Source organism: Pongo abelii, chromosome 5, assembly GCF_028885655.2.
Source record: "Pongo abelii isolate AG06213 chromosome 5, NHGRI_mPonAbe1-v2.0_pri, whole genome shotgun sequence".
Classification (NCBI taxonomy): domain Eukaryota; kingdom Metazoa; phylum Chordata; class Mammalia; order Primates; family Hominidae; genus Pongo; species Pongo abelii.
The window spans coordinates 92,177,829-92,249,917 of NC_071990.2; positions in this window are offsets into that span (position 1 = coordinate 92,177,829).

Consider the following 72,089-nt stretch of genomic DNA (forward strand, 5'->3'; position numbering starts at 1 on the left):
GAAGTTGGTTTTAGTTCAAGAGTTGGCAAGAATGACAACAAATTTGGCTGTGGTTACTTAAAAAAATTAATAATGCAATCCCAGCACTTTGGGAGGCTGAGTGGATCACAAGATCAGGAGTTCAAGACCAGCCTGGCCAAGATGATGAAACCCCGTCTCTACTAAAAATACAAAAAATTAGCCAGGCGTGGTGGTAGGCACCTATCATCCCAGCTACGTGGGAGGCTGAGGCAGGAGAATCGCTTAAACAAGGGGGGCAGAGATTGCAGTGAGCCGAGATCGCGCCACTGTACTCCAGCCTGGGTGACAGTGAGACTCTGTCTCAAAAAAAAAATTTATTAATTGTATGTTCTATTTAACCCCATATTTAAATATTATTATTTTAACATTTCATGAGGCAGAATGGAGAGCTAATATTGTACTTCTACTCAAAGATAATGAGGCAATGTAAGTTATTGCCCCACTTTTCCCAGGGTAGAGTTAGTGGGACCAACTGGGAAGCTGAGCATAAACATCTGCCTGGTCCTCTTGCTACACATCAAAAGTGGAATGCCAGCTTAAATAAAAAGACCAAATAGTATATGGAATATCATAATTGAATATCCAAAATATCCATTATGCAACAAAATACATTCATTATACCAAGAATTAGCTTAATTGCTACATGAATGAGAAAGGACAATGAACAGATGCCAACACCAGGATGACATAGCTATTAGAATTACTTGACAAGGATTTTAAAACAGCCATGATAAAAATGCTTCACAAGCAATTAAGTATTCTCTTGAAACAAATAAAAAACAGAAAACTTCAGCAAAGAAGTAGAATTTATTTTAAAGTAGAAATTGTACAGCTGAAAATATAGGAACTCAAATTAAAAACATACTGAATGGGTTTACTAGTGTGTAAAGATTACAGAGAGTAGAATCCAGTAACTTGAAGACAGCACAATAGCATTTACACAATCTGAGCCTAGAGAAAATGAACTAAGAAAAAATGAATAGTGTTTTAGGGACGTGTGGGGAAATAATGAAATGTTAACATCCTTATCATTGGAATTCCAGAAAGAGAGGAGTAAGACTATGGGATTGAAAACTATTTGATGAAATAAAGCCTTAAAACTTCTGAAATTTGGCAAAATACATAAACCCATACATTTAAGAAGCTGAGTGACTACTCATTTAAAATAAACTCAAAGAATTCACATCAAGACACATCATAGTTAAACTTCTCAAAACTAAGACAAAAAAAGTCTTGAAAGCAAGAGGAATGATTTATTGTCTACAGAGGGGCACCAATTAAAAAATAACAACGGTTATTTCATTTGAAACTTTGGAGGCCAGGAGACGGTGATAACATTTTTCAAGTACTAAAAAAAAAGAACCGTCAACCACAAATTCTACATACTCTGAGGTATCCATCAGAAATGAAGAATAAATCAACACATTTTCAAATGAAGGAAAGGTTAGAAAATGTATTGCTAGAAAACCTACCCTTAAATAATTGCCAAATAAAGTTATCTAAAATGAAAGAAAATTATAACAGAAGGAGGCTTGGAACTTCCAAAAGGAAAGAAGAACATTGGAATGGGTAAAAATAGAGGTAAAAGCAATAGACACCCTAATTTATGTGTGCCCTAAATTATATTTGATGGATTATATAAAAAACTTTAACTCTAGTGACTGTGATGCTCTCAATATATGTAGAGGAAATACTTAAGACAATTATATTTATAAAGAGGGGATGTTAAAGGGAGCTAAATGGACATCATGTTTATGGAGCAAAATATACTTCACTGAATTTGGTAAAATATCAGTAACAGTAGACTATCATGTTCTGTATATATATTGTAATACCTAAAACAACCACTAAGAAATTTAAAACTCAATAATACTCTAAGTAAATCAAATGAAATCCTTAAAAAATGTTAAAATAATCTTGGAAAAGTAAGAAAAGAGAAGAAAGAAATGATAAACAGTGGCAATAAATAGAAAACAAATAATATTTCGGATTTAAGCCCTAACACATCAATGATTACCTTAAATTGTCTAAATATCTAACTTGAAAGAGGTTGGCAGAACATAAAAAAAAAAAGTCCCACTATGTGTTGTTAACAGGACACTCATTTAAAGTATAATAACAATGGTTGCTGGAAAGTAAAAAAGACGGAAAATCTTTGGAATCTATATTCCATGGACAAGGACTATTTAGATGACATCAAGCACATGATGCATTAAATAAAAATTGACAAATTGAGCATTATCAAATTTTAAAACATTTACTCTGTAAAATACTCTTAAAAGGATAGAAAGATAGCTACAAGCTAGAAGAAAATATTCACGCAGAACACATTACACAAAAGACTGGTATCTAGAAGAGAAACTCAATAGTAAAGAAACATTGTATTCAAAATGAGCTCCTCCTGATAATCTAGGTAGATCAGCCTTCTCCCCTTATACTATACCACCTTTGACCTAAAGGAGTTGAATGATGAAAGGACTTGTTTAAACCATCTTGGAGGAAATATGACTGAAATTTATTTCTTCCAGAAATTATTTTTCTTCTCTGTATTTTAGTATGCAGACTCCTGTATGTATTTTCCTATATCCAGAGAATTCTAAAAGTGATTGTGCCTCCTTTTTATAGGTGAGGTGACTCATCTAAGACCAGACATTCTTTTTGAGCTTTAATTGAGTAACTTCATTCTGTTTAGTGAATCACCGTAATCTTAACAGTGGTTGGTGGCTCTTAGAATTTGTTGTATGTGGTTCTAATCTATCTGTAGTTTTTGTTGTTGTTGTTGTTGTTGTTTTGAGACAGAGTCTCGCTCTGTCACCCAGGTTGGAGCGCAGCGGCGCAATCTCGGCTCACTGCAAGCTCTGCCTCCCGCGTTCACACCATTCTCCTGCCTCAGCCTCCCAAGTAGCCGGGACTACAGGCGCCCGCCACCACGCCTGGCTATTTTTTGTATTTGTAGTAGAGACGGGGTTTCACCACGTTAGCCAGGATGGTCTCGATCTCCTGACCTCGTGATCCATCTGCCTCGGCCTCCCAAAGTGCTAGGATTACAGGCGTGAGCCACTGCGCCTGGCCTCTGTAGTTTTTTAATGCCTCTGTTACTCCAATCATTAGAAGTCATTGCTGCTGTGATAGGCCTGCTTGTCAGATGTTAGATTTATTTCCACTAAATCTTAGTGAGTGACTTCATGAAAGTAAGCAGATACATACTTTTCTGCAATACTACAAAGGTGTGCTATACAACCTTCTCAGTGAATGTGAACTGACCAGTAACCATGACTGGGGAGGAAAAAATAGCTTTTCTTTACTTTTGTGTGTGTGTGTGTGTGTGTGTGTGTGTGTGTGTGTGTGTGTGTGTGTGAGACGGGGTCTTATTGTGCCATCCAGGCTGGAGTACAGTGGCATAATCATGGCTCACTGCAGCCTCGACTTTCCAGGCTTCAGCCATCCTCCCACCTCAGCCTCCCAAATAGCTGGGACTGCAGGTGCCCACCACCACACCCAGCTAATTTTCGTATTTCTGGTAGTGATGGGGTTTCACCATGTTGCTCAGGCTGGTTTTGAACTACTGAACTCAAGAAATCCACCCACTGCAGCCTCCCAAAGTATTGGGATTACAGGTGTGAGCCACCGCACCTGGCCCAAAATTGCATTTATGAAGTCACTTATCACAAACATTATTCTGAAATCTGGGTAATATGTTAATTTCATGGTCATACAAGGAACCATTGTTGTAGTGGACACTATTACTAAATTTAATTTGCAATGAACCACTTCAATGCCCTATCCTGCTTACATTAAAAAATAAGATTTTAAAGAGAAATTGGAATTTACCAAATCCTGGCAGGGTGCAATGGCTCATGCCTGTACCCCAGCACTTTGGGAGGCTGAGGTAGGTGGATCACCTGAGATCAGGAGTTCTAGACCAGCCTGGCCAACATGGCAAGACCCTGTTTCTACTACAAATACAAAAAATTAGCCAAGCATGGTGGTGGGCACCTGTAATCCCAGCTACTGGGGAGGCTGAGGCAGGAGAATTGCTTGAAGCCAGGAGGCAGAGGTTGCAGTGAGCTGAGATTATGCCATTGCACTCCATCCTGGGTGACAGAGTGAGACTCTGTCTCAAAAAAAAAAAAAAAAAAAAGAATTTACCAAATTCCTTCTCTTTCATTACATTGGTGAGGGCTATGATTTCTTCCATGCTACTGGTATAAAATATCGATGTAGTTTGGCATCCAAGAATAATGGAGGCAAATCTGGCACTTATTGGGACCCAGCTACCAACATGAGGTAGGTCTGTGTACTTATGTTATTAACTTGATAACTGGCACTGTTCTTTAATTTCCTAGATGTAACTGCCCATAATATATTATGGCTGGGCTACTACTAATATTGATAACTAGCCCTGCCTTATACCTTGATTTCCACGTGAACGCAACATAATGTACAGTCTAAAACCAGCCTTTTATGTAAGAAAACTAATTTCAGAGAGATCAGAGTCAGTAACTAGAATGACAATTACCTTACTTCCCTTCCCCCAAATGCCATGGAACCTCTCTTCTAAATCTGACCCATATTTGTAATATGGCTTGCTATCCCTCAATAGCACCGGGACACTGTTCCAGTCTTAGTGGTATTCATTTCAGTTATTCCATACATTTCCCCTTTAATTTTTGTGCTTAGCTAGGGCATTATAAGTTGGTTTCTGTATATAATTGTGGCTTTCTTTCTGTTCTCTCTCTCTTTTTAAATTCCTTCAGTATTTTTCCACTCTTTCTCATTAGATTATAAGTGCTTTTGTAGTCCTCCACAGTTCTATGTGTAGTCAACTCTTGATTATCTGAGCTAATGGAGAGGAGCATTAGCATGGATGATATCAGAGGACAAATAAATTTCCCATGGGTTTGCATCAATTCTATGAAAGCATCTGAGTCCCGGAGGCAGGCAAACTAAAATCTATGAGAAACAGAGAGCAGAGAAGCATTGTGAATGAAAGAGTGAGATGTCACATTCTCACAGGGCCGTGAACTACTGCTGCAGCTGCTAGTGAAATTTTGTTCTACTCTGGCTAGGCTGTTGGGAAATTCTCAAGAGAGGGGCTCCAGGGATCTCTGGGCATGAATCCTTCTCCACTGGCCCTCTCCCTTTTGGCATCAGTGCTTGGCTTAGCACAATATCAGGCCAGGACAATGGAAATGCAATAAATGGATGAGAGAGGAGTAACAGGGAATTCTTGGCAGAGAAGTCAACAAAACAGAGGCTTTACGAAGCAGGAGAAGGGAAACACTGTTAGTGAGGGCATTGCCTTAAGGGGAGAGCATGTTAACTGGATAAAGGTTTTCTCTTTTCTTCAACTCCAGCTTCTAGCTCATGACTTAAACATAGCAGATGCTTTATTAACATTGGAGGAAGGTAAACAAACAAGCAGGCAGAAAGAGGAAAGAATGATTCACAAGTGATAGAAACTTCCTGAGTAGTCTAGAAGCTACTATTCACAATATCTACTCCCTGGAGTGAACATTCTGATTGCATTCTATGGATATTTTAGCAATAAGCATAGGAAGATCCTCTGAGTATTTGGTTATAAATGCTTTTCATTATTTATTGTTGAAAAACAAACCTATGTAAAAGTAGATCTGTTTGGTTGCATGGCAGGGAGACCGTGGGAATTCACATATTTTGAGCATCCATTATATTCCAGGTAAGCACTTTACTTACTTTGACATGTTTATTACTTACAACAACCCTATGAAATAATTATTATTATGCCCATTGAACATGTGAGGCAACAGAGAGTCACAGCTGTTAACTATCTTTCTCAAAGTTAAACAGCTGGTAAATATCAAACTGGACTTATCAGTTTCTTTCTCTTGAAATCCCCTACTCTTTATTCTATCTACAATATGCTGCTTCCCATTAGTGATAGTAGCTACAATTTATTGAATGCTTGCTGTGTGCAGGCACTATATTTACATAATTTCTAATCTTCCCACTAACCTAGACAGGTGGGTATTGCTATCTCCAATTCATAGATGAAGATAGATATAGGAAAGCTAACAATAACAGTCAAGGTTATAGGTAAAGATTTAAACTAGGTCTGTTTTGGACCTATTCCCCATGTCTTTCCACTATCATCTGCTGTCTTCTTCCAAATGTCATATTCTTTTACTTAGGCCACATTTTTTTTAACTGTAATTAACTTAAAATTTTGTTGGAGATGGTTCACTACAATATTATAATTTTATTATTTTTAACGAGATATTTCAATTGCAGAATGACAGCCTGTGTATCTGTACACACACAAACACACACACACACACAGAGGGGAGGGGAGAGAGAGAAAGAGAGAGAGAGACATTTCTTTTATCACAAGGTACCACATTCCTATTAGAGAAAAAAAATCCTGTTTCAGATAATGCTTATAGAAAACATTTCTAAGGAAAGTGTAGGCTATCGTTAACATTAACAGATCATTACTTTGTACTAGATGGTGCTAAATAGAAACCTGCTATAGAAATTTGCTTGTGGTTCTTTCCACAATGTGAAAATCAGGCCCAACCTTAAAGTAAAACAGCATAAGTCTTACTATTAATGTCTGCAAATGAAGTGAAGCCTTTTTGACCCATTGATCTTTTAATTTGCAGAAGAGTAGGAGAAGCTGATGTTCTGAGGTCCTGAAAGTCTATTTTGCTTGACTTCTTGTCACTACGGCATTTCCTTCTCACTGGTATCTACACCAGCAAAGAAGACATAAAGCATACCTTGTGGAAAAGTAGAAGAGACTTTGCTATTCCACCTTGTAAAAAGGCCTGTCCAGTGTCTCGTTGAGCACAGAAAGGAAGGTGGCTTCCTCTTCCATTAAAAGGTAGCTGAGACCTTGGGTCACATGGAACTTCTGGGAATGGGATGTCTCACCTTGCCCAGGGTGTGCAGCTACTTCTAACATGTCACCTTCATCCTCTAATTTCTCTTCTCCTCCAACTGTCCTGGGGAAAGTAATGCCCCGAGCACAAACCTACCAATGTTTCCAGTGGTTGGGGAAAGCTTTGGATGGACATTTTCTTTCTTCCTTTTTTTCTTTTTCTTTTCCTTTCGTTTCCTTTCTTTTTTCTTTTCTTTTCTTTCTTTCTTTTTTTTTTTTTTTTTTTTTTTGTGTGTGTGTGTGACAGAGTCCCACTGGAATGCAGTGGTATGATCACATTTCATTGCAGCCTCTGCTTTCCGGGTTTGCTATTTTTGTGTCTCAGCCTCCTGAGTAGCTGGGACTACAGGTGTGCCCCACCCCTGGCTATTTTGTGTGTGTGTGTGCATGTGTGTGTGTGTATGTGTGTACGGGGTTTCGTCATGTTGTCCAGGCTGGTCTGGAACTCCTGGCCTCAAGTAATCTGCCTGCATCAGCCTGCCAAAGTGCTGGGATTACAAGCATGAACCACCACACCCAGCATGGATGGACATTTTCTCTTTTTTTTTCTTTTTTTTTTTTTAAATTAGTTTAATTTTATTTTAAGCTCTGGGATACATGTGCAGTACAGTGCAGGCTTGTTAACATAGGTAAACACGAGCTAGGGTGGTTTGCCGCACCTATCAACCCATCACCTAGGTATTAAGCCCAGCATGCATTAGCTATTTATCCTGATGGACATTTTCTAACTGCAGGGAGAGAGAGGGAGCCTCCAGGGAACTCCTCCCTTTCTAAGTTCTCTTGGAATAGCCAATCAAGACACTTGAGAAAGGGCCTGGGAAATCTTCCTTCTTTCAGGGTCTAGGTTGTGACCCATAGCGCTGGCTAAGGTGGCATCTCTCCGTTACTCCTTAGGGACTGGGATGTAGCCAGGTGAGGAATATCCGTGGGGCCCATGTTATCCATGAGAGATACCCAGGAAAAACTTGAGCAGAAGCCTATATTTTGCATGACTGGGACACTCTGTAGCAATCCTTCCACAGACCTATCCTTCCATAAAATAAGTAAATAAATAAATAAAATAGGGAAGAATAAAAAGCAGCAGCAGCAGCCTAGATTTCAGAGTAACTGTTGCTTAAATCAACTTACTGATTCCATGATTTGATAACTGCTTAACACTGCCAACTGTGCAGTGTTGCTACTAAGCTGTTTTGGAAATGTGTGGGTCTCCTATTTTGGTACTGATCATACCTGCCAGGAGCCCACTAGATTTTCAGGTTTGAATCTTCTCGACTGTCTGAATATAGAGGCTGGTTCTCTGACCTTCTTTCAAGGTCATCAGGTTTTCTTTGTACTTTTATATCCTTTCAAAATTTTCTGCTGTCTTTTTGATTTTACTCCTTTTCAATTTATTTATGTGTGACAGCCTCAATCATCCAGTTATCAATTCAGTAAAATCTGTCTTGCAGAATGTCCATTTTATCATTCAAGCCTGAAATCTGTTCTGCAATCCTTTTATTTCCCTCCTGAATTGCTTTCAAAGCCCTCTAGGGAGCTGGCCTGCAAAAATAGAGAATTCTCACATTGTTTTGATGAAAGGTGCTATATAACCACACAGCAGGATTATTGTTCCTTTTTCTCTTTCATTTTGGTCGCCCTGACTGATCTGCTCTGCATTGCAAGCGCAATGGCCTTTTTTCATCTTAATTTTATTCACTGCTGTGGTTACTTTCTTTCAGGGACATCAGATAGGTGTTAAGTAAAAGACAGGCATGGGTGTCAGAAGGAAAGTCTAGGCACCTCCCTTCCCTTGTTACTGATTTCTAACACTTTGTCTGACCATTCAGCTGAGCCCAGCTGCCACTGCCCTGATCCCTTCCCTGACTAGGTTCAATTTCGCTTGGAGTTTCTGCTTTGTGTATAGAACTAGCCTAACCCAATCAAAGCAAACTGCAAAATTAAATTAATTGAACTCGTTCATCTAGGTGTTGAATGTAATATTTTGACACATCTGCATAAACTGAACTTCCTAAATTTGGCATAAGTGAATAAAATTGATGGATTCAAATTCATTTTTGTTGGTGAAATGCAGAGATTTGTAATCCATCAGCTATTCTCCCTAATGTACTATCTAGACAGCTCACACTGCCTTCAGTTGGCATTAAGTGCAAACACCTCTACTTAAATAATAGAAGCTGCATAGCAAAAATTAGCAAAAGCCAGTTTTAAGTGAAGATTTGACATTAAGTCAATATGTTTAAAAACAAACTGAAGCAGGAATAAAGAGGGAGATTTAAAAATATGCCGTTTTTAACCCCAAGGGGGAAGTGATATAGTTTATAGAAAACATTAAGTATTCAAGACAAAACAATACAAAACTCATTGAAGAAAATGTCTGTGGTTGTGAGGGGTGGCATATATAAATGTGTCCAGATGTTGGCTCTGTGTATACAATTCTGTGTTTGGGTGAATGTGTGCATACAGTGCTTTTCATTTTCTAGAGAGATTCCTGGTATAATTAACTGAAATTGACTGTGTGCAGAATGTTGAAACACAAAATAATTAATAAGAAATGATAGAACAGTGGAAGGTCTCTAAAATGCTTCTGAGGTGTGTGTCTGTGTGGGGGCATCCCAATAAGTGTAGTGTTTATGTATCAAAATATATCATAATTGTTTGAATAAATACATGATGCCTGATTCATAAAAAATAAAAATCTACCATGATGTGAAAGGACATGAAAAGTGGCAAAAGCATTCATTTATAGGCTTTTACAACGTAGATTCTGTTCATGCTGAGTAGGGAAATGAAGCTTTTTATTTGGAGAATTCTGGGTTGAGGACTATTTTCTCAACCAAAAAAGAATGTCTTTAGGTAAATATGTATGTGTAATGGTATTTGAGTTAGCCATGTATGAAAACATACTGTAAATATTTCTATGTCAGTTATGAGTCTAAACACCCTGGTCATTTTGACCTACAACATCATTAACAGGAATCAGGTCAGTGAGTCACACAAAGACACACTATTTTATAAATGTTTATCTTTTAATTTTAAATGATTTAAAATGTTAGGAAATGGGTGGTAAAGGAAATAACTTAGTATCACAGAATTTTATGGCTCAAAGTCCCTGTATTTCACTGAATCTAACATGCTTTAGTATTAGTGTTTTCTTGATCTTTCCAGACGGTATCAAGGGAAGACTTTTTCTTTTGTTTATGTCACTCACAACCACACTTGACAGGGATGTAAAAGCATTGATTGTAAGATGTATCTCAATTTTAGAGGGATTAAAATTAGAAAAAAAGTACATGTTAGAATTGAGAAATAGGGTCTCATAGAGATCAAATCCAGCCAAGTTATTTTACAAAGAATAAATTTAAGGTCCAGAGTGCCTGAAGGTCACACAAGTGCTTAATAATGAAGCATGGCACATCCCCTGGCCATCTGCTCAGCTTTTCTCATAATGCCCTGCACCCAGCCCTGTGACATCTTTTTCCCTTTATACTATACTTACTCATAAAACTTTCCAGATACAAATAAACAGCCCAGTAAGTTTAAGTTAAATGTCTGTATGTGTGTGTGTGTTAGTTGATTAAGAGTTTTCCATTTGGACTGCTATCCTAAATGTAGGCACTGGGCATTAGTTGTCATTAATAATCTTTTTTAGTTCTAAATTTACTCATCCCGTGTACTCAACAACCACATATTTTCAATTATTACATTCATTACTTAGTATTTTTGAGCAAGTGGTTTGTGTCAGTAACTCTATACTGAGGATGCAGCATGAGCTGTGCTTCAAGAATAATTATTCAAATGATTACGTATTTACAATCATGATGAGTGGTATGAAGGAAGGTGAGTGCTATGAAAATGTCTAACAGGGAGGATGGTCTAATTCAGAATCCCCTCTCTTCCAGTGCTATTTAATCTGATACCCGAATAATGAAACTGGGTGGAGAGAAGACAGTGAGCTTTTTAGGCAAAATGAACTGTAAGTGTAATTACCTATAGATGGAGAAAACCTGGGTTTTTTAGCCTCTGGTGTGAACATAGAAAGCTATGATGGGGTTTTTGACCACAAGAATCTTAAACAATGAGAGGAAAAGCATTGAAGAAGACTCATTATTGATTTTTTCCATATCTAGCCAAAACAACTAACTGTAATTCTGAGTAAATATATTACTTTTGTGAACAGAGAAGAAAGAAAGAGAATTGACTTGAGGTATTTTGTGTTATGTTTTGTTCCCATTTATCTACAGCCTTTATCTCTGTGGTCTTGAATGTTTTACTCTTTACTTGAAAGTGTTAAGAGCAATGAGATCAAGAAAACTAGAGAAATAGTAAAGCATTCAAGAACATGGAGATAAAGTTGGAGAAACACGTACTAAAACCTTCAGAGACAATGTGATAAAGTGAGGAAAGCAGTAAGACCTGCCTTCAACTGATAAAGCTGTGGAACTAGGAGTTTCACTTTTGCCACAGGACTTTCCTGCAATGTCATCTAGTCCACTTGTGTGTGGACACTTTGGGTTACAATAAGAATTACTAAAACTTATGTAGCACTAACAATGAGTTAGATTTGTGCTCTCCAAATTGTAGTCACTAACCACATGTGGCTGTTGAGCACGTATCTGATTGGAGATGTGTGTAAAGGTAAAATACATTTGAATTTTGAAGACTTAGCTTTTAAAAATGTAAAATAAGATGTCTTAGTACTTAAAATTGGTGGCATGGTTAAAATTATAATGTATTATATATTTGGGTTAAATTTTTAAAAAATTAAAATCAATTCCACCTACCTCTTTTTACTTTTTACAGTGTGGCTATTAAAAAATTTAAAATTACACATCTTACATTATATTTTTATTGAACAGTGCTGGTCTCGTTACTGGGGATGAGGCAATGAACCAAACACAAATTCTCTGATCTCATGGTGTTGACATTCCTCTACTGAAGACAGGCCATACGCCAGAACTAAATAATAGGTCTTATCAAGAATGATAAAACACATTTAGAGTGCAGAGGAAATGTGGTGACTTTGTTTTGATTTTTTTTTGTTTTTGTTTTTGTTTTGAGATGGAGTCTAGCTCTGTCGCCCAGGCTGGAGTGCAGTGGCGCGATCTCAGCTCACTGCAAGCTCCGCCTCACGGGTTAACGCCATTCTCCTGCCTCAGCCTCCTGAGTAGCTGGGATTGCAGGCACCTGCCACCACACCTGGCTAATTTTTGCAGTTTTAGTAGAGACGGGGTTTCACCATGTTGGTCAGGCTGGTCTTGAAGCCCTTATCTCGTGATCCTCCCTCCTTGGCCTCCCATAGTGCTGAGATTACAAGCGTGAACCACTGCGCCCGGCCCGTGGTGACATTTTGAATAGTGATTCAGGATACATCTCTCTGATTGGAGCAGAAAGATAGAATGGGAGAGAACCAAGGAGGTTTGGGGGAAGAGAATTCCAGGCTGAACCACAAACACAGAGATTGTGCAATGGGGATATGTTCAGTGTAGTTGGAGTGCAATGAGGAAACAGGAGAGAGATAAGAAGTGAGGTTGGAAAAGGGGGAGTTGCCAGATTATAAAGGGCCTTTGTTGGCCAGAGTTAGGGTTTTGGACCTTATTCTGAGTGAAATGGTATAGTAGATTGAATGCAAAAATGTAGTAGTTATTTCTGTGTACCCATATGCTTTTGTAGTGTGACTTTGCAGCTTTTCCTCACAATGAATCTAGGTGGGCTTCATACTTGTTTTGACTGATAGAATGCAGCAAAGTGGCGTCATATGGTTTCTGATTTCCTTGCCTAGGCCTCAGTAGGCCTTGCACTGTTCTGCATTCTTAGAGCCTTGGCAGCTGTCATCAGAACAGGCCCACATTAGCTCACGGCAAGATGAGAAATCATGTAGGCCAGAGTTAAAACCACTCAGTTGTCCCAGCTGACACTTCAGAGATATTAAAGCGCTAGGCTGAGATCCACTGAAACTTGCTCAGGTAAGCAGAACATCTCCCTCAGTTGGCCTAGAGATTTTAAAGTAATAATAAATGGCTATTTTAATCCACTAAATTTTACAGTGTTTGCTTATGCAGAATTTTTGAGTTTTATCAAATGAATCATCAGTTTAGAGGAGTAGTGATCGAGGTAAAAAGTTATTTTATTTGAATATATATTTGAGATTAGGTCCAAAAGCATTTTCTAATGGACTGAAAGTGAGGTATACAAGAAGTAGAGAAGACAAGAATGACTCTGACATCTTGGCTGTCACAACTGAAAGAATAGTGTTGCCATTGCTAAGACAGAAAAAACTGGGGAAGTAGCTATTTGTGTAGAGAAAATCAAGTGTTCACTTTTTTTACATGTTAATTTAAAGACTTTTTTTTTGGCATGCAAATTGAGATGTCAAATAGACAATCAGAGAAGGAGTTCAGGAGTAAAATCTGGGCAGGATTCTTAAATGTAAAAATAAGTAACATCATAAATGGTATCAAAAGCCATGGGAGTGGATGATATTGCTTAGGAAGTGATGGGGAAAGGGCCAAAGATTGAGCCTGAGTGTTCAATGTTTGAAAGTTGGGAGGATGAGGAACATCTTGTACAGCAAGCTGAGAATGAGGGATCAGTTAGCGATGCAGATAACCTGGAGAGAAGCAAAGTGAAAGTAGAGAGTTTCAAGACAGACTAATCAGCAACGTCAGTAGCTTCCTGTAAGTTAAGTAAGCTGAGAAATGAAAAGTGATCAATGAATCTGGCAATACAGAAATTTTTGTTGTGTTTTCTAGGAGCAGCTTTTGTGGTAAGTTGACGAAAGCAGAAGTGGTGTTAAGAGAAAAAAAAAGAGTAAGACAGAAATTGTAAAATATCTTGAAAATTTGCTGTTAATTGTAAACAAGACTGGGACTCAAATTGGAGGGAAAGTAGGGTTAAGAGAGTTTTTGTTTTTTTAAAAAAGATATGAATTGTGATTGTTCATTAGAATGCAGATAAAGATAATCCTATCTTGATGTAAAAATTGATGACAAACAGAAGATAGGGACAATATAGGAAACGACATTCTTGACTAGTAAGATTGGATGAAGCCCAGGGCACTGAAGGTTCTCAGGAATGGCAGGAGGGAAGGCAGAGAGGGCACACATCAAAGAAGGCAAGAAGATTCACTCCGGAAGGAATGTGGAATTTTCTCTTCCGATGGATTCTCTTGTCTTAGGGAAACCAGAAGCAAATCAATCTGGCAAGTGTGAGGATGGGGGTGCAGGATTGGATGTTGGAATAAAAGAAGATAAACAACAGTCTAGAAAAATAAGAGTGGACAGATTTAATTTGCCAGAGCTACCAGATAACCTGAGAGTCTTTTCTGAGATTCATGAGCAATCATTTATGCTGATTTATTGATCCAATGTGTGCTGTTTGGACAGAAGATGCAGAGTAGGTGGGGAGCTGGCTTTAACCAGGTTGTGGCTTAACCAAGGAGTGTCACAACAGAACTGATGGACTTTGGTGGGTCTTAGAACGTTAATTAACTGGACAAAGAAGGGGAACCATACTGTATAATGGATAATGGAAAGAAGTAAAGACAACTGGATCAGGACATTGGAGATCTCAATTTTCTTTCAAATGTAGAATACCAGAGAAGTAACCTGGACATACAGGAGGTAGTATTTAGAAAGTGGTGTGCCTGAAAACAAGTTGCCTGTAGACAGTGTCACCTTTGGTACATGAGGTCTAGGGAATTAGTTTTCAAGAGAAATAATACCACACCCTAAGGGTTTTGTTTTTGTTTTGAAATTTGTGGGCAGTTTTTATTGTTACAGTGGCTGGGAGTGATGCAAGATTTAGTGGTAGGGCCAAGGAGCTAGATGCTCTTTGATGTTCAGAACAATACGTTACACCAAAATCTGTTAGCTTGTAACTGCTGTATTCACAGTGATTCTACATATAAATATATTTATTTAGCTCATTTAAAAATTTTGAATATCAGGTTATTGTTTGAAATTGGGTTTTGTAGATAGGACTACAAATAAACACTTGCTAATATGAATATTCCTCCCACATGTTATTTTCTAATAAAGAAATCAACTTGTTAAAAACTAAGCAAACATTTACAAAGAAGGATGCTGACAAGGTTAGAAGGCATATGTCATATTTCCAAGCTTTAAAGAAAAAGTTTGAAAAATCTAATATTGTGTCTGGAATGCATAAAAATATTCAAATAAAAACAAATTTCTGCTTGGTTTTTATGTGTGCACACATCATCACAAAATAGTAACCTTCATATTATTAGGCAAAATTAACTTTACCAACTATATAAGATGTTTTTGGTATGCTGACCAAGGACAGCCAAGTGAAATAATTTCTGTCTTTCATTGAGCAAAGATACTGTGTAAGGAATAATCGATGAGATTGCAAAAGATGTCAAAAATTAGCCGTGAAATGAACTATAGTCAAAATGAATTTTCATTACAAGTGGATAAAACTTCCTTTGGATAATGAGGCTTTACTGTCTGCATTTGAAAGGATTGTATGGAATGGAAGCTCATAGAGAAAAATGTTATTTTAAAAATTACTGACAATAAATTTTAAGTGGTTGTCTACACTTTAAACACCTAAAAATTATTTTATAAAAAATTATTTCTTTCTTTTGTTCAAGTCATTGCTTCTGTTACAGCTGGGAATGCTAGCTATGGGTTGTTGGCGTACCAGTTTGTAGCTAATTTTAAAAATTATACCAGGTATTTTAGCAATTAATTGCACTATTTATGAACCTCACTTAGTCCTCGATGATTTTTGTCAAAGTCTCCACAAATTGATGAAGAGTGTTAATAATAAAATTAAGAATAACTCTGTGAGTGATTTATTATTTCATATAGAATATTTAATAGGAGTTTGAACATCTTATCCTAGACACATAAGTAAGATGATTCTCAAAGAATATGGTTCAAAAAAATTCTGTTCATTACTTATCATTTACAAATTATATTGGTGGGAAAATAAATATTAAGAGTGAAATATTATGAATGGATGTAACATATAATTCAGAGATACTTGAAAAGTGAACTGAAGTCACCTTTAGCTGCAATGAAACCAGATCTAATTTATTAAAATGAAATAAATAATTATGAGATTTATTAAACTTACACTATTTAAAATGACCTTGGTACTTAGAATTTTCAATGTTTCTGTCTTTGCAACACTTTGGATTTTAAAGATACTTATTTAGAAATAGATAACTCTTACTTTTATTGAATAAAGATATGATGGTTGGATGTAAAGTTCTGAATGAACAGCAATTTCAGACTGGTTGATTAATCTATTTGAAATTACTGTGGAACATGTTAGCCAAGACATGCAAAAGAGTTAATTGAGCTAAAACAAAACTTTTAGACCAAACTGCAAATTAATTAGTCTAATTATGAAAATATTTGAACAAATTTAAGGCTTTTATATTCATGTCTGAAAATAAAGTAAATTACCTGTAACTTTTCTTCTTTTTAACAACATGTGAATTTGAAGAGATTCTAAATTGTTAGTTTAGTTTCAGGAAAAACATAATATCTGTTTGCTAAAATGTAAGAGATTGAAAATGAGAGACTTTATTTATTTATTTATTTATTTTTTGAGGGACTAGGTTTTGCTTTGTTGCCCAGATTGGAGCACAGGCTAGATCATGGTGCGGTGCAGCCTGGGCTCAAGCAATCCTCTTGCCTCAGCCTTCCGAGGAGCTAGGACTATAGGCATGAGGCACTGTGCCCAGAAGACTTTTTAAATACTTAGAACCAAATATTATGAAATTAATGGAACTATAATACTGAAAGTTAAATCTATTTAGTATTGTGGTCATCCTTGTATTTAATTTTTTTTTTTTTTTTGGTACACAGGTTAAGAAATCTGTCATAGAAAGTGTGCATTGAATTTATTTAGCTTATTCGTAAGAGTGTTTTCTATCTTACTATGAAATTGTCCTCATGGATTTACCTCATGATTTCTTTACAGCCTGTTTTATTACTGTTTATTTTTCCAGTCTATCTTCTATTATCCTTTGCCTAACGAAAGATACTATCTCCAAGGATTTTTAAGTAGCAGAGACTGAATTCATCCTTGGACATTTGACTGACTCCACGATAGAAAGTGTTTCCAGTGGCACTTCACTGGTACTCTATCCCGTGCCATAACAAATTGAATTGCTTGGAAAGTACACTTCTAAATAAGGACCAGCTCATTTATAAGAATATCATATATACTCATTTTTCTCACCACTGATAAACTGTAATTTACTTTGCCTTGTTACCTATAATGCAATTATTTTTTCTTTTTCTATTCTTTTATACAGATAAGACTGAGCTGTTATTAGTGTAGAGTCCATGGCTGCCTTTGCTCTTTACTTTTCCTGGCCTTCTTGTATGGAATGAGTTTTTATCTTACTCTCCTGTGATCCCTACCAGCTCATAATTAGAGTATGTAAGTAGGAAGATGCTATAATTATGAATGTACATTAACATATCTATTCTGTCATTATGTATTATTTTATTGCATATTTAAAAATTATAGTTGAAGATAGATTGTGTTACTTGGAAGGTAAGGGGATCTACAGAATATTTGTTTTTAAAAAGGGGGTGCTGGATCTGAAATGGTGGGTATGGCCATAACTTAGCAATCAGTTGCTAGAAATTGGATTAATATGAACTTTGTTCTATTAGGTTGATGCAAAAGTAATTGCAATTTTTGCCATTATTTTTAATGTACTTTTAGGCTTTGTGTGTAAGGTGCAGTATTGACTACATTTCATGTACCATATTTTATATATGAAATTCAACAGCCTGTCTTCTAAGTGAAAGGACAAAAAACCTTCTAGATGAAATAACTCCTACTAGGTTGCTACCTACCCTATCCCACTTTCAATAATTTGGTTAGAGATAACCTATTTGATACATTCCTTAAACATGTGTTTGAGAATTGAAACTCAGTTCTTAATGATTAAACATTTTCAGGGCTCAGTTTAAATTAAATTTTAGGCTGTCATTAGCAAAGTATAGTTATTCTCAGATTTCTTTTAGTCTCTTGTTTTGATGGCCTTTTTGTACTCTAGTCCTTTGCCTAATTTTGTTGAGTTAGAAAATATGGTAATTTAAACAACTTCTTGGTAATTCCGCAAATGGAAAAGAAGTTTAAAAAAGGCAGATTTAAATAAATGAGTCAATTTGATTCCAAAGCTGGTATTAACATATTTTAATGCAGTGGAAAAAGCAAGATGCATCTTAAGGTTATATGAGGTCTATCAAATTGACCTACGTGAGCCCACAGAAGTTACATGTTTCCTAAGGCCAAAGAACTGTTTCATGACCTTGAAGGGTATATTAGTATTTCTATTTAAGTCATTACATTTTCAAACATTGGAACTGCTCAGATTTGGTTCACTGCACAAACCAATCACTTAGAATGTTAAAGAGCATGACTCTAGTCTCCTGGAGACAGCTCTTCTGTAATTGAGCTCTCGTTTGCATGGCCTGTCTACCTTCTCTGTTAATTTTTTTTTCTTGGTGTTTCTTTTTTTTTCCTTGTCAGCCTACATTATGAATGCAACTGATAGAACAAACACCAACACCTTACATTGAAAATTCTCTTCCTAGAACTTATTTAAAACACATGCTGTGGTTCTCAAATGGCAAGTTGTTTTTAAAAAAAGGGCATTTTAGAGCTGGAAGTGATTGTTGGATGCATATTACAATCACATGAGGAGCTTAAGAAAATACCAATGCTTCCATCCCACCTTTGGAAATTCTAATTTAACTTGTCTGGGGAAAGACAGGGAACACCTATATATTTTTAAACTTTCTACTGGGCTAGTCCCATTCAGTCAAATGTAAAAAGAAATTCAGAAGGGATTTGGCATATCAAAGGTCACACAACTAGATAGTGGTAAAGCTGAAAGTAAAAGTAAAATTTCCTGTCACTTAGTACATACCCTTTAAACTATTTGGAAATGACTCTCTAAGAGAAATTCTCCCACAAAAACTTCAAACATAAATCTGACGTGTACTTCAGTTGGGGAGCTAAATATAGCTAGATGCTCCTTATATTTATCTGATATGATGCATTGAAAGACAGTTTCATTTAGAAAATGCTAATGCTATGTTTCCCATAAAAAGAGAGGGGTCGTGTTTTGCACTGATTTATAATGCATAAGTGTGATGATGCTTAAATAGTCTCTTCCCCTGAAGAGGGTTTGCAAAAAAGCAGTATAATCTCTGCATTACAGTTCAGTCCCTTTGCAGCATGGGACATGGCAAAAATATCTTGCCAAGAATTTACACCAAATCAATTTTCCACTGTATTATCTACAACACATCATTACCGTTGATTGTTTAGATGAAAATGGCCTCATAATTGCAATGAATCATCTACTTTTATAGTAACAGAATTTACAACTGCAGAAGAAAGACATAAAAAAAGAAATGGCATAACGGTTGACACTTTGCCTTTGTTTACAGTATTCTTTTAATATTGATGTTGATCTTTCGGCATTCAGAGCTCAGATGGACAATCTCAACAATGGCAGTTGAAAATTATGCTTGTCTTTAAATTTTGTTTTGTTGTTTTGTGTTCATATTATTGCAAGTACCAGGGTTGATCAGTACTTTGTATGTTTATTACTTGCTTTAATGATGTTTTAGCAAAAGAAAGGGCACATTTACACCATGAATGCATGTGTCTAATGTAGAATTATACATGGAATTATTGTACCTCTATGGGTCCTTCCGTTTTATTTCAAATAAAATATTTTACTTGAGCCTGCTCTTCCCTGATATATGGAAAACAATGGGTCATTTCAATTATCTTGAAATTGGCAAATGTTTAGTTTTTCTCATCCACAAAAGTTAAGTTCAGCATAAATGCTGGGTGTATTATATGGATTTCTAGAATCTGGCAAATTTATGAATATAGAAAAGAGCAAATTAGAAAAAAAACCCTGAAATTACTTTATCTCCAGGTGATAAAATTTCATGAATAGTTGAAAAGAGAAGGACATACAGATGAAAAGGGTGGAAAATCCCAGAAAATTGAAAACAACGATTAAATGATATGTAAATTACTATGCAGACATTTCTAAAGCCTGCGATTATTTTTTTAAGTATGACTAGTAAAAAGGATTTATTAAAAGTTCAGTTGAATACTGTGAGTTTGAATATCATACACATAACAAACTCACAGTGAGGAATTGAAAATTAATGAGAAATTAAATATCATGAGACTTTAAACTGACTTCTTTTTAAGAGATGCTAGAGGACAGAAAGGAAAGGGATGCTTTCATTTAAAGGTAGCGTTTGAAACCACTAATCTAGGATGCTGGAAGAAGTATTCATGAATAAAATAATTAAAGCTTGAAATTAAAAATATATATAAATTGGCAATGGTAATTTGTTATGAATTACTTGAATCAAAATTATGGCCCAAGAAAAAATATGCAATTTCCATTTAAAGTGTAGAAAATATTTCAATTTTTGGAAATGGGCTGAATGTCCTTGTCATACGGGACTTGATTAAGAGTTTATTTATTGAAACAGAAGTTTGAAGTTCACCTCATCCAGTCAACCAACCAATGGTACACATTGCTCAGAAGTTTGAAGGTCACCTCATCCAGTCGACCAACCAATGGTACACATCGCTGCTAAACAGCAAATTCTTTAAATTTCATGATTAAAATAAATATAAGCAAAATTATTTTAAAGCAGAATTTTCTTTTCTGTTTTGTTGTTGTTACCAAAGTCCACAGATTCTCTATCATTCAAATTGAAATGTTAGAAGAGCAATCTAATATGAATTCCTCTCTTCAAGACTGGAAATTTCTCAAGGATCATGATAAGATCCTATTTCTTTCTGTGCTGAGATTTAGCACAACATAGTTTCTCAATGCATATTTGTTTAGTGAATGTGAGGATGAATGAATAAATGAATGATTCATTAATATTGCTTTTTCCCAAGATTGTGTGCAGCCATCATATTTGTCTTTTCATTTGTGTTTTTCTCCTGCGTTTCTCTACTGCCAAAATAGACTCTAAGGCTGCTTAACACAAAATAATTTGTGTGTGTGTGGGCTCAAAACACAGAATCCTGAAGTGTGGTATCTTGGCGTGCTGGATACTTTGCACAGAAGGAAATCGGGAGGGCCTTAGATCCAAGGTCTTTCTGACTTTCTGCCATTCTCCTGTCTTCAACTCCTTATTCTCCCCCAAAGTGAGTCACAGAAACCAGAATTCTTCTTCCACAAGGCTGGTCATAGAAACTAGAACTCCTCTTCCCCAAAGCAAGGCATAAAACCTAGAAAGATAACTCCTTTTCTTTCCCTTGAAGACCCTCATTTCAGAGAGATTTTGCCCCATCCGCAGGAGGAAGGTATGTTACACAACAAGGCCAAGAAGAATCTGAATTGACAGGCCTTGCTGGCTTCCCCCATCAGCCTCTAACCATTAGATTATACTCTTTCTCTCAATCACATTTTTATATGACCTATATGATTGTCCATTCTTCAGTCAAGCAAACAGACAATTTTCCCTATGTCTTTGGGTCTCGTTTCTGAAGGTTCCCATGTCATGTTTGATTAAATACATTTGTTACGCTTTTTTGTTGTTCACCTGTCTTTTGTAACAGGAGTGTTGGCTGCGACCCTTATGATGGGTGAGAAAAAGTGTCATGCCTTTCTACCCCTTCACATGCATGATTTCAGGTCTGTTTTCTGCAACTTCAGACTGGGGAAGAAGGAAAGTGAGCAGGAAGAGGGAGAGGAATGATCACATACACAGTCCAGAAGGGAGTCCAACCTCTCCTCGCTATCTCCCCCATTATCCCTATTTTAGATCTCATAAACCCCCTCTCTTCTCCAAAGCAGAGAGAATTGCACGGAGTGGGGAGGAAGGTGACAGTTTAAAAGGGGAGCTTAGCCTCCTGAGAAAGGGGACACTAAACTAAACTAATACATGATAGTTTAAATCACACCTGTCACATGTTTCATCTTTGAAAATTCTGCTAAAACCTCCATGCTAACACTGGACAATCCTCACTCACTCGTGAGGTTTCAGTTAGTATCTTATTGCTGGTAGCACCTACTTCTCTATCTTTATTTCTAATTTCTCTGCTGAGTCTTGGTCTCAGATATTCAGTTATCTGTTGTGTATTTCTTCTCAGGTGTTAGTCTTCTCAGTCTTATAATTTTCCAAACTAAATTCAATAAATTCATAATGAAAAATTTAGTCTGCTCATAATTTTGGGAGGCTGAGAGTGCTTCACTTTAACTATCTAAACAAACCAGAAATTTGATACTAAACTTAGAATCCTCCCATATCCTCCCCAATCATATCACCAAACCCTAATTATTTTACTTTCTAAACACATTTCTAAACCTCACCCTTCTCTACACACTCAATTCCACAGTTCAGGTTTTTCTGTACTTTACCCTTCTATCCCAGTGCCCTCTAAGCTGTGTTCTCTAATTCTTGTTTCATCTCCCTCAATATTATCTTCTTTCCTACCACTGTGATTTGCCTGAAGTGTAAAAATAAACTGTGTCACTCTTCTGTCAAAATTTCTCAGTGGCTTCACTTCAAGTACTTCATGAAGCTCATTCTCCTTTATAACAGTGCATGCCCAGCCTTTCTTGCAAAGCTCCTGATTTCTTCTTCAAATTAATTTCTCACTATCTCAGAGTCCTTGCATTTTATGCCCCAGAGAACAAGAAAACTATTAGTTGTTCTCAGAAAACCCGATAATGTCACAAGGTCTGTCCTTGGCTCATTCTGTGCTTAAATGCCTTCTTTTCTTTCCTTACCTCCACTCTTGTAACAGAAATCTCCTACTTATCATTCAGAGGTGGCTTTGTATCTAATACTTAGTGATATTAGCAATAATATAATTATCATAATCATAAAAATAGCATATCCATATGGCACTTAGTAGTTTACAAAATATTTTCACACAAATTATCATATCTACATTATCATGACACTTTGAGGTGAACAAGAAAGGTATCTTTCCAATGTATGCTTGAACATAAGACAGATACTTTTTTTTCTTTTCTTTTTAAAATAGAGACAGGGTCTTACTTTGCCAGGCTGGAGTGCAGTGGCACTCTCATAGCTCACTGTCACCTCAAACTCTTGAACTCAAGAGATTCTCTCATCTCAGCCTCCTGAGTATCCGGGACTACAGGTGTGCACCACCACTTCTGGCTAATTTTTAAAGAAAATTTTTGTAGAAACAAGGTCTCACTATGTTCCCCAGCCTGGGCTCGAACTCCTGGGCTCAAGCCATCCTCCTGCCTCAGCTTCCCATAGTTGGGATTACAGATGAGAGCCATCGCACCTGGCAAGGACAGAGACTTTTATCCCTCTTGTTTACTCAATTTCCAGTGCCTAGAAATGCCTAGCAAGAAGCAGGTCTCAGTGAATCTTTTTGAATGAATGAATGAAAAAACTGGTAGAGTAAGAAAATTAGTGATTGTCCAGAGATATACAAATAATACATTTTAAAAATGTAGTGTGGTCCTTTGTGTCTTAATCTAGTCATGGGCTAGAAGGAATAGTTGTGATAAAAACACTCTATGTTACTTAATACATACTACTTACTACTTAATACATACTAAAATTTCTTAATATGCTAGCTGAATTAATGTTTTTTTTTTCTCCTGATTCAGGACTTGGCATTGTTTTCTTAAGGTGGCACATATATATATAATGTATATATATACACACACACATATATATACATATATGTGTATACATACACACGCACACATATACACACACACACACACACACACACATTTTAATTTGATTGTTTTTTTCTTTGAGACAGAGTCCTACTCTGTCGCCAAGGCTGGAGTGCAGTGGTACCATCTCGGCTCGCTGCAACCTCTGTCTCCCGTGTTTAAGTGATCCTCCTATCTCAACCTCCCGAGTAGCTAGGACTACAGACATGCACAAACATGCCCGACTAATTTTTGTATTTTTAGTAGAGATGGTGTTTCACCATGTTGGCCAGGCTGGTCTCGAACTCGTGACCTCAGGTGATCCACTGGCCTCATCCTCCCAATGTGCTGGGATTACAGGAGTGAGTCACCGTGCCCAGCCCGGTGGCTTATACTTGTTTGTAAAAAAAAGTATTAAATAGTAAATTAGCAAGTGACTCCAAGACCGAGACCAAAAAGCGGTTTTTCTGTGAGAAGTGACAAGATGAAACCTGTTCTCTAGCTTATTTCTCGTCTGAGGAGCAGCAAAGAAGAACCAAAAGGATTAAGATATTTCTTAATGTAGCATGAATTGTGTTAGGCAACATCTAGTTGTGATTAAATCTTTAAGTAAGATGATAATTTGGGGGAAGTTTCCTTGAAATAATTAATGTTGGTCTTGAGCAAATGAAATTAGAATTTCAAAGGGAAAATGATATGACGAACATATTCAAATAGGGTGAGTAAAAAGAATATGTTAAAAAATCCCTACTTTTGGTTGTTTACCATAAAACAGTTCCATTAGACAAAAAAACACACATACACAAACTCATTTAAAGAGGAACACACCCATGGGACTGCGTAATGTTTTGCCTTCCAGCTTCCGACTTCAGCGTGCTTGATTAGATTGTCTTTTTAGAGTAGTATGTGATGACTGGATCACTCTATACATTTGATTATGTAGTCTGTGCATATATCTCCCCCTCAGTCCATAAAATCAATTCAAACAAATAAACAAACAAACATACACTTTTCATTATGACCAGGAGTTTTGCATCTTTTCCTATTGGATCTTAGTTGCTTCTACTAGTACTTTGTTTAGCAGAAAAACTAGTTTTATATTAAACGATGGAGCTCTGTAGCTGTTTTACTATCAAGCATTTATGTGGTATTTTATGGCCTGCAAGGTATTTTACAGCCCCTGTAGCAGTTTTTTTCTCCTTGATCTCTTTGAGCTGTAACTAGAATGTTGTCATTCCCATTTTTACACACTTCGGAAAGAAGGCTATGTGAGGGTAAATGACTAGCAGAAGGTCAGATGATAAGTTAATAGTCAAAAAGGTATGATAGATCATGATCTGAGAATTGCCAGTTTATTTCTTAGCTCCTACTGCTATACTGAGTCTTTTCTACCCTTTGGCTGAGTTGTCTGTGAAAGACTTCTGAAACTCAAAGAAGTATGGGTTTGTTAAGTGATGGAGCATTACATATATAAGAATGCAGTGACAATAGTATAATTTATTGTGAACAACTGTCATTGAACTTTCAAAATAAATACGTGGTTAGTGTACAGAAAAAAATCATTATATTCAGAAATATTAAAACTGCTATGGATTCGTTTTTAAATTGGGGTGACCAAGATAAGTTTGGAATGTTTTTAGTTTGAAAAGCCTAAGAGGCTTGTGTTGTCACAGCTGTTAAATCGGCTGCCTGGTCAGATTTATAATATTCATTTTGGGAGAAAAAGATGGAAATTAGAGTAAAATTCCTTATCACAAATTATATATACAGGAAAAACAAAAAACAGTCTTGAAAATAAAGCCTATAAAAGAACTGGTGAACGGTTAAGAAATGTGAATTTAGTATTTGTCAAATAATGATGTTAAGTTAGAGACCTGTAAAGTTTTCTGGGATTAAGATTATAAGAGGATACTTGAAATCTTACCTTTTACTTGATGTCTTAAAATATAGTCTGGTTAAAATCATAGTCTCTTAAATACTTTCATGGTTCAGGTGCTTTTTTAAGGCATTTGCTCACAAAAGAAGAGTGATCAGCTTATGATCAGTTTGCTAATAAGTTGGAAGGCTTATATTTGCATAAAGTTCTTTCTCAGGAACATGTTAATAGGAACCTGAATGTAAATAAAAGGAGGAAACCACTTTAGATATGTTTCTGTGGTTCTCCTTGATAGAAAAATCTTATGTACATATTCAGTGGATGAGCCTCACTTGCTCCTGGGTTCAATATTAAGCTAATTAATGTCATTCAAGCATTATATGCCTTTGCATTGGCATTTTATCGAATTTCAAATCCTCTATTTGAATGAATTGCACCTTGAGAAGAATTCATGTTTGTTTTTATTTAGCTTAGGGTGTGTCTATGTTTAAGCCACATCCACTTCAAATACGTTTTTCACTACTCTTGTGGAAAAAGGCCAAACCACTGAGGCTGTGGCAAATCTATTTCTTTTCTGCCTTTACATACATATGTTTGTGTGTTTGTGTGTATGTTTACATGTAGGTTTCATATAGGCGGTAGTTAATCAAATACGTATAAAAATCATTCTCAGTAAACTATCACAAGAACAAAAAACCAAACACCGCATATTCTCACTCATAGGTGGGAATTGAACAATGAGAACACATGGACACAGGAAGGGGAACATCACACTCTGGGGACTGTTGTGGGGTGGGGGGAGGGGGGAGGGATAGCATTGAGAGATATACCTAATGCTAGATGACGAGTTGGTGGGTGCAGCGCACCAGCATGGCACATGTATACATATGTAACTTACCTGCACATTGCGCACATGTACCATAAAACCTAAAGTATAATAATAATAATAATAATAATAATAATAAAAGAAAAAAAAATTGATTGCAAAAAATTACTATATGAACAAAACAACTCTAACACCTGTAAATAAAATAAAATATATTAACTTTCTTCACATTTACATATAGTAACTGTATCACAAGACATTTCTCTGGATGGTACTCTTTCTTCACATTTACATATAGTAACTGTATCACAAGACATTTCTCTGGATGGTACTCTTTCTGATTATTTTTATTTTCTTCATTTTTCCGTACCTTAAGTTTCCAATAATAAGGGTGAAGGTAATAAGAGCTAAAATTATCAAACAATTTCTATATAATTATACAACTTCACATGAATTGTCACATTTAATACTTTTAAAAACTCTGATTGTTACTATTATTATGATTGCCAATTACAGATAAGAAAACTGAGGTTTGGAGAAAGGAGAATAAATACCCTGTTCAAAGTCAAGTAGACAGAAAGTGGTCCAGGAATTATTTAAACCATTGATGGAATAGATAACCTGAGATCTTAATCTCTATGATTTATTGAATATAAATTATTTTCTAAAGGGAAAAAAGTGAATGTTACATTTTAAAAAATGCATATTCCTAGTGTTTTTGGTAGAAAATAAATACCCACCAAAAAAGCTTTTAATAGATTATTTTATTTCTTCTATGACTCACCCTTGTATAATCTTGGGACAAATTTTATTTTCCAAAGACAACCACAGCAATAACTCCTACTTTGCAAGTTATTCTTAAAACAAATATTGCTTCTCCTCTATCAAGAAATAGACTCTAATCACCCTGCTCTCAAATCTAGGTGGGCTGGCAATTGCTTCCATAAACAGCGTGGCCAAAATGACACTGTATGTCTTCTGAGGCTAGATTTTGTTAACAAAAATTCAGACACTTGTTAAAATGGTAAGGCAGATATTATTTAAAACTATTTCAATAGGGGAGGGAGACTGAATGCATTTCTGAATACTGCAAAGACAGCTGAGGATTTAAAGCCAATGGACAGTGAGGGGGCAGTAGATGGAAAATTACTGAGGGGAGATATAAGGGTTGATGGATTCTTGCTACACAGGCCTAACAGGATTCCTACTAAAAGCAGGCCAAGGACTGGCCAAGGATGGGGAGATTCTTGTGAAACTGACTTGGGATTTTTTCCTGAAACTAGACTCAGCAAGCCAAAGACAGGACAAGACAATATGGAGGCCTAGTTAAAAAGAGGGCTCAGAGGAGCTTGACCCAAGTTTGGTCAGAGGGTGTCTGTTAATTTGAAAAGGCCATGCAACTTGATTGAGACACTCAATCTTGTGACCCAATCACCATGCTGGGAAGAAGCCCAAGACACATGGAGAAGAAACATGTAGTCGTTTTTAGTGGACAGCCATCATTGCTCACCAGATACCTGAGTAAATAAGCTTCAGATGGTACCAGCCCCCAACTACTGAGTCCCTCAACTTTCATGTCTTCTCACCTGAGGCTCCATAAATCATGAAGTTGAAGCTAGCTTTCCAGTTCTTCTCTGTTCAAATTCCCAACGCACAGAATTCATGAGCATAATTAAAGACTTGTCTTATTTCTCTAAATTTGGAGTGGCTTGTTAGATCTGAACAAAACTGTTCTCACTATTCTGATTTAAGCCCACATCGTTTTCCCAGGCTATTGCAGTAACCTCCTAACTGTTCCTCCTGATTTCACTGCTGCTTTCCCATAGTTTTGCCTCTACCTAGCAGCTCAAGTCAGTTGATAACAATCTTCTTTTCAAAACCTTGCAGTGGCCTTGCCCCTTTTAAAGAACGAAAGGCAAAGTCCCAAAGGCCCATATGTCTCCTCTTCATCTGCCACCATTCTTCCCATGGTCTTCCTTCTTCTGGCCACAATGGGGCCCATCTTTTTCCTTGAACATACCAAGCATACTTCCTGCTCTCTGTGCCTGGAATGGACTTTCCCCAGACATCTGTATTTCTTACTCTCTTGCTTCCTTCAGGTCTTGGCTTGATATGGTATGTCTGTGTCCTCACCCAAATCTCATCTTGAATTGTAGTTCCCATCATCCTTACGTGTCGTGGGAGGGACCTGGTGGAAGGTAATTGAATCACAGGGGTGGCTACCTCCATGCTGTTCTTGTGATAGTGAGTGTGTTCCCATGAGATCTGATGATTTTATAAGGGGCTTCTCCCCACTTTGCTCTGCACTTCTCCTTGCTGCTGCCATGTGAAGAAGGATATGTTGCTTCCCCTTCCACCACGATTGCATTAATAAGTTTCCTGAGGCTTCCCCAGCCATGCTGAACTGTGAGTCAATTAAACCTCTTTCTTTTATAGACTGTTATGTCCTTATTCGCAGCATGGGAACAGACTAATACAGAGATAGAAAGGCCTTCACTTACACTGTATATAAAACAAATAGATACCCCTATCACATCCACCTTATCCTGTTTCATTTTCCACATATCACTTACCGTCATCTGAAATATTATATAGTTATTTGTTAATGTATTTGTTGTCTGTCTCCCTCCCATGGATTGGAGTCCTTTTGGAGCTTGTATAGTCCTCCTTCCGTGAGAAAATTTGTTGTGTTCAGGGCAGTACTCTCAGTGCCTAAAATGTGCCTGGGACAAAGCAATTCAATAAATATTTGTTGACTGAATGACTTTGGCCTGCAAGAGTAATTTTAAAGAGTTACTTTCTACATGGCCTGGGATGTTTTGTCCTTAGACTTTAATATTGAATGATTTTTTTATTTTTCCATTTTATATCATATAGAACATTATGAAAGAAGGTTCATAAGTCACCAGAAGGAATCCTGGTAAGATTCAATAGGCAAATGTGTTGTGGAAAAGCTGTGGAGTGCAGGCTTCTGAGGAGGGAAGAGGACTAAGTACTCAGCCAAGGTGTCAACATATTAATGAAGGCAAAGGGGGCATCAGATGCAAGTAGAAGTGGGAATTTGACTGGAGCAAGTTATTTAGCATCTTTGAGCCTCAGTTTTCTGGGATGAAAAACATATATATTATAAATGTAATAAAGAACAACTGTTTGTCAGAAATTAATCTTAATTTTAAAACCGTATTTCATTTCAGCTCCTCAACATTATCCATGAGAAACTGGTACCTGAACAAAACAATAGGCTGGACAGACAAATTTTGCAGAGACATAGGATTTGCTCTTATTTCTTTAGCTATCCCCTTCTGCTCTTCTCTTAACCCATTAACCATACCTGGAAAAGACCTAGCCCAAAGTATTCTACCAAAGTTCAGAAAAGTGGCTTTTCTGCTTTTAATAGCAAAACCATGAGGTTTGCTGTTCTATGGTGTAAAGAGTATACAATGTGGGAAAAGTAGACTAGAAGTTCTCAGTGTTAAGGGGCTATGGAAAAGAGAAAACAGGAAAAGAATAAGGGACAGAGAATGAATTACACAAACCAACATAGTCTGAATCTCCTTTCTCTGGGCTTGGAGAGAACATGTGTTAGAAAAATTGAGAGGTATATCTAGCACGGAAAGATCTCTCTCCGCACTCTCCCTTTGGAATTGGAGAAGGAACCTGTAACATCACAGGCAATCCAGTCTAGCTAAAACAGTGGAAAGTTGTGATCATGCTGGGAGAGGATCTGGTGGCCTTCCCCAGCCTCTCAGTTCATGTGTGGGGTGCATTAGTGGAAAGTCAGTGTGCCTGCCAGGTGCCTGCAATTAATCTTCCAGTAGAAGCTGGGTGGACTACAGGACATTGGGGTAGGTAGGAGCACATGGACCTGCAATCGGCATGGCCAAATGGAGCTCAAATTACTCCAGGAACATTACCCAGCCAAAAATAAAGAACCACAAATGCACTAGCCACAGATTGAAGCCTTAGTAGTCTGTAGGTAGACAGGAAGCATTGTACCAGATTCCAGTAGACAGTAGTTAGTGTAGACCCAATGACCAGCACAAGGTCGGCATATTCTTCTATCCTCTAAAACTTCAGGGTCAAGTCACCCACACAGTCCTCTTGTACCCCACCTTAGGAAAAAGACAAGAAGAGAGGTATGTCATATGGTATGTCTGTGTCCTCACCCAAATCTCATCTTGAATTGTAGTTCCCAGTCTAAGAGACTGGGGGTAGTTCAGTCTAAGAGACTGAAAACCTACCTAAATGAGAGACCAGGCCCTAGCAGCTGTGTACATGATCACATTGGATTAAATTTAAACTAGTTGGGCATTTAGTTAGTTTTTTAATGCTAACCAGATGGTGAGAGTTCTTCCAGTTAATTATCAAAAGGAAATTGCATTTTCTCCTTATATATGAATTCTTATGATTTTTCCTCACCATTACAGAAGATTGTCGAAATAATATTTACAAGCATTTAGAAGAGTGCTAGGCATTTACTAGTCGATAATGAAATGGTAGCAATTACTATGTTTGAAATCTATGCACTATTTTTGAAAGGGGACTAAGTCAATAATGGCAAAGAAATAGTGGTAAAGCTATGTGCTTTGATCAGACAGTGGTCTTGGTGTTCAGGAAACCAAAACTTCCTATCTTCACATCTCTATTCGTTTCAGCTTCACTAGGGTGTGACTTTTAAAATAATGAACACACTCCAGTAAAAAGAAGGAAGTTTTGTAAAATTTGACCTTTAAACATAACCTAAAGGTACAACGTTTGTTATTCATTTGTACTCACTTTCTATGATTTTGTCTTAATAAGTATTTAATGTAGATAAATAAAAAGAAGAAAACACTATTTTTTTTATACTGGATGCTTCCAAATGTGTTAAGGGTAATGCTATGCAATGACAACATTCCTAAAATTAGCATTTTGTTGCATTACTTGATTAATTTTCATAATAATATTAAATATATATATAAAAGCTATTGACGGGAATATATATAAATATATACGTGTGTGTGTATATATATACATATATATATATAAAGGCTTAGCAATAGTCATTATGGGTATGTGTATATATATATGTGTGTGTATATATATGTATGTGTATATATATGTATGTGTATATGTGTATATATGTGTATATATGTGTATATATATATACATATATATTATGTGTATATATATATACATATATATTATGTATATATGTGTATATGTGTATATATGTATGTGTGTATATATATATTATGTGTATATATATATGTATGTGTATATATATATACACATACCCATAATGACTATTGCTAAGCCTTTTGAGCACTTCCTATGTGCCAAGGACAATGCCAAATGTTTCACGTGTTATTTCATTAATCCCCACAACAATTCTCTTCAATAAATACAATAGTGTTCCACATTTCACTAATGGTAAAAACTGAGGCACAGAGAGATTATATAACCCTCCTAAGGTCATATAGCTTATATGTATATAACTTATAGCTTATAGCTAATAAGTATCAGCACTGGTTTTGGGCTTGGGCAATGTGATTTTATAGTTATGACTATTAATCACCATGCTGTAGAGATTTGTTGTTGAGGACAGTCTGCTATCCGTTACACATTTTTCAATACAATAGTTGATTTTGGTACATTTTCACCCAAAATCATCTTCTGATTTTAACAAGAGAAAAAATATTTAGAAATAATATATAAGGTTTCAATAAAGAATAATTAATTTATTGTTTCATAGATTATATTTCATACAAAAGTGCTTTTAGTATGAGCATTTGAAATAGGCTTTTGATCAAATTTTAACAAAGTTTTTACAGCAGCTTCTCTGCTTTTTAAAAAACATACTCATCGGGAGACATTGTAGATATTGTTCCATTAGTGTAAATGGACATTATGTTCAAGGCACCAAATTCTTCATAAAGGGAATTTGAAGGTGTCTTTTTTTTCCCCCTGTGGTGTCAACATCTATAATTTCATTTCTTTATTAAAGATGATTTGACAATGAGAAAAATTCAAACCTGTTAGAGAATTTAGAGCATAGCTGATACATTTCCAAAAGAAAATCACATTTCTGATGTTTGAGGGATTTTGAACAGACATTTATTGCTTCATAAAAAGAAGAGGTAATGAAGTCCTTCTGGAATAAGAATGTAGTTTCCATGTGAAAAAATATATTTTTTTCCTTAAGAAATTCTGAAAGTAAATTACATGTAAAAACATTCAGGTAAGTTGCTCATTTTATTTGTTATAATGCTTTCATTTTTTTATCACTAGAGTAGTTCAATGTGTAAAAAAAAATGCAAATTACTACAAATTGGAGATTTGCCAAATCCTTACTATACTTTGGGCACTGTTCAAGACACTTTACATGTATTAAATTATTTAATCTTCACAAGAGACCTCTGGGGTCTCCATTTTATAGACAGGAAACTGGGGCACTGAAAGATTAAGAAATGTGCATAGACATGATCTAAGCCAGTGTTATCTGGCTCTAGAGTAGTCCCACTTAACTACTCTGCTAGTTTACCTTAAGAATATTTAATAATACTTTATTTCTTATGTATTTTCAAATTTCCATACTTTTCTCATTTATTTAATATTATTTTGTTGAGAATGAAGCCAATTTTTTCATGATTTTTATAGAAAATATAAAACGCTATTTCAGATATTTATTATTTCTCAAGAATATCCTATGTTTAAAATTATAACTTTCTTCCCTCAGAGATGTAATTTGTTTTAATTAGGTCATCTAAATGTCAATTATTTATGTTGACTACAGCAATTCCTAATTTTGGGATTTCACAGACCTTCACTCTTACCTGGTACTCTGGGAATCTTCTCTGTTTTGCATAATCTTAATTATATTACTTTGTTGAAGAGACGCAAGAAAAATGACATTCTTCTGGAGTGACTTCTCAATTAAATCAAAGAGATCTGATAAGATTAAAGAAAATGCTGGCAAAGCACTGAGTGGTAAGAAAGAGAGACTGTCCATGTTAAATGAGTTACCAGGAACAAAATACAGAATTACATCAGGACCCTATTTACTTAGCATAATTAGTAGTTTTTGTTACTAACATGCTAAATGATTTATTAGCTGTCAGTGATCAGATGACGTGCTATAATAATTACTCCAAAATACCACATCTTGATTTATGCAGCAGTTTTATTTCCAAAACACTTTAACCTCATTTAGCTTTCATTACATTTTGTTAAAATAATTAGGAACAAGTGTTATAATTCCAAATTTAAAGATGGAAACTGAGTCACATAGATGCTACGTAACCTGAGAAAAATCTCACAGTTACAACAGTGAGTCTCAAGCCTCTAAATTCTCCTCTTGTTCTCTGCCTAAAATCATGGTCTCTGCCTAGAGATGGCTTCACTTTTAGGAGAAGGCAGAGAGAAACTAGAAAATTATATTATTTGTTTTATCCAAACACTGGGAAGTATAACATCTTCTGTTTAAAAATAGAGTTGGTATGGATAAAGAAGAGCATAAAAGGGTTTAGTTGCAAAGACTTTCTTTACTTAACTGTGTGGTAATAAACACACAAATGCAACCATACTTTAAGGAATCTTGTTATATAAACAGGAGATTATAAGTCACAAAATGATTGTCAAGATTTCTGACTGTTATTAAAATAATATAAACTGTAAGAAGGACTACTGTAGTTTCTCTAGGTGATATGTGGCCTATGAGGAGAATAAAGGCCATGGAATACAGAATTGCTCATCAAATTTATGGCCTGATGTCTGTGATGCTGTGTGGCAGGTTAAAGAATTATGTAAGTACTACATCTGCTCCTAGGAAGTCATCTGTGAAAGCTTCCTAATTTTTTAAATACCTATGTGTTGTATGAATCACAATGAAATGAATCACCGTTTGCTAACTAGCTATTTTGTATTTGGAGTGAGCACTTACATCACTAAACTGAATGCTCTGGGCTAAAAAGTCTACATGTTAATTTCTTTATATGCTTTCACAAAATATAGATGATTTGATTGGTGGGAATTAAAATTGGACCTGAGTTTTCATAAATATTAGTGAAATCTGATTAGATGTAACATGAATCATAGGACCCAGATATTAGCCTGACTTTAATCTCTGCTGTATGTGGATAGTGGTAAATGTTATTAAATGAAACTATGGCCACCAAAGAAAAGCTATTAAGCAATCTATAAACTTTGATACTATATCTTGTAAAACTAAATCCAAATCAGTTTGGGAAGTTAGGAAAGCAATTAGATGGCGACTTTTCCCATCTCTGCTTTCTGATGAAACATGAAATGAAACATACTTATCATTTTCTTATGTTATCATGTATTAAGTTTAAATTCTGTATGAAAATTGAGCAAAGTCTGGCCTAACAGACTATAATGATTTTTTTCTCAGGATACTAATTACAGTGAAAATATTGCTTTCTGGATTTCTTGACCATATTCTTTATTATTCTTATGATTTGATAACTACTCTAAGGATATTGGCTAGTCGATGTCTGGATTCCAATCATTCAGGAAGGAGAGCAGTATTTTAGGCTTATAGAGAATTCGGCCTGACAATAGCCTTATTGTAATATTTCCAGGAGCTGCCAGGTTGTTGAATATGTTGTCAGTCCAATCTTATTTAATTTCCTTTCTATCTAGCTATACTTAAGAAGACAACATGGGACTAGAATGTTGGCAACAATGCATGTTCAGACAAGTCCACAACACCATGACTTTAAAGTATACTAAGCACCATAAAAATTAAGCATATAGGAGTGATATGTGGGGGGAGTGACATTGGTACACACAAAATAAAGACACTTCTGTAGTTTTGGAGACACCTAGAAGCTTATGATAAAGCCTACTGAATCTTGTAGTCTAGAGAAACCCTATCTCGAACCTAAGATTTTCATAAGAAATCCAGATCAGCAAGCTGTTAGTGAACTATCCCTCCTGATAGTCCACTGCCAGTGATGCAGTGGAGACCACGGATGTCAAGGAACACATGAGCAAGCTAAAAAGAGTCGTGCACCCTTAGAGAGGGAAATCAAATATGGCACCACACTGGCATAAAGCTCCAAGCCAAAAAGGATGCCTGTATAGTAATGAAATAAGTCTTTTACTTTTCCTAAGGTTATAGATGATCAGGATTGCAGGATAATTTAAATATCAAATGCCTGTTATACAGAGAGTGGCCTCCAACATGGCCCTATATATAGTCCTAATAGGATACGAGGACTAATCCTGACAAGGCCAGCTATAATGAACAGATAAAGGCTTAGTCTTGATTTCAAGCAACCACTCTCCTTTATATTTCAAAAGTGCTGGTAATTTAGGCATTTTAAAAAATATATTTATTTTGAATTTACAGGAAAAGCCACATGCAATCATAACTAGAGGCTTTATTTATATGTATATATTCTTCAAATAATATAAAGAACTAGCTTTCCTTCCACTGTGACTTCGTAACACTTCCACTTAAGTAATTTAATAAAGTTCCTAGATATCCAGTCTTGTCAGCTTCTCCTAAGTAAAAGTCTGATGATAAAAAAATATATATTGTCTCTTATGTTTGCTAGTTTTTACCTCTCAGTTAGTTACTCCAATCACTTTGTGACTTTGCTGAACTGGATTCACCTTGGTTTATGCTTTACTACTTTGTCATGTATACAAAATTAAGGAGTAAACACCGTATGCTAGTACACAGAGACTGACCACATAAAACTTCTAAGTTGTTAGTTAATTATTCATTTGTGTGTTTCTAAAACCGTGGGGTAAATTAAAGCAATAGGAACACACAACATAGAATCCTAATGAAATGCTTTCTTTAAGTTAAAAACAACAGAATAGTGAAAAGATAAACTTTCATTCATTTTTAACACAACAGCAGAATACAAAACAGCTTTCATTCTTCCACGTATTTCATTTGTCACAAAACGGCAGAAGCCAAACTTATTAACAGTTTGAATAGGCATGACATTAAGACATCACTATGTCTCCTTAGGATTTTGGTTTATCTCATCATATTATTGTATTCTAACTCAATATATTTATTATAAAAACATTTTTCCTTAAAAATAAACACATTAGCACTTAGTTCTTGGCTATGAAATCATTGGTATCTAATTCATTGTGTAAAAATTACAAAGCATAAATATGCAAAATAAGACCAAGAAAATTCTTCAAATGCGCAGCACCCAGAAGTATCATTGTCAGCATTTTGTCCATATTTTCATTAATATTTATCTCTATTTTTTATGAAATGGGTCTAATATAATATATGGTGTTCTGTGTTCACTTTCCTAACAACACTGTATTATGAAAAATACTGACACTAAACATAGCTCAGCATCATCATGTTAATGTCTGTCTAGCCATTCACTTTAAGTATATGTTATAATTTATGTATCCAGTCTTCTGTTGTTCAACACTTAAGCTGTTTTCAGGATTTGTTTTTGTTTAGATAATATAGCTGTAGACAGCTGTAACTTTTTTGTTTTGACAGTGTGCATACTTAGACACATAATCAAATAATTTCTTAATCTAAAATTCCTGGAAGTGGGGCTGTGAATGGAGATGTGAAAAATGAATGAAATGTAAGGCTTTTGATGCAACTGTCAAACTATATTTGACACAGATTAAATCAGTTTATATTCCCACATGCAGTTTATGTTTCTGAAAACATGGACTACTAGGCAAGGATGAACTGTTCCATTAATCCAAAAAAGTTCTGGATAATATATAACAATATGTAATCCATGGATTATATGGTAAGAAATGAAAGATGTCTCTAAATGTCAAAATCAAAGTAGGAACTGGGCACCAGGGGCGTAGTGAGTAAGATAATGGCTGGGAGTTATAAGGAGACAACAGTCCAATAATGACTCATTTTTGCATTTATTTTTACATTTGTTATTGAAGCATGAGTTACACAATATAAAGTGAAGAAATTGCATTTATGGAGATCGGTGCATTTTTACAAATAGGACATACCTGTATACCCACCGTGTAGATCAAATGATAAAATGTATGAGCATCCCAGCTTTCCTTATGCTCTCTTGCAGGCTTTATTTTTTTTTTTTCAGATGGAAAGTACGTCCTTCACCATAAGTTGCTTTTGTCTGTTTGTCAACATTAGGTAAGTGAAATATGCAGTGTATATATGTCCACTTTCTTTCACTGAACTATTTATAAAATGTGTGCATGTTATTAAACATACAAGTTGTTATTTTTCATTGCTATATAGTGTTATTTTGGATGAATATACCACAATTAATTTATTGTTAGTAAGAATTTGGGAGGTTTCTAGTTTGAGAATATTAGCAACAATTCTGAAATTTTTGTATGTCTTTTGGTCAAAATATATTGAGATTATAGCTAGGAGAAGAATTGCTAAGTCATAGAATGTATATGTGTTCCAATATAGTAGATTTTGCCAAACAGTTTTCCAAAGGGTTTGTACCAGTTTATATCCCCATCAAAAACATACAAAAATGTTGATTGTTTCATACTTGGTCATATCATATTAGATAATGTTTTAAAGTTTAGCTATCCGAATGGATGTGTAGTCATATTTCCTTATGGTATTGATTTGCATTTTTACAAATCTATGATGAAATAGAATACCTTTACATATGCTTATGATCCATTTGAATATCCTCTTTCATGAAGTGTTTACTATTTCATCTGTTTTACTAAATGTGTGGTCTTTCTTTTTCTTATGTATCTGTATGTACTCTTAACATATACATGATAAACACATATTGTAAAACCTTATTTTATTTTATAGATCGCATTTTACTTTTTAATTTTGATGAAATTCAGTTTATACATTTTTCCTTCATAGTCATGTTTTTGTGTCTTATTTAAAAAAAAACCTTTGCTTACCACATAATTTCTTCTAGAAGTTTTATTATTTTACCTTTTATATTTCTATTTATAATTCATTATTTTTATGAATGCTATGAGGTAGTGTCAGGATACATTTTTTTTCTACATAGATAATCAGAGATTTTGGTTCCAGCCATGATAAAATATTACATATGGGACTTACATTACTGCAACAAATCCTAAAACTGGACAAAATACAAACAGTATCAGTTTTTAGTCATTAGACAATAGCTGGCTCAGAGCTCTTATCCTTGAAAGAAAGAAACATTCAAGGTAAACTCTATAATTACCCTCATTTCATTTGAGGGGTATTTTCAAACTGTGGTACAGATAAGTTTGAAAATACCCAAACAGGCAACTGTGATCATTCTAAGGAGCCTGAAATTTATGGGACAGCATGCCAGAGTGATGGCATCATTTCTCTGAGCTGTTGGCTAAACACTAGGCCACACATGTTCAGGATGAGATTCCATGAGGTTTTGCAGAGTGGTGAAGGAAGGCTGTGACAAGTGGGAGTCACAATCAGCTGTACTAGAGGTTCATTGAAGGCTCCAGGCATTAAGAAGATACTTCAAAATTTTCATGTTTTAGGAGCAGGGCTACTGTAGCTTTAGAGTAAGTACTACTCTCTATGAGTAGTTCTCAACTGGGGCAATTTTTCCCTGGAGAGGAGATTTGAAAATGTATGGAGACACCTTTATTTGTCACAATTGTGGGGAAAGCATTACTGGCTTTAAGTGGGTGGAATTCACAGAAACTTCTAACTATCCTGCAACACACAGGACATTCATCAAAATAATGTATCAAAACAATTTGATACAACATGTCAGTACTCCCTGACACAGATATAGTCTAACAAAGACTAAAATTGAATCTCCAAAAAATAGTCACCAATCAATTAACTGCCTATCAAAACAAATCACCACTTAAAGGAACATAATTTAATCCAGACTCTAAACAAGGTAGTAATCTCTGGTAGAATTCAGCTGTGAATCCATCTAGTCCTGGACTCTTTTTGGTTGGTAGGCTACTAATTATTACCTCAATTTCAGAGCCTGTTATTGGTCTATTCAGGGATTCCACTTCTTCCTGGTTTAGTCTTGGGAGGGTGTATGTGTCCAGGAATTCATCCATTTCTTCTAGATTTTCTAGTTTATTTGCGTAGAGGTGTTTATAATATTCTCTGATGGTAGTTTGTATTTCTGTGGATCAGTGGTGATATCCCCTTTATCATTTTTTATTGAATCTATTTGATTCTTCTCTCTTTTCTTCTTTATTAATCTTGCTAGTGGTGTATCAATTTTGTTGATCTTTTCAAAAAAAAAAGCTTCTGGATTGACTGATTTTTTGAAGGTTTTTTTGTGTCTCTATCTCCTTCAGTTCTGCTCTGATCTTAGTTATTTCTTGCCTTCTGCTAGCTTTTGAATGTGTTTGCTCTTGCTTTTCTAGTTATTTTAATTGTGATGTTAGGGTGTCAATTTTAGATCTTTCCTGCTTTCTCTTGTGGGCATTTAGTGCTATAAATTTCCCTCTACACACTGCTTTGAATGTGTCCCAGAGATTCTGGTATGTTGTGTCTTTGTTCTCATTGGCTTCAAAGAACATCTTTATTGCTGCCTTCATTTTGTTATGTACCCAGTAGTCATTCAGGAGCAGGTTGTTCAGTTTCCATGTAGTTGAGCGGTATTGAGTGAGTTTCTTAATCCTGAGTTCTAGTTTGATTGCCCTGTGGTCTGAGAGACAGTCTGTTATAATTTCTGTTCTTTTACATTTGCTGAGGAGAGCTTTACTTCCAACTATGTGGTCAGTTTTGGAATAAGTGTGATGTGGTGCTGAGAAGAATGTATATTCTGTTGATTTGGGGTGGAGAGTTCTGTAGATGTCTATTAGGTCTGCTTGGTGCAGAGCTGAGTTCAATTCCTGGATATCCTTGTGAACTTTCTGTCTCGTTGATCTGTCTAATGTTGACAGTGGGGTGTTAAAGTATCCCATTATTATTTTATGGGAGTCCAAGTCTCTTTGTAGGTCTCTAAGGACTTGCTTTATGAGTCTGGGTGCTTCTATATTGGGTGCATATATATTTAGGATAGTTAGCTCTTCTTGTTGAATTAATCCCTTTACCATTATGTAACGGCCTTCTTTGTCTCTTCTGATCTTTGTTGGTTTAAAGTCTGTTTTATCAGAGACTAGTATTGCAACCCCTGCATTTTTTTGTTTTCCATTTGCTTGATAGATCTTCCTCCATCCCTTTATTTTGAGTCTATGTGTGTCTTTGCATGAGAGATGGGTCTCCTGAATACAGCACACTGATGAGTCTTGACTCTTTATCCAATTTGCCTGTCTGTGTCTTTTAATTGGAGCATTTAGCCCATTTACATTTAAGGTTAATATTGTTATGTGTGAATTTGATCCTGTCATTTTGATGTTAGCTGGTTATTTTGCTTGTTAGACGATGAAGTTTCTTCCTAGCATTGATGGTCTTTACAATTTGGCATGTTTTTCCAGTGGCTGGTACCAGTTGCTCCTTTCCATGTTTAGTGCTTCCTTCAGGAGCTCTTGTAATACAGGCCTGTTGGTGACAAAAATCTCTCAGCATTTGCTTGTCTGTAAAGGATTTTATTTCTCCTTCACTTATGAAGCTTAGTTTAGCTGAGTATGAAATTCTGGGTTGAAAATTCTTTTCTTTAAGAATGTTGAATATTGGCCCCCATTCTCTTCTGGCTTGTAGAGTTTCTGCCAAGAGATCAGCTGTTAGTCTGATGGGCTTCCCTTTGTGGGTAACCCAAACTTTCTCTCTGGCTGCCCTTAACATTTTTTCTTTCATTTCAACCTTGGAGAATCTGATGATTATGTGTCTTGGGGTTGCTCTTCTCGAGGAGTATCTTAGTGTAATTCTCTATATTTCCTGTATTTTAATGTTGGCCTGCCTTGCTAGATTGGGGAAGTTCTGCTGGATAATATCCTGCAGAGTGTTTTCCAACTTGGTTCCATTCTCCCCATCACTTTCAGGTACACCAATCAGATGTAGATTTGGTCTTTTCACATAGTCCCATATTTCTTGGAGGCTTTGTTCATTTCTTTTTACTCTTTTTTCCTCGAAACTTCTCTTCTCACTTCATTTCATTCATTTGATCTTCAATCACTGATACCCTTCCTTCCAGTTGATCGAATTGGCTACTGAAGCTTGTGCATGTGTCACGTAGTTCTCGTGCCATGGTTTTCAGTGCCATCAGGTCATTTAAGGTCTTCTCCACACTGTTTATTCTAGTTAGCCATTCATCTAATCTTTTTTCAAGGTTTTTAGCGTCTTTGCAATGCATTCGAACATCCTCCTTTAGTGCAGAGAAGTTTGTTATTACCGATCATCTGAAGCCTTCTTCTCTCAACTCATCAAAATCATTCTCCATCCAGCTTTGTTCCGTTGCTGGCGAGGAGCTGCATTCCTTTGGAGGAGAAGAGGCACTCTGATTTTTAGAATTTTCAGCTTTTCTGCTCTGGTTTCTCCCCATCTTTGTGGTTTTATTTACCTTTGGTCTTTGATGATGGTGACGTAGAGATGGGGTTTTGGTGTGGATGTCCTTTGTGTTTGTTAGTTTTCCTTCTAATGGTCAGGACCCTCAGCTGCAGATCTGTTGGAGTTTGCTGGAGGTCCACTCCAGACTCTATTTGCCTGGATATCGCCAGCGGAGGCTGCAGAGCAGCAAATATTGCAGAACAACAAATCCAGAACACAATAATGACTTATTAACATATGAAGAAGAAAAGACACTTCAGCAATAAACAAGAGGGAAAAAAAGCTGATAAAATTAGACTCTGAGATAAAACAACAAAAAGAGGCATAGACAAAAAGTCAACATAATGAGTTATCTGTTTAATATCTATGTAGTGCTTGAGTACTATTTATTGAAATTTCCTCTTGTTCAGGCAACTGTATATATGTTTTATTTATTGCATTTATAATTGGTTTATTTGAATACTCTTGTGTGAATGCCACACTATTTTAATTTGTATAGTTTTACAGTTAGTCTTGATATCTGCAAGTATATTACCTTTGAATTAAACCTATTAATAATTTTAAATATTAAATCTTTAAACTATGATCATAGTATAGCCACTTATTTATATATTCTTTATTTTTTATTATTATTGTTTTCTCTTTTCCGTGTAGAGGTCTTATATATAGTAACTTTTAAATGTTTGAGTTTCTAATTGTCTATATATAAAATACAAAAGATAAAATGGAAATTTGTGTGTTGATATTATATGAAAGTTTCCTAAAGTTTTAAAAAAATTCTAGTAGTTTATGTTTCTATTTTAGAACTATATATTCTAAATACCTACAAAATTTGACAATAATGGCTTTAGTTCTACTTTTGCAATTCCTAAAACTTTTATTTAATTTTTATTCCTTATTGCACTGGCTAGGACCTCCAGTGTAGTGTTGAATGAAAGTAAGAATAGTCGTTATTGTCTTAATCCATAACTGCCTAGGAAAACCTTTCAATATTTCACCACTAAGTGCAATGCTTGAATATGTGTGTGTGTGTGTATGTAAGTGTGTATATTATATATATATATACACACACACATATATTTAGTAGCTGCTTTTATTAGATTTATTAGACTGAGGAATATTACTCCTGTCTTTAATTTATTAATGATTTTATAATGAGTAGCTCTTAGATATTACCAAATTTTTCTGTACCCAGTGAGATAACGATATGATTTTTCACCTTTATTTGGTTAGTGCAGTTAATTACACTAACTTATAAATATTAAAGTACCCTTACATTCTTGAATAAAACAAGCTTCCTAGTACTCATCTATAAGTTTTATATATCTCTAGTCAAAATTTGTTATCATTTTAAGATTTTGCGTCTACATTTCTGTGAGGTATTGAATTTTCACTATCCTTTTTTATAATGTCCTCATTAGGTTTTGTTTTGTCTTGTTATTTATTTATTTATTTTTTGGGGGTGGGGGGCGGGGATGGAGTCTCGCTCTCACTCTTGTCGCTTAGGCTGGAGTATAGTGGTGCGATCTCAGCTCATTGCAACCTCCGCCTCCTGGGTTCAAGCGATTCTCCTGCCACGTTCTCCTGAGTAGCTGGGATTACAGGCACATGCCACCTCACCTGGCTAATTTTTGTATTTTTAGTAGAGATGGGGTTTCACCATGTTGGCCAGGCTGGTCTCAAACTCCTGACCTCAGGTGATCTGCCTGCCTAGGCCTCCCAAATTACTGAGATTACAGGCATGAACTACCTCCCCTGTCTGTCCTTACTAGGTTTTATTATTAAGCATATTAAGATCATGCTTTTATTTTTCTATTCCCTGGTAGTGTTTTTCTAAGATGAATATTATTCTTTAATGTTTAAAGAATTTTACCCATAAACCCATATGGTCAACAGTTTGCTTTTAAGAAAGCTTTAAATTATAAATTCAGTATCTTAATAGACATTGGATAATCATATTTTGTATTCTTGTGTTTACTTTCTTAGTTGTTTTTAAAGAACATGTCTATTTTCAAACATATTGACATAAAGTTGTCAATAATATTCTCTTGCTATCTTTGTAATGGTTGCCGCTTAGTAATATCTTCTTTTTTATTCCTGATGGTGTTAATTTGTGCCATGCCTATTTTTTTAAACTCATTTTTGGAAGTATCTTAAGTTGGATCCTTTAGAAACAGATGTTGAGACAAATATTCTAGTGAAGGTGATTTTTAAGGGGAATCCTTTGGAGGATGAGAAAATAGGACAGGGAAGGGATAAATTTAGTGAGAAAGAGCTTCAAGTGGAATTCAACATCAGCCTGATCGTGTGAGAAGCTCTTGAGCATAAATGTAAAAACAGAGCACAGTTGTCCCTGTCCTTTGGGGGATTGGTTCCAGGATCCCTTCCTAAACCAAAATCTGTGCACATTCAAGTACTGCAGTGGGCTCAGTGGAACACACCTATAGGAAAATTTGACCCAGTGCAAGTGCATGTTTTGCATCTCACGAGAGCTGTTTTTTCAGTGTGCATTTGGTTGGAAAAAATCCACATATAAGTGTACCTGCACAGTTGAAACCTGTGGTTTTCAAGGGCCAACTGTATATCCATCGCACACCACACACACTTTGAGGCAAGAGTAGCAGAGCTTTTGTGGCGCTTCTGTACCTCCTTCCAACAGCCAGTTATTGGCTATAATCTCCCCTGGGGGGAGAATGGATATAATTTCAGGCACTTTTGGAGAAGCAAGAACCCTCCAGCGAAGTTTGCAGGTGTGAGCTGTTAGCAGCAGCACTCATAGAAGCTGGAGAATGGAGAACATCAACCTAGTTAAAGGAATCCGACTGTGTATGGGTAAACCATCAATAGTATCTTCTACAGCCTGTGCCTTGCATTACTGAGATGCACTTGTTTTTGATATTCATTCCATCCTGTTGCAGCTTTTCCAGGATTCCTGTTAGTTAAAATTTCTGGGAAAACTTACAAGAGCAAGGTTGACAGGAAAAACAACAACCTCCCTTGCTGCATTTGGTCCCGGGGTCATTATTGATACATGTCATGTCCTTTGTTACCATCCATTTTAGACTGTTTTTACCCTCAGCCACATCTACTGGTCTGGGTGGCTTGCCTCATGGGATAATCCACTTGGGCATCCAGGTGGAACCTCTAAAAACAAAGTAAACTTTTCAAAAAGTTAAAATTATGCCTATCATCCAAACTTAAAGTGAATACATATTAAATATTTATGTTTCTTAATGTAAAGAATGCTAAAGCTAGTTTTAATCTTATCTTTTTAGATCACAAACCCTCTATTCCTCTATAATCTGCTGTTCAGTCTATCCATTTTGTCTTGCTTTCAGTTGGTTATACTTCAGTTTTAGATTTTCCCTCTGATATATTTGTTAATGCATTTTAATTTTTGGCAAAATTCTCTATATTTTTTCTCTTTTTCTGATTATAATATTTTCTAACTTCCTGTATGATAACTTAAATATCTGAATAACCTATGGATATATTTAAAAACTTTTTTTCTCTTGGCTTTTAGTAATTTTCTTCTGTTTCCTAACACACATAGACGGTTTTTAATGATTGCTGGATACTGAGTATGCAAAATTGAGAGGCTCTGTGTGATGTTATATTCCTGCAGAGGTAATTCAACCTTATTTTAGAAGGCAAATAAAATATGAACAGATCACCTTAATCTGCCCATTTTAGAAATCTCAGCTGGAAACCCACAGTATTTACTATGGTGCTTCTTTTTGATGAGTCTTGAACTCAAATTTTGGTTTCTCTAGCTCCATGAAAATGCTAGAAATCCTGCTTGGCTTTTTATTCTCTTAGCAGCTACTTTTTTTCTTTATTTTTCAGAGCCTTGCCTAAAATACACCTTGCTTAGAAATCATCAAATGCCTCAAGTGGAAAATAAGAGCTAAACATTGGACTCACTTTTGTGTGAGTGCCTTTTCTTTGGCATGGTGCATTTCCAAGTCCTGAAGGGTTGGGTTAGCACCAAATTCATATTTGTCTCTGCAATTCAGTGATACTCTCAGAAGCTCTAAGCTGAGGCTTCGTATTGCCTCACGTCTCTACCTCAAATTGTCAAATGTCTTGAAATGACCTTGAATGTAAGACTATCTCAGGGCATTTTACTTTTCTCCAGTATCTTGGCACTTTGAGTTCTGCCTGCCTTAATTGCTTTTCAAATCATTCAAACAATTGTGCCCCTGCTCCCTCTTTCTCTAGATTTGTCTGTGTCTCTCTCTTTTCTCTCTCCCCCATTATTTGGCTCTCATATTTACTGAGAAAGTTGTTCTGGTTGTTCTGATATGAGACACTCAATCATAGTAAGAAGATGAATTTTCTTCTGGTGTTTAAGGCCCACATAAGAATGGGAAAAAAGCTGCAGGGTTTTGCAAGGCAGAGCAATAAAACTAAGAGTCCCTTATCAATCAGGACTGTGGAACGACCAAGACTCCAAAACATGTTTAAGAAAATATGGAATCCTTACTCTGTCATGCTTTGGATGGCAATACATTTCTGTGAAAAATCTGTGCCTGAAATTGTATCTTTCCTGAATTCATTGTGACAATATTAACTAAATGATATATCAAACCTCTAGCTTAGAAATGACATTGAAATTGGGCTTAAGCTAATAATACTCCATGATGGTATATAAAGGCAAATGCAAAACTGTTATAAAAATACTTCAGTGGCAGGAGAATGGCGTGAACCCGGGACGCGGAGCTTGCGTTGAGCCGAGATTGCGCCACTGCACTCCAGCCTGGGTGACAGAGAGAGACTCCATCTCAAAAAAAAAAAAAAAAAAATTAATTAATTAATTAAATTAAATAATGCTTCAGCAAGGCTGGGCGTAGTGGCTCATCCTTCTAATTCCAGTACGTCAGAAGGCCAAGGCGGGAGGATCATTTGAAGCCAGAAGTTCAAAAACAGCCTAGGCAACATAACAAGCTCCGTCTCTACCCACTAACCCCTGCCCCCCCCGACAAAAATATCTGGGCATGATGGCACATATTAGGTACTCAGGAGGCTGAGGTGGGAGGATTGCTTGATTTAAACAGAAAGTAAGCTTTCAAAAAGGTTATTAGATAGGTAAAAAAAAAAAAAAAAAAAATTGTTGGATCGTTTGAGCACAGTTAAATGCCAGATGCTCCCGGTTTGCACAGCAGCACTTTGTGCTGTAGGAATTCGGTGTTAGAGTAAAGCCCCTGCCACCTGTTCCACTGTCACTTCTGCACTGCAAATTTGATTTTGCAGAGATTTTAATCACTGCTTTACATAGAAACAGTGCTCCGCTGCCCTGGCTGCTTGCTTGTTTTTAGCTGACTCATCCAATCTGGCAGAGGGTATGTTTGATTGAAGGAGCCTAAGTCACATGGCCCTTCTGAAGTGGCCTAGAGCTGGAAAAGTGAACATCTCACATTTTTAGCTTTCACTTTAAGGGTGAGCTGTGCCTCCTGTTAGGATTTCTACTAGGGAGGAAGTTCAGGTGTTAGTTGGCCAAAAGAATGGCAAATATCCATGACAAACAGGAAGAAGAAAGACTGACCATTGTCACTCACCACTTCTCCTCTACAATTACCAGATGGACACAGTGAGATCAGGAAAACAAATAAGAACTCAATGAATTGGAAAGAAGAAAGAAAACCCTCCTTTTTTCACAGATGGTATGGCTAACCACATAGAAAATCTAAACAAATCTATAGATAGCCTTTTGAATTAATAAAGTTTGAAGCTTTGCTGCAAACAAATCAGCATATGAAAATCAATGTTTTGTCTACATCCAGCAATAGAACATTGTAAAATTTCAATATATGAGCATTTTATAATAGCAACAAAAACAATTAAGTACACAAGAAAATATTCAATAAATGTTGTTTAAAAACTTGGAAATATAATATTATTTCAGGGCCCAACAGATCTATAAAAGGAGGAGATATTTCTTGATATTATTTAAGCAGAATAAATACTGTAAAGATAACAATTCTCAAATAAATCAATAATTCAATGTAATTCCATTTAGAATGCTTAATACAATTTTTAAACAATGCAGACTCATCAAACTGAGATAAAACTCAAAAGAGAGTAAAGAACCAAGAGATGATAGAAAAACAAAATGAAATTGTTTGGTGATTTCATCTGAAGAGTTGTGTTTCTGCTCATACTTGTTAAGCATGTAATGATATGCCATTAAGAATAAAAGTTGCTGTAGGCTTTTGATTAGCTATTTCAGATTAAGGAAATTCCATTCTATTTCTAGTTTGCTGTTTTTTAAATCATAAAAGAGTGTTAAATTTTATCAAAATGTTGGGCATTTATTGAGATGAATATAAGCTTTTAATTTTTCTCCTTTAATAACATCGTGAATAAATTGCATGTTAACCTTTCTTCCATTCTTTTAACAAACTCAGTCTTATTGTGATTTCAAAAATAATTGATAGATCCAGCTTACTAATTTTATTAATAGGATTGTTGGATCTAGTTTGGGACGTGAGATTTGCCAACTTTTTTTTCTTGTATGTTATTTACCTATTTTGGGGGAACTTTCCTCCTTTTTGGTTCTTTGGAATGGAGTTTATCAAGTAGGAATTATTTGGTGGTTGAAAGATTGGCATCTGTTAAATGTTCTGGACCTTATTTATTGATATTGTTTTGTGGGTAGAGTTTAAGTGCTTCTTCAGACTCTAATTCCTAGGCCCTGGAGATACTGCCTCCTGTGCGGCCCTCTCATGCCATTCTAAGACCACCTCCACACTTCCAAACCTAAAATAACCCCACTGTGCTGCCTGGAAAGCAGTCAGTAATTAGTCAGTACTTCAACTCTCATTCCTGATTTTAACCAATATCTCAATCCTCGGGTATATAATTGCACACTATTCTTTCTAGTTGTACCAACTTTTAGATCATTTCTTCGTTTCATTTGAGGATTTAACTCCTGGCTCACTATCAGTATCTCCAACATGACCCTCATGTTATTTTGGGGAGATTTCGTTATTTAAGTGGATAATCTTTCAATACAATGGCTGTTCCATTTAACCGCTGCTTTACAATGATCACGTCTCCCACCCTACTTTGGCCATCCATTTCCATTGTCCTACACCAGTTCCTTTCATGACTAGTAATGGCAACATGTACATAATCTTATTTCAAGTCTCCTACTCTCCCATAACTGTGTCCTGTGTTTTCAATTTCTTATAACCATTCTATCCAACTCTAATACTTTTTAACTGTTCCTTAGATCTCCTCCTTAATTCTTTCTTTAATCTAAATTTCAGCCAATCTTTATAACTACATTCTCAATATAGGGTTTGCAGAGGGGTTAATTCTCAGACCGGCAACCCTCAACCGTCAGGGAATGGGATATCCTAGCTTGGGATAATTCTGATGTCTGTTCTCCCTGGATCTTCAGAGTCCCCAGAGGACGCGAGATAGCATTAACACTTTTTTAAAAAATTAAAAAATTTTTAAATATTAAATTAAAAAAATTAGCCACCAAACATGAAGTCAACTTTAAATACATGACATATCTGGGGAGTACAAAGTCAATTTAATGAATGCCCATAAGGTAAGAACTTTTCTGCCTTTGCCTTTCCTCCTTCCCTATTTGTGCCTGATGGAATGTGATTAAATACCATGTACATTTGATACATCCAGCTTACTAATTTTATTATAGGATTGTTGCATCTAGTTTGGGATGTAAGATTTGGCAACTTTTTTTTTTCTTGTATGTTATTTACCTATTTTGGGAGAACCTTCCTCCTTTTTGGTTCTTTGGAATGGAGTTTATCAAGTAGGAATCATTTGGTTGTTGCCAAATACAATGTGATCGGGAAGATAGGAGAGGGATATAAGCACAAGGCAGGGGAGGAGTGAAGGACCACAATCCTTGTCCCTGGCTTACTGCTTGATACAGCTCCAGTAACATAGAAAAAGATTTAACATCAAAATGAGTTTGGAATTTTGATTTATTTTAGGACTAGATATTTTAAATAACTGAATTGAGATTTAGTTGTGATTAAACCATAGGATTTCTTGTTGCCTAAGACTGATCGAACAAGTTATGGGATTATGGGAATTTTTATCAGAGAGCAAGGAAGAAACTTCCCCCACTAAACACATTTTGAAGAGCCATTGAGAGAAAAGAAGCATTATTTTACTCTACACCCAGGAGTATTGCTTGTTTAATATATCTGTAACACATATATTGTGCATGTTTGCAAGAATGTGGTTCAGGTTTCTTCCCCTGTGGATTGACACAAACTCTTCAACAAGAGTGACTAAGGGGAAAAATACTCTTTTTCTGTTCTGGATAATATTTTTATCTATTTTCTTTTGGTCTTCATTGGCTGATCCTCTGCCCTACATGGTAGAGCATTATCAAGGTCAAAGAAATGGAATAATATAGAGTTTGCTTTGTAGTTCTTTCCATGTGGTCCAATTGCCTAATCAACTTTTCTGTCCTGCATTTACTTTAGTTACTCCTACTAGGACCTGAGCACAGAGTTTTCAGAAGGGCCCTAGGCCCTGTCAGAGGGTTAAGAGGGACTTGCTCACAAACTCCTTATTTTCTTCTAGGAGTGTATGTTTTTGGTAAGCAAAGCAACTCCTGAGCAGGAGAATTGGATGATAATGGTCCCCAGTATAATGAAGGGGGAAGGGATGTTGAAAAGAGGAATATGATAGTTGGTTGGTATCACACTGCATCCTAATTGCTGAATTGTTCAATGGGCTTTTGCAAAGTTAAGTACCATTCTGAAAGATAGGATCTGTACAGTTTTCTTAAACTGCCATGAGTGAGCTATGAGCCTAAAGTATAGTCCTCATCCCATGGAAGAGGTGAACAAGGGCCTCATTTTTAGTAGCATAAATTCCAAGAATCTGCCAAGGCCATAGGAAACAGTTAAAAGAGAAAGACAGGAAGTGGCAAGGAAATTGATACTAATCAGCAATCTCCGAGGCCTCTCACGTGGAATACATTGACCCTCAAAGTTTCTTTTTGGCAAGAAGAGACCATAGAGTTTTTATACCTGAATACTTACCTAAGTATGGGTGGGTTGAAGTAGAGTTGAAGAGATGTGGACTCTTTGTGAGACCTGTAGCCAAATACAGCTTTCAAACTTGATTTGTCAGTGGCAGGTGTGGCCGCACAAATGAAATCTGCTTTTAAGTTTAATTATATCAATACAATCTCAAGTATCATGTTTACATATTCAAGACTGATAGTTGATGGATTCTTCCTATATTAACCATTTAAGTAAGTAATTATTTGCCATTCTGTGACATTTAATTACAATGCTATGACTAATTTATATAGTTGGAAGAAAAAAATTGCTTTATATGTCATTTAAGATTTGTATGAACACATTTAAACTGCAGAAAAGATTGCTTAGAAAAATGCAGAGCTGGCTTCCAAGAGCTCTTGATTACCCTCTGTATCAAGACCATTTTTTAAAAATTGGCTGTACTATCACAGCATAATTTCAAGGTGACCACCTGTCAAAGAGCTTCTGCGGGAAAAAGGCAAAATGTCTCCCTGTCTTATTTGTACATTTACTTTTATAAACATTTCTAATTTTCCAGAGGGTATTATAGGCTAAAATTTAATGGGATGGTAATAGTTAGCAATGAGTAAATAACATGAATTCTCAGTTGATGTAAATTTCATGCCAGGTTTGAATGATGAAGGTAAAAGCTAGCATGGAGACTAGAAACACATTTAATAGCAGATGTTCAGTTGTGCAGGAGAGATCTACATAAATAACAAAGTTTGCCCTACTTGTGTTGAGAGCACTCAATTTCTTTTTTTTCCCAGGAAGTGAATTGTACTTTGGACTGAGCCGAGTCATAATTAAGCTGTACTAAGAAAACATTCAAGTAACAGTGATTTGCAAATGATCAAATTATTGTCGGCTTAGCTTAGGGCTTCACCAGCTGGAGTGATTTCTCTATTATAACCATATGTCTGTTAATAAATTTGATTCAAAGTATAACAATTACAGATATTTTAGAGACTGGGCAGAGCAATTAAAAACAGATAAGGTTGTTCTTGTAACTTGGTCTTAAAATAAATGAAGAGACTACAATGATGAAGCTAAATGCTACTTGGTTAGAGACTGCAAGATGTGATAAAGCAGTTAGCATGTCTAAAATCGAATTGTCTCAGATGTAGTATGTTGACCCATCACACAGGATAGCTTAACAGAGTGGCGCTTAAAACACTGAGAGCACTGTGCAGGCTTCAAAGGAATTCCCCTGTTATCTTCCTGAGTTTACCTCATGAATGTTTCAATAAAAGTGGAGAAGAATGATCATTAGCAAAGTGTAATTACAGAGTAGGTTATTTGGGGGCACAATACTGTACTTGACTTTTAAGAAAGTAATGATCTTGGTAAAGGTACAAGTGAAAAGGAGACTTTTTGGGGAGTATTTTTTCTTAGGTCTTTGAAGGAGTAGAAGCTTCATCTTCCAGGAATTTTTAATCTTCCTTTCTCCCTAAATCTGCTCTTGGAGCTCTTTAAGATACATTAATCTGCAATGTCCCGCTGTCTCCTATCGCATTTCCCGGTTTAAATTATCTGGAAAAGGCAACTACAGTTCTGTACCATCTTTACAAATTCATGATCTTACTAAAAAGCGTGTTACTGAAACTGCTGACCTCTCTCGTCCTCACATCTTACAACAACACACTCCTGACAGCTGTATTAGCAAAATTGTAAATCCAGTAAAGAAGTTATTAATATGGAAAGGTCAGCACATGTCAGAAATGGTAAAGTGTGGATAACTGATAGAAAATTACAAATTGGGAACTGCTTTGAAGAAGGCAAAAGAGCCTTTAACTGGTTCAATATATTTGAAATTTTGAAAATTTGTTTAATGACTTGAATCATCATAATCTTTTGGAAATTGATTGGATCATGTATATTTTTCTTTGAGGGCATATTTCTTCTACCTCTTTATTTCTTTATTCTCACACACCAAATTGTTCCTTTTTCAGCTATATATTTTATGGTATAACTTGATTTTCTTCCTTGTAGAAAATCAACATAGTTTCTGGAAGTCTCAGTTATTCTTCCCAGAAATTTTAGATTTTTTGAGGCACAAAGAAACATGTGAAGAAACAGTTTCTGAATCTTAAAAACCACATTGAGTTCCAGTTCTAAAATCAGCGGTATATACAGGCATATAAAACAATGTAAACTCTACTTGTCATCAGAACAGTAGCCTATGGACATAGTAAGTGTTTAATATTATTTTTGAATCAATTATTTTTATTTTTAGAAACAAGAGGCAAAGATGAGACTGTACTTCCTGAGTAGTATAAACTAACAATTGTCTATTCAAAGAATATAGCTGTTTGTCTGCTCTTATATAATATTCTTAATTATCTGAAAGAGGAATGGCCTAGTGAGAACTCCACCTTTTAGATGTCCATGACCTCTTTCAAGTAGTCGGTAACTTGCTATGGGAGATGAGCCTGGGAATTCTGTAAGGTAATTACAATGTTACTTTTAAATCTGGATCATTGCATTTTATGTGAATTTTCTCACTTCTTCTTTATAATACCTTTTTGAAATTTGATTATGTAGGCAAGACAGTTACGGTTGCTTTTTAAAGATAAACAAACTGAGGCTGTGAGAAGTAAAAGGATTTCCCCCAATTTCATTCAACCAGTAGTGAAAGAATTTGTATTGAAACAAAGGATGTTTGACTCCTAGTCCTAGGCTGCCCGATGCAGTAAAGGCATCAGAAGCCAAACAAATGGATAAGTTCACAAAAGATTAGATACATTCTGATGTCAGATTCATAACAGATTGTTAAAGGTCATCAGGTGTTCTTAATATACACTTCCTGCTTCTTCAGGGTAATGTCATGGTGGGTAACCATGCAATCCCCTAAAAAACCCTTTGCTGTCACTGTCAGAGACAGAATTCTGGACTCTAGGCCCATTGGCCTGTCCCAGTGAGCCATTTCTCAAGTTCTTATCTTTTGGATACAGAAGCACATTACTTGAGAGTGTGAAGGGGAAGTTGGCTTTAATCTTAATTGCCTGCATAACAGTATTTTAAAAATGATCTCACTCTGTAAAATATGAAACGCTACCACTACCATACAAGTCAGGAGCAAAGATTATTAGAAAAGAAAAGTCAAGCTTGCAATATACATTCTATCCCTCTGAATTTGCCATTAAAATACAGTTGCACTTCCAAGCAGACCACAGCCAGACTGCAGAATGCACAGTCTGTGTAACTACTCTATCCCTACGCAATTTGCATGCCAGGACAGAACAGGTATTTATCTAAATGTTATGTAATGTTTTTGTTTCCTTGATGTTAGTGTGCTCCTCTAACTTCTTTGTTTAAATCACCTGTTTATGAAAATAGCGCAATATAGGTTATGGGTATGATGCATGTGGCTTCTCATATGATAGATACTTTGTTAATCAACATTTTAATTTTACTATGTTCATTCCATGATTAAGCCAGTTACTTGATCTTATTAGGGATTTACCTGATGTGATTAAAAGAACTACGGAGCCAAAACCATGGGTTCAAGTACTGAAGCAGCTGTTTTTGTTGGCCAATATAAGGTAAATACAACCTAGCTTAGATAGCACTTATACTCTGATGCATCCTAAATCTAAACAGATAACATATTATGCTTTCAGTTGCCTGTTTGTGCAGTAACTCATGATTTCACATAATAAAAGAAACTATGTACAAAAATACGTTTAATTCCCAGCCTTTTATAGAAGTGGCCTAGGAGAGGGGGTGAGGATACCTGATTCTGAGTTGGTTTCACATGCAGACAGTTAATCTGACTCAGAATCCTACTGCTTTCCATGGTAAAGGGAAAGCTCATGACTAAAGTGTGCAGCAGAAATGGAAACTTCTAAGATCCATGCTGTTGTTGAGTTTTAAACATTTTATACAACATTTAAGTGGGTACAAGCTATTTTACAGGCTTATAGTAATTTCTGATACATCTCTTGCTGGCTGAGAAAGGTGATCAAGTGTATAAATTCCATAACGTATCAAATCTCTATTACTCATATATTCCCATGCACACGTGCCTCGAAGCCAGAAGATTTGGATTAGAGCCTGCGCTTGTGCTGCTGCTTATTTGCCCTGTCATCTTGGGCAGGTTATTTTAGATCGTAGGTTCTTAGTTACTTTCTTTGTGAAATGTGAAGATCAAATCTGCTTTGATTAATTTAGCATGCTCTAGCCTAGCAGAATTCTTAATGATAAAAAGTAATTATTAGTAGTAGTATGTTTTTGGCATGGAATATGACAGTACGTGCAAAAATACTCTGAAGACTTTAAAACACTATGTTCAGTTAGCTACTACTGAATAATTATTTCAAATAATGTTAACATAAATATATGCTAAGCATGTACTCAAATAGAATGTTTGCCTATATAACATTTTAAAGGTAAGTTTTACAGTATCAAGTGAAAATATTTTTGATTTGTACGTATATATAAATATACGTGTATATATACATTCTTAATATGGTATAGCATGTGACTGTCACAATTACTAATCTAGACATCTTACTCTGTGATCTTGGGCAAGGTATTTTCCTTTGCTCACCTAAATAGGTTTTTTAAAACTTTTTACTTTATCTATTAAATGTAAAGTAAAACGATCCGTATCAGAGATTTGTGGGCTTCAAGGAAGCCAGAGTACTAAGAAATAGATCTTCAGGCTGGGCGCGGTGGTTCACACCTGTAATCCCAGCACTTTGGGAGGCCAAGGCAGGCAGATCACAAGGTCAGGAGATCGAGACCATCCTAGCTAACACGGTGAAGACCTGTCTCTACTAAAAACAGAAAAAATTAGCCGGGTGTGGTGGCGGGCACCTGTAGTCCCAGCTACTAGGGAGTCTGAGGCAGAAGAATGGCGTGAAGCTGGGAGGTGGAGCTTGCAGTGAGCCGAGATTGCACCACTGCTCTCCAGCCTGGGCGACAGAGCGAGACTCTATCACAAAAAAAAAAAAAAAAAAAAAGAAATAGATCTTCAATAGACCTTCACTAATTATTACTAGAATATGGATCATGCAAAATTGTATGACAGCCAAGTTAGGTTTCAAAACATCTCTTCCTGCTCTAATATATAATGCTTCACAAATTTTTCCACATGTAAACAATAAGGTACATATCAGAAAGAACAAATTGATGTGGCTTAGAGGTAGAGCTTTTACATATGGAAGACCCTGAAATCTTTAATTTTCTACTAATCTATGGGCATAAACTGCACTTTTAAAATTTTATAACCCTATACCTTCCCAGGAGCTAGTACATATTGTTTGATGAATTCTTACAAAACTTAAAAGATAAGAGAGGAATTATTATAAAAAGGAACAGATGATGGAATCACCTGGGGGCATCCATAGCTCTCAGGCATGTATTTTCCTGCATAGTCACTGGGTCCAGGCTGGGGACAGCACACATGTGCAGCCACATGCAGTGTGGCAGGACATCCTTCTCCCACATTCTCCTCCCTGTCATACCCTTAATTGGTCTAATGAGCTATGTTGACATGGAGCTCTCTGTACTACTATGTTCTCAGGACATGGGAAACGCACATTTTCCTGTGTGACCCAAATGGGGCATCTCTAAAAAACGTAGTAGTAGCTGCAGCTGCGCATCTGGCGTGTCTATCCATGGGAGGGTTAAGGAAACCTACCATAAGCCTGCTGTTGGTTGGACTTTTTCAAATCGAGTTCTCTCATTGCTTCAAAGATACCAAGTCAGGACACAGATATATACTTGGATCTTCAAATGTTTATTTTATTTTTCTTTAAATCTGAGCAAGATTTACAAGTCTTTTCTCTCCCCCTTCCACCCCCCAACAAATGTGTTGAACATAGGTCTATTTCATTTAGGTCCTAAGCAATGTGCTCTACCAATGATCTATGCTGCCTCAGGGCTTGGCTGAATTTAATGATTTATTTGGATCCACAGATAGCTGCCTAGTCAATAATCTTTGATGTGGGAATGTAAATGATTACATTTGAAGATTGCATATGAAGAGCAATAATTATGCCTACATTTTCATATATCTGTGAATACTTTAAAATATATGTGAGAATAGATTAATTTTAAAAACTTGCAACTTTACTCTTCTAATTAGCTTTTCATTGGAAAAGCACGAATTCAGAATTACATGAAACAAATTTTGCTTCTTCTCTAGAAGAAGGGGATTCATTTAAGACTAGGAATGGCAGGACATGCTGCAAGCGGAACTAAAGCTGAAGAAACATACACAATGGACAATTTATGACCTAAGAGCTGAAAATAATTGACAACAAAACTGTTGCCTATTATGTTAAGGATCTCTTCTGGGGATTAATGGAATAAGATCATTATAACTAGAGGCCTCTTGTGAACATGGTACAGGTATATGAAAACATTCATATCAATGATGAAGGGAATCTATATAAGGCATTTTCATGAAAGTTATGAATCATCATAATTAGGACTACCAGTGTAACTGTCACGGTACATTGGACAGTTTTATCCTAGGCTCTTTCATTTTATATTTACAGCCAAAGGATGAGCTAATCATTATATCCTCATCTGGTAGATGCATTATTTGAGAGGTTAATTATTATGCCCGTGGTCACCCGTCTTAAAAGACGGTAGAAGGAGTAGTTAAACTCATGTCTGTCTGATTTAGAGCCCATGTCCTAGCCACTACTTTATAGTATCCCTACAATGACTTACTCAAGATTTTAAAAAGTAATAATAATAGCTTGAAGTAATTGGTAAACAATAACTAAAATTGAATTTAAAATACAAACCTGCAACTGGAATCAAAAGTTCAGTTGCCAAATTAGTAAGATAGAGATTGCACTTAGTGAAATTTCACATAAAAAAGAGTTGAGGAGGTTACAGCAAGTGAATTTTGTGTTAACATTGTGATTTAGCTCCAAAACCCTTGACTATATTAACAGCATTTCTTCATGGGTGGGCTACTGGGTTTTGGGTAGGATAATTTTTCACTGTGCAGAGCAGTCTCTGTTTGACAAGAGACTTAGGATCCATAGGACTTACCCAATACAGCCAGTAGTACATCCAGGCAATGAGAAAATAATTCACATATAAAACACTCTTTACTCCTGCAATGGCTTGGTTGAGAACTACTGCATTAGTAGACATATACTAGTCAAAAAAGAGGAGATAATCCATAAATGTTTCTTTGAACTAGTCAGAAATTACTGAGCCCATTTTTCATCATATTTAAAAAGAAACCTTTATTACTAAAAGAAATTTCAGAGAATAATTGATTCAAAATTGTTGGATTTTGCGAAACATACTAGCACATGTGTAATACGTTTTTCTCATTGCCTAACTAGTTTTCACTGGATTTCAGTCACATGCAACCGAACTGTCCTAACTAATATGCTAGCACAAGGTTTCTAAGACTTAAAAGAGTATATTACAAGAGATGCCACAAGAATTGGGGTTCTTTAATCTGAAATAATGTTGACAGAGGACATGATGTTTTCCAAAATTTGACGGAAAAAAATGGCTTAGGAATTAGATTTGTATTATGGACCCCAAATAGCAAATCTGAGACTGGTGCTTTGATAAGAGAGTAATTAGAAATGGCTTTAAAATAAAAGAACTATCTTGAGAGGTGGGGACTTTTTTTTTTAATCATTGTATGTATTCAAGGGGATGCAGCCTTCTGAGATGTTGTCTATGAATGAGATGGGCGGTTGGCCTCTTGAGGTCTCATTCAGTGATGTTAGACCCTATGATTCTATCTCTTTTGGGTGTAAGGTCATTGCAGATTCACTTACTTCTATCATTTTTTTTCATAAAATGCTCTTATTTTACTTCTACATTCTCTGAATACACATCAAGTAATACATTCTCCTGAAGACCTAATTTTAGATGCACAAAAACTGCATAGATTTAGACTGAGATCAAAATATCAAGCAGCACATCAGGGTCCCCAGAGCTTTCTGCACCTGAAAAGAAGAAAAGAAAAATCCAAACACTTTATTAGCAACTGTACACTTTCCTTAGAACACATAGGCTTAGCCTGCTGTGTTCCCATCAGTTAGTCTTCCCTCCTCTGGGGAGGCACTCAAAGCCAAGCTCATCAGGGCTGCAAAACATTCTGTGAAGAAACAAAGCATTCATGGTTAATGAACTGGTGCTGCAGGACTAGCCTATTAATGGGAAACTGGCCCTCAGTAACACTAAGGTGAAAGATTTTTCCTGTCCTCACATCCTTCCCTCCCAACTCGGTCTTATTTTTACAGGAGAAGAAAAACCTCTTTGATTACTATAAGTTCTTATGAGGCTACGAAAATCTCCTATTGGAATCACCACAATTCTGTGAAACACAGAATTGGCCCAAAGGTTCAGCAATCAGCAAGGATTACACAATGTACAGATGCTTTGTTCCTCATTTCCCTTGATTCAGGGTGTATTTATTCACTTAAAATTGTGTTGCACCTTAAAGAGGAAATAGAAGAAGACATCATGAGATATTTGACTTAGTAAAATTTTTAGTATTTCACTCATTTCCAGGATAAGTGCCTGAATGGAAGAACTTGGATCTTAGACCTCACTAGGATTAATTATCTAAAATGCAGATCAGCCCTGCTTGCTGATCCTATGAGAGGATGATCCTTTTATTCTGCTATGTAATTAATTTCACGCTGCCCTCCTATTGCCACCTCTCTTTTTGGCTTTCCTCTGACCAACTTTTCTAATGGAAGGCCCATGAGATGTACTATGGATCCCCTGCTCGTCTGTTTGTCACACAGTTTTTTAAAAATGCTTTGTTTTTCAATAGTATTTCTATTATAAATTTACTCTTATGCCGAATGTCTCAATTCTGTATCCCATTGTTGATTTCTATAGAGCTCTGTATTTCTTACTTTCTTATTGACTCTTTCCCTGGGATACCCTTTACTACCTAATAAAATGTAATCTGCCAATAGCAAGCTGAGTTCACTTTTGCAATACTCACAACTGCATCCTCTCAGTATTGGGACTTCCGATTCTGCTGTTTCTAGACTTGGACACATCGGCGTGTTGTGTCCCACTGCTCTATATACCACAAATACTTTCCCATTCGAATTTTAGACTTTGGAATTCACTTTATTATTCCTGGACTAATTTCTTACTGCTTTAGACATGGACTTCTTTCATTGCCACAAAACTTTAATATGTATCTTAAACACTGAAAATAAGAGCATTAAAAACTTGGTAGGAAATAGTCACCTGTCCTAGGAGGCTTTCTATTATGAGACCCAAGTATTTCTACATTAAATATCCATCCTCAGGTAAATACAAAAGATCAAATGTGCCTTCCAAGTTTACTTGCCCTAACTTGTCAATACTAACATTATTCCTTGTGTTAAATGCTTCTTAGTCCCAGTAACAACCTCACACCCAGATAAAGATGCATTCCTCAACCCACACCTCTTTTTTGGTGAAGATATTGAGACAATAAATACATAAATATCTTGTTTAACCTTTAGGACCTAAGTAGAGTAACAGCTGAATCCACATCTCAGGTGCATGTATTCTCAGCCAAGTCCTTTCTTTTCTTTAAATTTTTTTTATTATTATACTTTAAGTTCTAGGGTACATGTGCACAACTTGCAGGTTTGTTACATATGTACACATGTGCCATGTCTACAACCATCTGGGCCTTTCTTTTTCTTGTTATTATTATTATACTTTAAGTTTTAGGGTACATGTGCACAATGTGCAGGTTAGTTACATATGTATATATGTGCCATGCTGGTGTGCTGCACCCATTAACTCGTCATTTAGCATTAGATATATCTCCTAATGCTATCCCTACCCCCTACCCCCACCCCACAACACTCCCCAGAGTGTGATGTTCCCCTTCCTGTGTCCATGTGTTCTCATTATTCAATTCCCACCTATGAGTGAGAACATGCGGTGTTTGGTTTTTTGTCCTTGCGATAGTTTACTGAGAATGATGATTTCCAATTTCATTCATGTCCCTACAATGGACATAAACTCATCATTTTTTATGGCTGCATAGTATTCCATGGTGTATATATGCCACATTTTCTTAATCCAGTCTATCATTGTTGGACATTTGGGTTGGTTCCAAGTCTTTGCTACTGTGAATAGTGCTGCAATAAACATACATGTGCATGTGTCTTTATAGCAGCATGATTTATAATCCTTTGGGTATATACCCAGTAATGAGATGGCTGGGTCAAATGGTATTTCTAGTTCTAGATCCCTGAGGAATCGCCACACAAACTTCCACAATGGTTGAACTAGTTTACAGTCCCACCAACAGTGTAAAAGTGTTCCTATTTCTCCACATCCTCTCAGCACCTGTTGTTTCCTGACTTTTTAATGATTGCCATTCTAACTGGTGTGAGATGGTATCTCATTGTGGTTTTGATTTGCATTTCTCTGATGGCCAGTGATGATGAGCATTTTTTCATGTGTCTTTTGGCTGCATAAATGTCTTCTTTTGAGAAGTGTCTATTCATATCCTTTGCCCACTTTTTGATGGGCTTGTTTGTTTTTTTCTTGTAAATTTGTTTGAGTTCATTGCAGATTCTGGATATTAGCCCCTTGTCAGATGAGTAGGTTGCAAAAATTTTCTCCCATTTTGTAGGTTGCCTGTTCACTCTGATGGTAGTTTCTTTTGCTGTGCAGAAGCTCTTTAGTTTAACAAGATCCCATTTGTCAATTTTGGCTTTTGTTGCCATTGCTTTTGGTGTTTTAGACATGAAGTCCTTGCCCATGCCTATGTCCTGAATGGTAATGCCTAGGTTTTCTTCTAGGGTTTTTGTGGTTTTAGGTCTAATGTTTAAGTCTTTAATCCATCTTGAATTAATTTTTGTATAAGGTGTAAGGAAGGGATCCAGTTTCAGCTTTCTACATATGGCTAGCCAGTTTTCCCAGCACCATTTATTAAATAGGGAACCCTTTCCCCATTTCTTGTTTTTCTCAGGTTTGTCAAAGATCAGATAGTTGTAGATATGTGGTGTTATTTCTGAGGGCTCTGTTCTGTTCCATTGATCTATATCTCTGTTTTGGTACCAGTACCATGCTGTTTTGGTTACTGTAGCCTTGTAGTATAGTTTGAGGTCAGGTAGTGCGATGCCTCCAGCTTTGTTCTTTTGGCTTAGGATTGACTTGGCGATGCGGGCTCTTTTTTGGTTCCATATGAATTTTAAAGTAGATTTTTCCAATTCTGTGAAAAAAGTCATTGGTAGCTTGATGGGGATGGCATTGAATCTATAAATTACCTTGGGCAGTATGGCCATTTTCATGATATTGATTCTTCCTACCCATGAGCATGGAATGTTCTTCCATTTGTTTGTATCCTCTTTTATTTCCTTGAGCAGTGGTTTGTAGTTCTCCTTGAAGAGGTCCTTCACGTCCCTTGTAAGTTGGATTCCTAGGTATTTTATTCTCTTTGAAGCAATTGTGAATGGGAGTTCAGTCATGATTTGGCTCTCTGTTTGTCTGTTATTGGTGTATAAGAATGCTTGTGATTTTTGTACATTGATTTTGTATCCTGAGACTTTGCTGAAGTTGTTTATCAGCTTAAGGAGATTTTGGGCTGAGACAATGGGGTTTTCTAGATATACAATCATGTCATCTGCAAACAGGGACAATTTGACTTCCTCTTTTCCTAATTGAATACCCTTTATTTCCTTCTCCTGCCTAATTGCCCTGGCCAGAACTTCCAACACTATGGGATATAATAGTGGTGTTTGAAATCAGCATTACATTTCACTTTTAATATCTTCCTTCCTTAGCCTGATTTCTTTTGAATCTTAAATATTTTTTAATCAGAAATTTCTTCCATCACTGACTTGCCTTTTGGCCTAAGTGGAAAATTGAGGTCCTCCCATAGAGAAGTTTCACTTGACTTTAAATACCTAAAGGTTAACAATTGATTATAATCCTGCATTTCTATTACATAGCCAAAAGAGTAAGTAAAATTTGAATTAGTTAGCAGATGTGGCAAATATGTATAAAAATGTTAAAGTCCAAGTGAAGTACTTTGATATAATTTAAACATTATAAATAAAGCACAGCAAAATGAGGAAGACCAATAAAGAGAGCTGTGGTGGAAGTGCAAATTAATATAACCTCTATGGAAAACAGTATGGATATTTCTCCAAGAACTAATGATAGAACTGCCATTTGATCCAGCAATCCCACTATTGGGTATCTACCCAAAAGAAAAGAAGTCATTATGTCAAATAGATACCTGCACTTGTACATCACAGCACTATTCACAATAGCAAAGATATAGAATCAACCTAAATGCCCATCAGTGGCTGATTAGATAAATAAAATGTTCATATATATGTGTGTATATATATATATATAAAATAAAATACTATTCAGCCATAAAAAAAGAATAAAATAATATGTGTTGCAGCAACATGGATGCAACTGGAGGCCATTATCTTAAGTGAAACAACTCAGAATGTCAAAACGCATATGTTCTTACTTCTAAGTGGGAACTAAATAATAGGTACACATGGACATAGAATGTGGAATAATAGACGTTGGAGACTCAGATGGGTGGAAGGGTGGGAGGGGGTGAGGGATGATAAAAGATTTAACAGGTACAATGTACATTATTTGGGTGATAGTTACACTAATTTTATACATACATTCCTAGATATGTAAAAGTGCTGCAGAGCCCATCATGAGAGTTTTACCTATCCTCTAAATTTAGTGGCAGCTGGGTCAGTCAGACTGGTTGCTCCAATTTTGTCTTCTAGGAAAAATAAAATAAAAAAAAAATCCATTGTTTTTGAAGGTTGGTACTAAGAAGGTTTTCAGTTAGAATTTATTGTGCTGTCCTTATGATTCATTTACTGTTAGTAGAAACACTAGTGCCTGAATATTGCTTGAATTTTTAATCCATTACCACTCTTTATTTAGTGAGTATGAGATTTACATCCAAGCTATAACTGGGTGCCCATCAGTTTCTTTTTTTGAGATCTTCATTAGCAAGTGGAATCATTGTTCTCAAGCCCACAGTCAAGACTGGACATCTGAATGACTTCTAATTCTTAGAACCAGGACAATGAATTCTGTGTATCAAATTTGTGCTTTGATTAATGGTTTGCCCTTCAGAACACAGGAAACCACAGGCTTGTGTAGTCATAGTGGGAGACATTTTTCCTAATCTATCTAAGGGTGACATCTCTTATTTGTGTAACTTTGTCGTTTTAGGCAATTTGAAGTTTTCTTGGTATTTTGGTTTTCCTAGGCATTTTCATTTCCATTCCTAAGCCTATAAAGTCTCCAGTTTGTTCACTGGCTTTAGAGTGCTGTAGAGTTTGAGATTGCTTGGTTTCAGTGAGACTTTTTATCATGTAAATGTCATCAGTGCTTAGATCTCTGACTATGGCAGAAGAGCTTAGGAAACATAGATAATTCCTTTGCTACTACATTTTAGTTATTTTGAGGACTGGCTTTGATTACAGTTTATATAGAAAATATAAATATACTCTACCTTTCTGACCTTTTTTTCACTAAGTCTTGTAGAGCATTTAGTTTAATTGTTAAGGAACTGAAGAAGATATTTTAAATAAATTATCTCTCATGAGAAGGATTAGAATCAGTCCTGTATGTTTTGACTTGAGCCAGTTTTATATTTTAAGGTCTGTCAATTGCAGTTTCCACTCCTGGAAGTAATTTCTATATCAATTAGTTTCAAGTAGCAGGAATACGATTCAAAATACATACAGTATTTTGTAAGCAAAGGGGAATATTTATTTTAAGGGTACTGTTGTTTCATAGAATCCAGGGACATATATACATATATGATTGCAGTTGGTTTTCAGGAAGAAATAGAAAAAATATCTAAAAAATCTTTCTGTTTTCCTTTTTCTCTCTCTCTTCTCTGGAAGTCATAGTAAAGGTAGTCCTCAAAGAAGAGGTAAATGTTTGCGTTCTCCTAATAATCTTCCCTCTAAGTAGACACTTTTCTTAGTCATAAGAAGATTTTTTGTGGTGAAGAAAATCAAATAATGGGAGGAGATGTAAAAAGTTACAGTAATTTTGAAGGTTATACAAGTTTGGAGAAAGTAAAATGTTTGAGTTAGGTTGAGATGAGGCATTACTTGATTCCCGGGCATTAAAAGTATGCTATGAGGTAAGCAAAATTTTCAAAGATTCCTTCAGCCAAATATGGCTATCTTAATTTATATTTTCCAAGGGCCTTGTAGATTATATAATTATTGATGCTGGAGAATGAACCCCAATTAGCCTCATGTGTTTGTTTGTAAATGTGTCTATAACCCAATCCTGTTTTGTATTCAAATGGAGATTATAGTCAAACTGTTCCTTGTATTTAGGTCTATTCATAGAGGTCTTAGCATCTAAAATGCCATAATTTTCATTATTAAAATAACAGGCTATCCTTATATTATTGTATTATTAAATTAGCTATTGTTTCTGAGAAGCGTTTATTTTGCTTTGTTTCTTTTCTTATTGTGGACAAAGTATCTGTATAGTCAGCTATTGCTGCACCAATGTGGTATAACAACTGAAATAAACCAGTGATTTATAATAATAGGCATTCTTTTTTCTTAGCCTTTGGCCTGAAGGTCAACAGATACAGCCCTGCTTTAGGACACTGTTCAGCTTGTGTCCATGCTGAAGTTGGCTAAGTATGCTCCATGTACTTTTTTATTCTTCATGGACCAGCAGCTACCTGAGACTTGTTCTCAGCACAGTGAATCACTGGAGTGAATAAAGATAAGCAGAAATATTTGATATCTTCTGTGGCTTTTGTCTGGAACTAGCACCTTCTCACTTCTCCCACATTCCATTGACCAAGTATGTCACAATCCCAACATTAGTGAAACAGAGAAATATACCATGCCTTTAGTGGGAGAACTATAAAGTCATATGGCTGAAGGTGTGAATGTATAAATATATTTATGGAAAGTCATGAAGAATTGACAGCCATGATCCAATATCACACCAAAGGAAAAAGAATTCTGCTGGTGATATTTGAAATATCTGATATTCGAAATATCTGATATTCTTCTTTTCCACTATTTTTGTAGCAATGGAATAACTATGACTTTGTTGCTCATACAATACTTGTTGCGATTTGGTAACACAATGAAGTCTTCACAGGACATTGTCTTGGGACTTGCACATATCTAGGGTAATGAAAGAGATACTGGCTCATGTCTGTAATCCCAGCACTTTGGAGACTGAGGCAGGTGAATTGCTTGAGCCCAAGAATTCTAGACCAGCCTGGGCAAATGATGAAACCCCATTTCTACAAAAAATACAAAAATTAGCCGAGTTTGGTGGCACGTGCCTGTAGTTCCAACTACTGGGGAGGCTGAGGTGGGAGTATCACTTAAGCCCTGGAGGCAGAGGTTGCAGTGAGCCGAGATCACACCATTGCATTCCAGCATGAGTGACAGAGTAAGGCCTTGTTTCAAAAGAGGGAAGGAAGGAAGGAAGGAAGGAAGGGAGGGAGGGAAGGAGAAAGAAATGTTGAAACCTCACATAAACAACAGTGTGTCAGTGTGTGTATATAGGTAGAAAATTAAATTATAAGTCTGCTTTTAAAAGTTCAGCTTAGCAAATGATTGTAAGAATGCCTAATTATTGAATTGTTTTTCTGTCTCTACCCAGTGTTCCAAAAGCCATTGTCCCATTTTCAAGAAAAAATATGGCTATGATCCAACTTTCCCTTTAAATTGAGGAGTAAAATTAAAAAAGGACAACTGTAGCCTAAATATAGCCTAAATGTGTGTCCTAACTTGTTTCACATTCCAATCAATGACTTATACTGATCAGAGCAGAGCAAGTTCAAATATCTCATTTTTTACTACAATAAAGATTTTGCATTAAAAATAATATTGGTCACTGCTAAATAATACTATACAATTGTGAAAATATCATCAAATAAACAAATTAAAATTTCTTTTTAAACCTCCAAAGGAGAGCTATTTATTTCCACTTCAAAGCTGCATAAATAAATCTTTTTTACAGTGTACCTGCAGCTTGCATAACATCATCTTGCATATTACAAAAGTAGATAGAAGAAAATAATGCATGGCTGCTATATTTTAAAAACATGTATACAACAGCAAACAGGAACACAGAAATTTAGTTCTGTTTAAAAACACTTGTTGTTTTTGAATTTGGCAAGAAGTTGGTATCAGGAATTATTATCCTGGAGAATCACTCAAATGTAATTTAAATTATTTTATTTTGTTGTAAACAAAATATAATCAAGAAGGCGTAGTGGAAAGCATGTGTAGATTATAGACAGTTATGTATTTCATGTATTGCAAGGCAAATCAAGGGATATTAAGAGAAAGAGAAGACAGTTTTTGCAGCAATAGTTAAGACATATTTACCTTTAGGACATGTTTTACCACTTTCATTAGATTTATTCTATTGAGACGAAAAAGTGAATACTAGGATACATAAAATAAGACAAATGTTATTTAATGATGTTTGGCAAAAATCACATCAGGTGCAAGCAATGGGGCTTGAAGAGGTAAAGATAGTATGGGCTTCCAGGTAATTTAGTGCAGTTCATTTGAATTCAATTTTTGGAGTACCTATAGCAAGCCACACACTCTTTTAATAGTATGGGGGATCCAGTAAAGAACAATACTTTCTTCTCAGATCAAGGACATACAGCAATAGCAGTAAGCTGACAAGGCAAGTGGTTTTTATTTGACTGGAATAAATTTGGTTTCTCACTATTTTAGTTAGGAACAAACAAACAAAGCTACCAAATAGATGTTACAGAGATGCTTTGCCAGATAAAATGTCACAGCAATGGGAAGGAAGAATCTCCTGGGGAAGCAAGTTTCACAGATGATAGGTCTTGACTGAGAGAGTTTTAACTTTGACTGTTATACTTATCCATGAGATAGAGATACAGTATGTGTTTTCAAGAGCTGTGACAATAAAGTGGAAAATAGAATATGTGTAAAATACTGAGCCACCCCAATTTTTTCTCTGTTTGAAGCTAAATTGTGTTGGTTTGATTCCTTTTATAATTGCTAAAGTTTTCAGAAATGGAAGTTATAATTAATTGTTGTATAATAAAATTGACTAATTAGAATCTAAGTAATCATAGATCCCAATAATAGAATTCAGCAAACTTAGATAAATTGATTTTATGAAAAACAGCTTTATTTTAGAGCTTTAGCCCCAAACATATTTCCAGCTAATATCTTGCTTTTGGTATAAATTCAGTGTTATTCTCTACCCTTTTATTTCTTCAAATACTGCAAGCAGAGTGAGAATGAATGTTCAGAGGGAGGACTGGAAGGCCATGTAAGCTTTTCATTCATCAAAGAAGTTTCAATCTCGTTTGATGTTTCCTCCTTACAAAGACAGAAAATTGGACTGTTGCATTTTAGAAAGGATATAGACTGCAGGTTCTAGTTTACTTTAATTTAAACAGAAGATAGCATTAATCCTGTATATCAGTTACTGGAGGCTAGCCTTGATTTAAACTTTATGTATAAACAATTGTACTTTGAATTTCATTGGTATATGTGTGTAAACACTTATTTCTAATTTGATATTGCATGAGGGTTTAGGGTTTGGAGACCTTTCTAGAATGTCTTTGATCTTCAAAACTTACTGAATGTTCAGGTTTAACATTTTCCTTTGGGACAGTTTGCAAGCAATGCTGAAAGTTTATGGTAAAATATATGAGACTGCTGTATAGTAGAAGTCAGTTATTTACTGTCTTAGTTCATTTTCTGCTACCATAAAAGAATATTGCAGACTGGGTAAATTATAAAGAACAGAAGTGTATTTGGTTCACGATTCTAGAGACTTGGAAGTTTAAGAATACGGTCCCAGCATCTGGCCAAGGTCATCTCATAGCGGAAGGGTGGGATGCAGAAGGGCAAGAGTGGGATGCAGAAGGAGCTGGACTCCCTTCATTGCAAGCTGCTCTTGCGATAACTAACCTGTTCCCATGATAATGACATTAATCGATTCATGAGGCTCTGCCCTCATGACCTGATCACCTCTTATTAGGCCCTACTTCCCAACATTGTTGGATTGGGGATAAAGTTTCCAACACAGGAACTTTTGGGGGACACATTCAAACCATGGCAGCTATCTTCAGCTCTGAGGATTAGTGACTCTTCTTCCAGGTCAGAAAGACTTTCTTCCTCATTTCATTATGCCCAAATACCACCTTCCTAGAAAGGCCTTCCCTTGTCAGTCTAAATAAAATGTTGTTTTTTTCCCTGTCAATCTCTATCCTCCTTATTCTGTTTATTTTTCTTTATATCTCTTGTCATCAAATGGCACCTTATGTGTTTGTTTGTCCTCCTGCTGACTTAAAATGAAACTCCATAAGAGTAAGGACAGTTTGTGTTTGATTCATTTCTATTTCCTGACTACCTAGAACAGTTCCCAGCACAACTAAATGCTCAATAAATATTTTTCTTCAATGAATGAATAAAATTGGAGAGTAAATGAAGCTAGTCAACTACTCAGACACTGTATCAACTCCTCTTTTATTGTGAGTATGGTAGTTCTTATTAGGGATTGTAAGAGGTAATTTATGTTTTTATTTTTACCTGACTACATTTTAGGAGGGAAAACACATGCTATGGTGGTGCCCGGGAATTCTGGGAAGTCATGATTATCTAGATATTTCCAGAATAAGGGTCTACTTAGGTAATAATGTCTAAAATCTTTACATGTATCAGCACAGTGATACACATACACACGTGCGTACATTCACAAATATACGTGCATATGTCGCATAAATATTACCTTATAATTTTAAATGTTGAATATTTTATTAACTAAATTCACAGTCATTTCTTTTTTAACCTATCCAATATTTATTCCTGTTACCCTTTCATTCTTGCACAAACTGAACTTTTTATACTGTGTGTTAAATTGATCTAATATGAAATCCAGTTTAATTATTAAATTTAGTTCAATATTTAATTTGGTTTAATAAAAGTGATCTTGCATATAATGTATGCATTTAATTGATATATTTAGGACAGGATAATTTTGAATAGGTTAAATATTTAATGTAGAGTAATTTTTTAAATTATTCAGGATTAAAAATAGAATAGATCTATGTTATCAAAGTACTGAGCAGATAAATGTCATGATTTAATAAATTTCTGTTCACATATGTGAAATACTGCCATTGCTTAACTTCTTATCACCAATCTGTCTTTGTCTATGGTCTGGCTATGAACTCTATTTTATTAATAAGGAAAGAAACTAAAAGTCTTCAATATCACAAAATCTTTCTTCTTTCTCTTTGAAGTATCTAATGTCAACATCCTTTTACCTACCCTTTTCCTACTTTTCTTACTCAAATTCTTGTTAGTACATTGTGACTATTAGTATGTCTTTTAAAATATGAGATTTAAAATGAGTTAGCACTTTCTCTGTCTTTTTTATTCCTAAATTACACTTTCCACAAATCAGCCAGTGTCAGTTTCCTATCCACAGCTCGAACTTCACTCTTGTATTTAAGTACATGTTCTCCTGTTCAGGTCCACAAATAATTGTTGATTGTCTATGTTACTGTCAGCTTGTTTCTCTTTCTCATCCTCCTTTTCTTCTTAAGTCCAAATTTTATCCTCTTCATTTCCACAGAATAGCTCAGACTTTATGATCATTCCTTCCTATAATATCACAATTGTCCCTAAATGGTCTCCACATCAGCTGCTCCTCTTACTTCCATCACTTTACTGCTCTGCACCCTGCCCACCATCATTACTCAAATGATGAACTCGTATGCTTGTGCACTGCAGTCAAACCCAAAACAGGGCCCTTGTCTACGTAAAGACTCTCAAGGCGTGAGCTGTATTTTAAAGTTCCAATTGTAATTATCTGATTATGATTAAACTGAGGAAAGATAAGCAGGCTTTGGTCTGTTATTAAGTCAACTTATTTTGCGTGTGATATTCCTCTTCCTCCTCTTCCTTTTCTTCCTCTTCCTCCTCTTTCCCTCCTCTTCCTCTTTTCCTGCTTCCGTGGCTCCTCATCCTTCCTCTTCCTATTTATTTCTCTTCTTCCTTCAAAAAGAGATTCACTAATGGTTTCCTGTTGATGGTGCTGGAGGAAAGGTAAATGAGGAAGTATGAAGAAACTTAGCCCCAGTCACGGGACTGGGCTATCATATGCTCATAATAACAAAGTAACCAAATAGCCATGGGTACCAGCAGCAATCTGCCCAGAATCCAGGAGGAGTCTTTAGCACCACATCTATTAAAAGCTTTCTAGACCCATAAATGCTATACTTGTATCCTGGTAATTTTCTACTTTGGAATTAAGTTTGGGATCAGGAGTTGAGTAATTTGTTGTTATTTTCCTTCACATTCAAATTTATAAACACAATGATTTTTAAAATTTATTCCTTTTTTAGTACTTGAAGTTCAAAGAATTTCAATGTGTGTAGTTGGAGAGAACTGCTTCACACATCTGTGCCAGATACATGTTAGAGTGTTACCAGTGGTCCTCTCCATGATCCTTGCTTCCTGGTATTCATGTCTTGGTATAATCTCTTCCTGCTGAGTATTGGCAGAACCTGTAACTTGCCTCTAACAAATAGAATGTATAAAAGGTGATAGGATAGCCATTCCAATGGTTACATTATTATACACACACACACACACACACACACACACACACACACATATGATATTGGGTTCTATATAATATATATTACATATACAAAACTAATATATATCACATATATAACATCATATATATATATATATAAAGCTGCCTTGCTGTTGGGGACTTGCTCTAGGAACTGTCTTCCTTGCTGGCTTAAGTAACAGGCTATGTTGGGAAAGCCCATGTGGCAAGGAACAATGGGAGCTTCTGGGAATTAAGATGGCTTCTAGGAATGTGAGTAGCCACTACTAGCTGAGAGAAGCTTCAACTCATGGCCAGCAAAATGCTGGTACCCTTGGCCCTTCAGCCACAAGGAAATGAATTCTGTCAACAACCTGAGTAAGCATTGAAATACATTTTTTTTTCCAGCCTAGTTCCAGCTGAGAATACAGTTCAGTTGATGTCTTGGTTGCAGCCTTGCAAGCCTATGAGCAGAAGATCCAGTTATGTTAAAGCCTCGACTCCTGACCCACAGAAACTCTGAGTAACAAAATGTGTGTTGTTTTAAGCTGGGAAGCTTGTGGTGATTTGTTACATAGTAATGAAACTAATAAATTTGTCTAAACTAAATAATTCAGGCCAGGAAAAATCCCCCTATGCTCATATGAATATACTCATTATCTCCCACACATACCTTAAAGTTCAAGCTTTAAAAGGCTACTTGCTGCACCACTAGATCACTTGTTCTCCACCA